This window comes from Capsicum annuum, chromosome 6, assembly GCF_002878395.1.
Source record: "Capsicum annuum cultivar UCD-10X-F1 chromosome 6, UCD10Xv1.1, whole genome shotgun sequence".
Taxonomy (NCBI): Eukaryota; Viridiplantae; Streptophyta; class Magnoliopsida; order Solanales; family Solanaceae; genus Capsicum; species Capsicum annuum.
The window spans coordinates 198,550,701-198,605,732 of NC_061116.1; the positions used below are offsets into that span (position 1 = coordinate 198,550,701).

At 35.3% G+C, this 55,032-nt stretch overlaps 3 protein-coding genes and 3 long non-coding RNA genes across 10 annotated transcripts; 2 read left to right on the forward strand and 4 right to left on the reverse strand.

The window, feature by feature from the left end:
• Positions 1 to 14,878: 14,878 nt before the first annotated feature.
• Positions 14,879 to 20,765, forward strand: LOC107876082 (putative pentatricopeptide repeat-containing protein At1g17630). 4 transcript variants are annotated; one of them, XM_016723082.2, is made up of 4 exons: positions 14,879 to 17,332; positions 17,588 to 17,688; positions 17,767 to 18,369; positions 19,407 to 20,765. In XM_016723082.2, exon 1 carries the CDS (start codon positions 14,969 to 14,971, stop codon positions 17,129 to 17,131), a length of 2,163 nt encoding a protein of 720 aa, XP_016578568.1. In that variant the 5' UTR covers positions 14,879 to 14,968; the 3' UTR covers positions 17,132 to 17,332; positions 17,588 to 17,688; positions 17,767 to 18,369; positions 19,407 to 20,765. The 4 variants fall into 4 exon arrangements, with proteins under 4 accessions (XP_016578568.1, XP_047269679.1, XP_047269680.1 ...); XM_047413723.1 differs by having other exon boundaries at positions 18,139 to 18,369; XM_047413724.1 differs by having other exon boundaries at positions 18,139 to 18,369; positions 19,410 to 19,762.
• Positions 17,878 to 19,938, reverse strand: LOC107876083 (LOB domain-containing protein 22). Its single transcript, XM_016723084.2, has 2 exons — positions 18,980 to 19,938; positions 17,878 to 18,466 (listed from the first exon to the last, which is right to left on the reverse strand). The coding sequence occupies exons 1-2, from the start codon at positions 19,936 to 19,938 to the stop codon at positions 18,424 to 18,426; spliced, it is 1,002 nt and encodes a 333-aa protein (XP_016578570.1). The 3' UTR covers positions 17,878 to 18,423.
• A 1,254-nt stretch (positions 20,766 to 22,019) lies between the features above and the next one.
• LOC107876084 lies at positions 22,020 to 28,476 on the reverse strand. The gene is made up of 2 exons (XR_001675958.2): positions 23,480 to 28,476; positions 22,020 to 22,309 (listed from the first exon to the last, which is right to left on the reverse strand). It is a non-coding gene; the product is annotated as an uncharacterized LOC107876084 (long non-coding RNA).
• Positions 28,477 to 28,836: 360 nt separating this feature from the next.
• Positions 28,837 to 30,855, reverse strand: LOC124899310. Its single transcript, XR_007056630.1, has 2 exons — positions 30,298 to 30,855; positions 28,837 to 29,126 (listed from the first exon to the last, which is right to left on the reverse strand). It is a non-coding gene; the product is annotated as an uncharacterized LOC124899310 (long non-coding RNA).
• Positions 30,856 to 32,280: 1,425 nt separating this feature from the next.
• Positions 32,281 to 33,748, forward strand: LOC124899311. The gene is made up of 2 exons (XR_007056631.1): positions 32,281 to 33,079; positions 33,303 to 33,748. It is a non-coding gene; the product is annotated as an uncharacterized LOC124899311 (long non-coding RNA).
• A 170-nt stretch (positions 33,749 to 33,918) lies between these two features.
• On the reverse strand, positions 33,919 to 51,684 carry LOC107876085 (beta-galactosidase 17). 2 transcript variants are annotated; one of them, XM_016723085.2, is made up of 19 exons: positions 51,416 to 51,684; positions 50,488 to 50,592; positions 49,411 to 49,606; positions 48,280 to 48,368; positions 47,615 to 47,695; positions 45,778 to 45,872; positions 45,247 to 45,317; positions 44,897 to 44,987; positions 44,703 to 44,820; positions 44,531 to 44,626; positions 44,404 to 44,452; positions 43,036 to 43,223; positions 42,866 to 42,937; positions 37,850 to 37,999; positions 36,239 to 36,289; positions 35,134 to 35,299; positions 34,871 to 35,004; positions 34,696 to 34,761; positions 33,919 to 34,417 (listed from the first exon to the last, which is right to left on the reverse strand). In XM_016723085.2, the coding sequence occupies exons 1-19, from the start codon at positions 51,608 to 51,610 to the stop codon at positions 34,310 to 34,312; spliced, it is 2,121 nt and encodes a 706-aa protein (XP_016578571.1). In that variant the 5' UTR covers positions 51,611 to 51,684; the 3' UTR covers positions 33,919 to 34,309. The 2 variants fall into 2 exon arrangements, with proteins under 2 accessions (XP_016578571.1, XP_047269681.1); XM_047413725.1 differs by having other exon boundaries at positions 48,280 to 48,392.
• Between the last annotated feature and the right edge of the window lie 3,348 nt (positions 51,685 to 55,032).

The following is a 55,032-nucleotide window of genomic DNA, read 5'->3' on the forward strand; positions in this document are numbered from 1 at the left end:
TCCCAAACCCAATTGCTTCCTAGTAGCGTTGAAAGTTTCTTGGAAAGATTTTGAATCATGTCCTAATTGAATGAGAGTGTGTCTTGATTCGGTCCGTGCAACTAGAAATTCAACTTGATAGTTATTCCGACGGATTCATATATTTCTTTCATCTTCCGATGTGGTCCAATCTCACTACTTGAAGTTTCGTGAGCGTAACCATTTCAAGAATGATTTATTTGCGTCGAAGCGAGTTACCAAATTCTATTTAGCCTTTGCTTTTATTCCCGACCCAAGTATTAAGCCATGGGTCGATCATAAAGTGTCCCTTGTATCAATTAGTATTATTCGGGGAGAACCGATCCCAAGAGGGAGATATTATGATCTCCCGAGTTTTTATATCCTAGATCTTTCATCTCTTTCTTTGTGAATGCAGATTTAAATCGAAGTTAATAATTTTTCCTTCATCCAACTCTTTTAGTAATAGACTCAACCATGTCGTTGTGATTATCATGAGCTTATGCATCGGAAAGTACTCCAAAGCTTAGAAAAAATATAAACTTGTTCATCAAGCTATTTTAGTTGCGTATCCTCAATTTTTCTTCTCTTCCTAACCCAACGAGCGACATTCGGGGACGAATGTTTCCAAGGAGATGATGTGATACCCCGAGTTTTTTCGTTAAATACTTCACTCCCAAATGTGTCGAGTCGTTAAAGCCTTTTTATCTTTCCAAGAGTCCGTTAATATCTCGGACGAAAATATGTTGAATTCTGTTCTTTATCGTGATTAATAATTTTTCTGTGTGGAATTTCTGGATATGCGACCTGTCATCGCGTATAGCATCGAATAAGTTTTCCAACGATATGTGGATCATCCAAAACGGACACTCGAGCGATGAGTTATGATCATTCCAATCTAACCGTGAATAGTGGTGAACAGTAAATGTGCAGGAAAAAAATACTGAGGCTAGGCGAATTTTAGGGTCAAATTAAAACAATCATAACTCCTTGTACATAATGATCTGGGTGAGATACTATATATCAACAGAAAGCTCCGAGAGTCCTCTTTCCAATGAAATTGGTTTCATTGAATTTGTCCATCGGAGCAAAAAGTTATGATCGATCTACTTCAGCCTATCAAAACAGTCCACCAAAGGACAGATTTGACATTATTTGATTTTTAAGGGTATATTGGTCATTCCCCCTCCAATCCATCTGGGTAAACCATGGATTTAAGTCCATTAATAGCATTCAATAGCTCATTTCTCTCCAAAATTTCCTAAGGCTCAAACCCCAATCCTCCTACTCCAAATTTCATCCTTCTATGTCTCTTGATTGAACCGTAGAAATTTCAAATTGATTTGGGATTCGAGTTGATCATGTTAAGGGCTTCGAGAAGCACCCTTTATTTTCGTGAATAAAGTTCCAGAGTTGGAAGTTCATATTCATCTTCCATTTTTAGGTATGTGGGGCTTTGAACAAGAATAATTCTTCCGTTCTTGTGCCCGTATCTTTAATTTTTATTATGGATTATTATGAGTTTGGCAAATGAATTTATTTCCAAGATATCCTACCATGAGATTTTGATTATGTATATATGTAAATTGTTCAAGCTTGCCAATTATGATTATTTAATGGATTCATAAGGTTCTGTAAGTTGAATTATGTCTAAATAATTCGATTATGAACTTACAAAGATTTTAATTGTAAGTTTTGAATCACATGAGTATTTGACTATTTTCGTTCTATGAATTGAGATTTAATAGTGGGATTCTTTGTGCTTTTATCAAGAATTGATATATTTTGAACATGTATTCACGTTTTAAGTTCAAGAATGATTATTGGTATTTCCAAGTGTTTTCGAGTCATGTATCAAATTTTGAGCTTCCTTATGATGATTTGAGTTATTGGGTATATTGATATCAAAGTTTCAATGAGTCTTGGTATTTTCCGAATGGTTTTGATGAGTTAAATTGTTGAAAATATTACGTATTGAGTCTTCATATCCTTATCCAAATGTTGAGTCGGTTATGGTTCAATGCATTGATACCTTGTTGATGTTGAGGAAGATTAAAATATTTTGAGCAAAAATGTGTTGAGTTAGGAATCCACAAATTGATATGATTTGATAAATAAGAAAGAGATTTGATTTGGTCTTTATGATAGACCCTTCTGATGTTGTGGTGGATTTCCTAACGTGTTCTGAGCTTGTCGGGGAGTAGTACTTAGCACCGAGAGGGAAATTTGGTATTTCCCCAAACCTATGTGCCACCGTAGGGTTGTTTGATGATGATATTATTGGCCAGAGAACCCGATTGTGATTATTGCAGTTTTAAGGTCTACTCCCAGGCAAAGAGTATGACGCTCCCGCCAATGAGGGTTTCAAACATTGGTATTCCACGTAGCTCACGTGGGGTTATCGATTATAGGAAACTCCCGTGTCCATAAGATTAAGTTTATTGAATTACCGAGTCACTCCGAGATTTGAGTCAAAGAGTTGAGATGTTTATGATGTTTTATGGTCATTTATGATGATTTATAATTACCTATGATGATTTTGACGATATGATAATTTATGATGATTTATCATAATTTATGATTTATAATGATTTACATGGATTACGAGATTTTATCATATGAATTGTTTATTATGAAATTACGAAAAGTATGTTTGATATAACTCAAGTCAAGTGAGTCATCATTGTCCGTATGCATGTTTTCATGAAATTGATTATACTATTTATATTGTTGCATACACCCCCACATACTCAGTACATTTCAAAGTGCTGGCCCACATATTTCCATGGGCTACATTCTTACCAAAATGTAGGTATAAGCTGTAGCGCACATATCATGTTCAGCTGGGTCGCAGCTCTCGATCGGCAGGTGATTAGTCCTTTTGATTCAGGGGCTTGAGTTGTTCAGATTTAAGATGTATTGTATTTTCTGTATTCAGTCGTATTGAGTAGGAGTAGTTGGGAGTCATGACTCGGCTATCTTTGGTCAATGCTAGTAGAGGCTTCATAGACAGTCACTAGTAGTAAGTGTAGTCAGTTTCAGATTTGCATATATATGAGCAGAATTGTGATCGTGTAAATTTACTTTTATGTTGGTCAGACTAAGTTATGGGTTGTTTTCGCATTATTCCTTCTATTTTATGTATTTTATTCAGTTGCTTTGGGTTATGCCAGATGAAGGGTTAGCTTGGGGTCACTTGTGACCTTAAGCACCGTGTGACGTCTCGGGATCCGATTTCGGGGCATTACATAGGCCTTAAACTCATTTCCTTGGATATTGATACAAGATTAATGGGCTCCACTCCTTTAGGATCGATGCTTCAAGGATCACATCTATGGATCCAAGATTTTGATGTTTTAGGGGAACAAATACGTGTGTGGATGATAGCTTGGAGCGTGGGAGAAGCTACATTTGATGATGTCATCCGCGGGAGCATTGAGCCATGATGTGTTTGAAAGATAGCATGGGCTTCGAGAGAGCATGGACGCCCATGATATTATTTTGGGCTTTGGGTCATTTTTGGGCCCAATAGCGTTTAGGGTCACTTTTGGGCCCATTGTGTAATAAAGACCCATGGCCTATAAATAGCTAGTTTGCCTTCATTTTAAGGGGAGATTTTAGATGACATATTTGTAGCCTCTTTTGAGAGCCTCTTTCAAGGTGGAATCCTTGGGCAAAGTGGAATCCTTGTGTTGATGATTTGCTTAGAAATGGAGATTACTTGGGGGTTTCGGTTCCCCTGAGGTCACGTAAGAGATAGGTTTAAGTTGTGTGTGATATTAAAGGTCTAAAAGTGGAATAAGCTTTTGGATTGTTAATATTACATCTCCATTTGTCTATCTATCTATCTATCTATCTTTACTTTCTTGTAATCGTTTGTCTATATCTAGTGTAATCCATTTGTGTTCTTGTCTTGTAACCGTGTGTTGTTGTTATTGCATCTTGTTCATCAAGTGTTGTTATTGTTTTTAGTGTGTTTTACTCTTGATGTCATTTCCTTTCTTGTTCTTCTTGTGAATCCGAGAGAGGTCATCAAAGGGGGTCCTCGATTCTTCAAATCGTTGACTATTTTGGTGTATGTTTTTGTGTATTTCTTGTTGATATTTTATCATTTGGTATCAAAGCCGAGCTTGATTTCGTTCCTACAAAGTCAATCTTGGGTTTGTTATCTTGAAAATTGAAAAAAAAAAAAAAAGTGTCAAAATTAAAAATTTTTTTTAAAAAAGTACTATTCCCGTTTTTGACCCTAGGTCAAAATGTGAGTCTTTGATTTTGTTGTTTTCTTTTGTTTTTAATGTTAGATTATTGTTCTCTAACACTATAGGAGTCTAGGGTTCGAATTTGAGTTAAATCGGAGTTGATTTGAGTGTTCTACCCTTGATGTGGGCTTAAACTTGAAGAAAGAGAAGTGAGTTCGAGATCTGGATTTTTTGGTTGAGAAATTGAACAAATTGATGTTAGGAATGTGTTTAGAAGGTTGAAAATAGCCTTGGTTCAAAATTTCATCACATTCTGATCATCGGTTCAAGAGTTAGAGATTTTTGAATTCTTGAGAAGATTTAAACCTTCATCTTGAATTCTTTTCAAAAGGTGGTGTTTGATCCTCAAAATTGAAGAAAAAGTTGTGTTGAGTGCCTAATTTATAGGTACCATGGATTTGGGAGATGAGATTCAACCTATCTCAAAAAAGGCGATAATGAAAGCTCTCATGGATTGGTGACAAGAATTGAATAGTTGGAAGAAGGATGGCTCACGTTTGGAAGGAACCATGGAAAAGTTGGCATGTCTTACTACCCAAACCCCACCAAATGTACCCCAACCACCACAATTCCACCAACAAACACCTCATTACCAAAGACCATATCCGATTCCACTTCAAGAACACGTTTCCACTACAAACAAAGTTCCCAACGACATTGTTCATCCAACCCAAATCCAAATTGAGAAGACCAATTCTAACATGGAACCTTTGTCACTCGCTAACCATGATGCTAGTATTTTACCTAGCATCGCTCCTTAATTTGTGCAGGTTCATGAATAAATAATATCAAAGGAGGATGCAAGGAGAATGCCATATGAAAATGAGCTTGAAAGCCAAACGGAGTTCTTACCAAAGAATTCCAAACTTGAAAGGTGCAACGACAAGTTGGTAAAGGAGTTGGATTCAAGGACGAATCCTCTTTAAGAAAGGGAGGATAATACAAGATCAATGGGCTCCACTCCTTTGGGATCGATGCTTCAAGGATCATATCTATGGATCCAAGACTTAGTTGTTTTAGGGGAACAAATACGTGTGTGAATGATATCTTGGAGCGGGGAGAAGCTATATTTGATGATGTCATCCACGGGAACATTGAATCACGACATGTTTGGAAGATAGCATGGGCTTCGAGAGAGCATGGACGCCCATGATATTATTTTGGGCTTTGGGTCACTTTTGGTCCCAATAGCTTTTAGGGTCACTTTTGGGCCCATTGTGTAATAAAGACCCATGGCCTATAAATAGATAGTTTGCCTTCATTTTAAGGGGAGATTTTAGATAATATATTTTTAGCCTCTTTTGAGAGCCTCTTTCAAGGTGGAATCCTTGGGCAAGGTGGAATCCTTGTGTTGATATTGCTTAGAAATGGAGATTGCTTGGGGATTCTGGTTCCCTTGAGGTCACGTAAGATATAGGTTTAGGTTGTGTGTGAATTAAAGGTACAAAAGTGGAATAAGCATTTGGATTGTTAATATTACATCTTCATTTGTCTATCTATCTATTTTTACTTTCTTGTAATTGTTTGTCTATATCTAGTGTAATCCATTTGTGTTCTTGTCTTGTAACCGTGTGTTGTTGTTATTGCATCTTGTTCATCAAGTGTTGTTATTGTTTTTAGTGTGTTTTACTCTTGATGTCATTTTCTTTCTTGTTCTTCTTGTGAATTCGAGAGAGGTCATCAAAGGGGTCCTCGGTTTTTCAAATCGTTGACTATTTTGTTGTATGTTTTTGTATCTTTCTTGTCGATCTTGTATCAGTTATCCTTTCAAATCCCTTCTAGATAGGCCTTTTGTAAGTGGATCTGACACATTATTCTTTGACTACACATAGTCAGCAATGATAATTCTACTAAAGAGAAGTTCTCTAATGGTATAATGTCTTCGTCTTATGTGACGAGATTTACGATTATACAACATGCTCCCTGCCCTACCTAATGCCACTTGGCTATCACAGTATATATATACTGGTGCCACTGGTTTGGGCCAATAAGGAATATCTCCCAAGAAATTCCGGAGCCATTCTGCTTCTTCAGCGGCTTTATCCAATGCGATAAATTCAGATTCCATTGTAGAGCGAGCAATACATGTCTATTTGGATGATTTCTAAGAGACTGTACCTCCACCGATAATAAATACATATCCACTTGTGGATTTTACTTCGTTCGATCTGGTGATCTAATTTGCATCATTATATCCTTCAAGTACCGCGGGATATTTATTATAATGCAAAGTATAGTCTTGAGTGTATTTAAGATACCCCAAAACTCTTTTCATTGACATCCAGTGAGTTTTGTTGGGATTACTTGTGTACCGAATCAACTTACTAATAGCGCATACTATGTCTGGTCGTGTACAATTCATTATATACATTAAACATCCCAATACTCTTGCGTACTCCAATTGTGAGTCACTTTCACCTTCATTCTTTCGAAGTGCAAAGCTCACATCCAATGGAGTCTTGGCAAAACCGAATTTCAAATACTTGAATTTGTCAAGTACCTTTTCGATATAATGAGACTGTGATAATGCCAACCCTTGTGGAGTTCTATGGATTCTTATACCTAAGATCACATCCACAACTTCAAGGTCTTTCATATCAAACTTGCTCTCGAGCATTATTTTCGTTGCATTTATGTCAGAAATGTCTCTACCGATGATCAACATATCATCCACATATAAACACACAATGACTTGGTAATTTGGAGTGTCTTTAATATAAACACATTTATCACATTCATTTATTTTGAACCCGTTTGCCAACATGATTTGGTCAAACTTCGCATGCCATTGTTTATGTGCTTGCTTTAGTCCATACAATGACTTAATAAGTTTAAACACCTTATTCTCCTTTCCGTGGACCACAACCCTCAAGCTGTTTCATGTAAATTTCTTCCTCCAATTCTCCATTTAGGAATGCAGTTTTCACATCCATTTGATGGATTTCAAGACCATATATCGCTGCCAAGGTAATTAACATTCGAATCAATGTTATACTTGTTACTAGCGAATATGTATCAAAGTAACAAGGCCTTCTTTTTGTTTGAAGCCTTTTACTACAAGTCTTGCCTTGTATTTGTCAATAGTACCATCCGCCTTCATTTTTCTTTTGAAGATCCATTTAGAACCTAAAGGTTTATTTTCTGGAGGAAGATCAACCAATTCCCACGTATGGTTGCTTAAAATTGAATCAATCTCACTATTGACTGCCTCTTTCCAAAAGGATGAGTCCGAAGATGCTATCGCTTCCTTAAAATGTTTGAGGCTCATTTTCTAAGAGAAATGTTACAAAATTTGATCCAAACGAAGTAGATGTTCTTTGATGTGTACTATATCTTAGATTTTTTTCATTATGTACATTCTCACTTGATTCATCTTGAGGTCGTTTAGACCTCCCACTAGAATGTCCGTGCCTAGTTTTATACGGGTAAACATTTTCAAAGAATTCAGCATTTTCTGATTCAATTACCGTACTTTCATTTATATCTGGATGTTCGGATTTATGAATCAAAAACCGACATGCTTTACTACTTTTAGCATATCCTATGAACACACAGTCCATCGTCTTAGGTCCTATCTTGACCCTTTTAGGCATAGAAACTTGGACCTTTGCTAGACACCCCCACACTTTAAAATATTTCAAGTTGGATTTCCTTCCTTTCCATTTTTCATAAGAAATTGATTGTGTCTTACTATGGGGAACTCTATTGAGTATACGATTGGCTGTAAGGATAGCCTATCTCCACAAGTTTTGGGTAAATCGGAACTTATAAGTAAGACATTCATCATTTCCTTCGAAGTTCGGTTTTTTCTTTCCACAATTCCATTAGATTGAGGTAAATACGGGGCCGTAGTTTGATGGATAATTTCATTCTCTACACATATTTTGGCGAAGGGAGATTCATATTCTCCGTCCCTATCACTTCTTATCATTTTGACCCTTTTCTCTAACTGATTTTCAACTTTAGTTTTATATTGCCTAAACGCATCTGTTGCTTCATCCTTACTATTAAGCAAGTAGACATAACAATATCTAGTGCAATCGTCAATAAAAGTTATGAAATACTTTTTTTCACCCCGTGATGGTGTTGACTTCATATCACAAATGTCAGTGTGCACTAAGTCTAAGGGATTAGAATTTCTTTCAACGGACTTATAAGGGTGCTTTGCATACTTTGATTCTACACACGTTTGACACTTTAATTTATTGCACTCAAAGTTTGGCAAAACTTCTAAATTAATCAATTTTCGTAATGTTTTGTAATTAACATGGCCTAAACGTTCATGTCATAAATCATAAGACTCAAGAAAGTAAGAAGAATTTGAATTTTTATTGGTTTCAACATTCATTACATTCATCTTATAAAGGCCCTCGGTGAGATAGCCTTTTCCTACATACATTTCTCCTTTACTAATTATAATTTTTTCAGAAACGGTTACACATTTGAATCCGTTCTTGTCTAGAAGAAAAATAGAAATCAAGTTCCTACGTAACTCTGGAACATACAAGACATTGTTAAGTATTAAGACCTTTTCTGAAGTCCTTTTCAAGCACACTTTTCCTGTTCCTTCTACCTTAGTAGTAGCGGAGTTAGCCATGTATATCATTTCTTCTACTTGAGTTGGAGCGAATGACGAAAACAACTCTTTGTTGGCACAAACATGGTGGGTGGCACCAGAATCTATCCATCATTTGCGAGGATTCCCCACCAAGTTGCATTCTGAAAGCATAGCACACAGATCATCACATTCTTTATTGGACTCAATAATATTTGCTTGGTCCTTTTTCTTGCATTTCTTAGGGGCACGACAATCCATAGACTTATCGCCAATCTTGTAACAGTTGAAGCACTTTCTCTTGAATTTCTTCTTGGGTTGATTGCTTCCTTGTTCAACTTTCTTCCTTTTCTTAGAATTGTTTTGGTCATCTTCTAAAATATGTGCTCCATTAACTGTAGAATTGCCTTTTGACCTTCTCTCGGCAGCCTTATTATCCTCTTCAATACGCAGTCGAACAATAAGATCTTCGACAGTCATCTCCTTGTGTTTATGCTTCAAGTAGTTTTTGAAGTCTTTCCACATAGGCGGTAGCTTCTCAATGATCGCTTCTACTTGAAATGCATCATTCACAATCAAACCTACAAAACAGTTTATATGAGTACTAAGAACATTTTCAATTTGTTCAACTAAGGTATTTTTCAAAGATATACCTTCCACTAGGAGATCGTGGATGATTACTTGCAATTCCTGCACTTAAGAGACAACCGATTTGCTATCTATTATTTTAAAGTCCAGTAACCTTGTAACAAAGAATTTCTTAATTGCCGCATCCTATGTCTTGTATTTTCGTTCTAGTACCCCTAAAATTCCTTCAATGTCTTAGTTCCATTGTAAACATTGTAGAGGTCATCTTGAAGACTACTTAATATATAATTCCTGCAAAAGAAGTCCGAGTGTTTCCAAGCCTCTACAATTGTGAAACGCTCTTTGTCCGAGGTTCCCTCGGTACCTCAGGAGCATCCTCACTAGTGAAATTTTGAAGACATAGTGTTTTGAGGTAGAAGAACATCTTCTGCTGCCATCGCTTAAAGTCAATGCCCGCAAATTTTCTGGGCTTCTCCGCAGGTGCCATTGGTTGCGGAAAATTTGCTCGACTTGTTGAGGCAATACTAGTTGCCCCCATAGTCGTAGCCGCATCTTGCATTTGACTTTCGTTAGTCATATTTTATGTCACCACAAGACAATAAAGTTTAGTATTTTCAGAATGCTACTTATAAAGTTAAGCAACTTTAAACTCTTCTTCTTGTTTCTAGTTAACAATGAAGTTTTTATGACTTTCAATCGTCAACCGAGTGATCTTTAACTTGTGATGAAGATTTTATATCTTTGAATCACTAGTTAAGTTCAAATGGAGTAGAAAGCTTAAAGCTTTAATCTCCAAAAACAAGAAAAACAAATTCTGCAAAGTTTATTCCTTAAGATTGTTATTTTATGTAGTTTCGGTGTAACGCCCCGAAAACAGGTCCCGAGACGTCACACGGTACTTAAGGATACAAGTAGCCCCAAGCTAACCCTTTGATCCTATTACTACATATAATAACTTATTTCGAGATGAAATAAACAAAACACTGGTACTGTCATATCAAATGATAGGAAATACGAAGAAAATACTCGGTCCAAATGACCACAATACTGGAAACCTCAATCCTACTAACAATCTGATAACTAGTCTGACAAAGCCTCTACTACTCCGTGACTAGAGAGTCATTGGGACAGGCCCCCAACTAACTCAAACTGAACTGAAAGCAATAATATATCTACTAAAATACTAAAATATCTGAAGATAGGTCCTTGATCCATGAGGACTCACCACTGTGGAGATGTAGACAACGGTACTCGAAAATCACTGACGAGGCTGGGACTGAGCATCTGAACCTACATTATAAGACAATGTAGCATATACACGTATATGTGGATCAGCACTTGGGAATGTACTGAGTATATGTGGGTGTATGCATTTAAATAAACATTATCATTACTCTTTATAAAATCATGCATGCATATATGAATGACTCACATGGCTTGAATAAATCTGAAATATAATTCTCATGAATCATGAATAGTGAAACATGAAATACAAATATCGTGAGTCATTTTACTTAGCTTTAAAATCTCTACCCTCCTCTTATTCTCAATACTTGAAGGCTAAAGGAACTTTAAACAATACTTTCAAACTCCTACTTTTATCTCGTGGAGAGTAAAACTTCTTTAAAACTCAAGGACTCAAAACTTTTAGGAACTTTCAACACTTGGGAACTCTAGAACTCTTTTATACTCGGGACACTTAGAACTCGGGATTATATAACTTTAGACACTCGGGAGTTTACATGGAGTCCAACATCTTGTCCTCCTAAGGAAGAAACCTCATGTTGGGGAGAGACGTCATACTCTTGCCAGGGATTATAACTTCAACTCAGTGATCACTATCTCAGCCTCGGGCCCATAAATCTCAGTCCTACGATGGCACGTAGTTCTGGGGTATGATACCTCGGAATCATATCCAACTCAGTGCTAAATACTACTCCCATAATCAGCTCAGAGCTCTTAGAAAATCCACCACAAAACATCTCAAGGGTCTATAGTGAAGACCAAATTATAATTCTCTTAGATCTAAATCATAAGGACTGAATAATGTGGATTCCTGTCTTAACTCAAGCTCAAAAGTAATTTTTCTTTAAAATCAAAGTACTTGTTGATTGCATCATACTAAACAACATCCTCTTCGAGAAACATCAAAACTCATACTTGATTTAAAACTTATACTCATGCTCAATTAACCTCAATTTCTTAATAAAGCTTAAATCATGACATCAATCTTAGGAACATCAAATCGATACAAGGATGTCCAACTCGTAACATAATTTCCCAACTCATGTCATAAAATAGTGAAATAATCATGCAAATCAATACTTGAACAACTCGTAATCTCATAATCTCAAAATAAAGTAATTTGAGTATAAACCCACTTGCAAAAATATGACATTCTTTAATAAAATCAACAATTTGGGCATAAAAACAAAAATAGTGTTCTTGTTCAAACCCCACATACCTTGAATTAGAAGCTTTGGATGAATTCTCGCTTTTGGGCCTCTATTCGTACTCTTGAATGAGGGTTCTTGAAGCCTTTGACTTGAGAACCTTGAATCTTGACTAAATTTAGAAATTCTATGGTGAATCCTTGAGATTTTTAGAAGAGGATCTAGATGCTTAGGGTTTTTGGTTGAGGAAAATTGTGAGAAAATCTCATATGATGCTTGTAATGGCCTTAAATTCTGATGTTTTCACGGTTTAAGAGGCTTGGAAAAAGTCCAAAGTGCCCTTTTTGACTTCTGTACGAAGCTGAAAAATTGAACTGGGAACTCGATTTTATGGGACACTGCGACGAGCCACTATCGTGGTAGCTCACTGGAAATTGAAAAATGGGAATCTAGGAGTCACCGCGATGCGCATCCATCGCATTGTCCCACTGGTTGGACCTGGAACTTCAGTGCGACGCGTCACAATCGCTCTAGGCCACTGGAAATTGACTATTGGGAAATTGGAGTCCTCCGCAATGTGCCACTATCGCGGAGTTCCACTGGAATTTGACAATTGTCAAATAGACCCTCTCTGTGACGCGCCAAGCACTAAAATGACGTTTTACGACCAGGACTTAAATTACCCATAACTTCTTGCCCGGGTATCAGATTTGGGCGAATCTTATATCGATGGAAAGCTTATCAAATTTTCCATGTGATAAAAGGTCGAAATTAGGGAAATTTTATATGGTTAACATGATACTCACTTAGGAAGTCACTTCTCAATCTTTTAGGACCAGAATTACGCCTCACTTGACACGCCCTAAGGCTCATTCTACGAGAGAATTTTGCGGGGTCTTACATTCGGGTACAAGAATCTGTATAAATGCAACACCAACTTCAACAATAGTTCATGTATAAACAAGAACACCTTTGAAGTTATTTCACACCTTCAACACAAGATTACTAATAATCTATCAAAGAAGTGTGTTAGATTTCAGAAAATAGATGAAACAGAATTTAAGGCCAAGTTCCCCGACTTCACGGAGTGTCCTTAAGGAATAATTTCTCTTACTGTACCCAAGGTTATGAAATCTTTCTCCCAGGATAAAATCGCCTACAATCCGAACAATAGCGGTACCTCAAATTATCGGATTCTACAAACTCACTCAATAGCTTAATGATCACATAGAGTTTTTGTTAAGTATAGAAGTATTTTTGCTGCCAAAATTGATTACTATACCTGAGAAACATAACAGGTATTTATAGCCTTAAGTATATCCTTTCAGAAAGGATGTATTGGTTCAGCAGAAAGGCACCTTTCTGTAATAGTCATGTATCTGCGCCCAGACTGCGCTGGAACTGCGCCAGGACTGCGGCCGCAGATGACATTTTGTACATTCCACTAAGCACCTGCGTTGGAACTGTGTCCGTAATTTTCTATCTGTGTTTGAACTGCGACCGCATGTCAAAACAGTGTGCCTCTTCTCGAAGGGTCGCATCCCTTCGTAATATGCGTTGCGTATGCGTTGGAATTGCGCCTGAAATGCGCCCACATTTGGAGAAAATTAATACTATTCAGATTTTGGAATTTTGGATTAAATTATCACTTGCAAGTTCCAAATAAATTTTGTCTAAAAAATTAGATCTCATTGATTTTACAAATCCTAATCCAGATCCGAAGCCGAGCCCAACGAGCAACGATGACGACACAAGGCATCACCTAGTTCTTGTCTCACTATCCATGTGGAGTTAGTGTTTCTCATTATAAACACTTTCAAGTTCTCTTCTCCCACCAATGTGGGAGAAATGAGTGAACTTTCTAATTTGGGAGTACACTTTCCAAATTAGTGTCTCCCTTTTCTCCACCATTTTTTCTCCATTTTCTATTCACATACACCTTGAACCCAACAGTGAGTGTGGAAGGTAACCAATCCCAACAGTCGTGTGTTTATTGGTTTTATGTAAATATCCGGTGCAAAGTAAGTTTTTTATTATGTGTGTCACCATCAGTAATGTATATGAAATCTTGTTATACAAGGGGATTTCTAAATTCACGTCTTAGATTATCTTTCTTCTTTCTTTCTTTTCAATGAAAACTTGTTTCTTGAATTTAATCCAATTTGCAGTAACATATATTTGTAGTTCCATTGTGAGTTTTGTCAGGGTATGATGAGTTAAACATCAAACTTCCAAGCAAGTTGCCATTACTTTTTTTTTTTTAACCAAAGCAGGCTAGAAAGAACGCAACAACAGAAGCAAACTCAATATACTCCCACGAAGTGAGGTCTGGGAAGGGTAATAAAGTCCATACCACCATTTCGGAGGTGAGATAGCGAGGCTGTTTTCAATAGACACCTGACACAACATAAAACAATCTAGAAAAGAACTAGGAAAAGAGAAATTATCATACCCAAGAATACCATAGACAAGATTCACCAAGTAAAGCTTCTAACACGGATAACAAAGTTCTACAATCTACTAACAAAGAATGCACACCATTAAAATTAAATTGTAGGAAAATTACCGCCTCTTGTTCTTTAGTGTGTACTTTATGTTATACTAAATATACGTGAAGTTTTGACCAAAATAAGTTATTTTTTAAATCAATTGAGTAAAGTAATATGCTTTTTGAAAACTTAACAAAACTAGTAAACGTTGTTAGTATATTAGGTTTTAAAAAAGTTAACGGACCAAAATGAACGGTAGATGACGTTAAATAGGAATCGTTACTAAATGTTACAAGGGTAACAAGACTTTGCAACTTTGCCACAAAGGTAACGAGACTTTGCAACTTTCCACAAGGTTAATGAGACTTTGCCAAATCCAACTCTGAAGAGTCTGATGTAGATTTAACGTTTTAAGCCAAAATGATTCTTACTTAATACCGTTTTGATCCGGTAATTTTTTTTAAAATACGTTAGTGCCAAAAACATTTGATACTAGTTTTGTAAAATTTTCAAAAGAACATGTTACTTGGCTGAATTGATTTTAAAAATGATTTATTTTGGTTAAAAATTCAAATATACATATATTATACATGTACAATACATATCTATACGCAAATATATACGCCCGAAGCTATATATAGAAGAAGATTATTGTTCATGTAAAGAAACATTTTTTCCGACAAGGATATGCTTCAAAGTTGTTGGTCGGGTTGTTCAAGGCGTGTCATTTCGCTGCCTCCATTTTCAAACTTCACACATTATTTTCACTGTAACTCATCACCCAATCATTCATACAAAACCCAAAATCAGCTTGTTGATTTCTTGGACTACTTACTTCAACATAGCGGCGTTAATCTTCAACAACTGAAGCAAATTCATGCAAAGATCGTCATCTGTTGTTCATCAAATTCTTCTTTTATAGCTGCAAGACTCATATCAATTTATGCGAAATTTGGGCTTGTTAATGAAGCTCAGAAAGTATTTGAAAACTGCCCAACTGGGTGTTCCTCGAATTTGTTGTTGTGGAATTCGATCTTGAGGGCTAATGTATCAAATGGGAAATGTGAAGAAGTTTTAAAGCTTTATAGGAGAATGCGGGAATGTGGTAATTTGGCTGATGGGTTTGGTTTACCGTTGATTATTAGGGCATGTGGTATGTTCAGTGACTGGAAAATTTGCAGCATGGTGCATTGTCATGTTATGCAAATGGGCTTTAGAGATCATCTTTATGTTGGTAATGAATTGATGATTATGTATGCAAAGATTGGGCATATGGATATCGCACGTAAAGTGTTTGATGGAATGTCTGTGAGAACGCAAATATCGTGGAACATTGTACTTTCAGGTTTTGCGCAGAACTTTGACTGTGATGCTGCTTACAAGACGTTTGTGCTGATGGAAACTCAGGGGTTTGAACCGAATTCTGTGACTTGGACATCGTTGTTATCTAGTTTTGCTAGGTGTAGACGTCATGAGGATGCATGGAAGATTTTTGTTTTGATGAGAAAGAAACAAGTTGAAGCTACTGCTGAGGCAATTGCTGTAGTAATATCAGTTTGTGTTGGTGACAATGCGATTGATAAGTGTAAGACAGTACACGGATATGTTATCAAGGGGGGATTTGAGAATAATTCTATTGTGATAAACTCATTAATGTGTACGTATGGGAAAGGTGGTGGTGTTAGACAGGCTGAATGTCTGTTTTCCGGATTGCAATTTAAGACTATAGTGAGCTGGAATTCCTTAATATCTTGTTATGCAGAATCAGGTTTATGTAACGAGGCATATTCTTTATTTTTGCAGTTGCAAGAGTTAGATGATCCAAAGATGAAACCTAACGTCATAAGTTGGAGTGCTGTTATAGGGGCATTTGCTGTCGCTGAGAGGCATGAGGAGTCTTTAGAAATCTTTCGAAGTATGCAAGTTAATAGAATACTGGCCAATGATGTTACAATTTCAAGTGTTTTATCAGTTTGTTCTGAGCTTTCAAACTTCCATCTTGGTATGGAAATCCATGGTTATTCAATAAGGTTTCTAATGGATAAAAACACTTTGGTAGGAAATGGGTTGGTTAATGTGTATATGAAGTGTGGTAGTCTGCAGAAAGGAAACACAGTATTCGAAAGAACAGGAGAAAAAGATTTAATATCATGGAACACAATGATTTCTGGATATGGAATGCATGGACTTGGTACTACTGCCCTAGAAACATTTGAACAGATGGTTAGCACTGGAACTAAGCCAGATGAAGTTACTTTCATTGCAGTTCTTTCTGCATGTAGTCATGCAGGCCTTGTTGATGAGGGGTATAAAGTTTTCAATCAGATGAAGGAAGTGTTTGGAATTGAACTACAAATGGAGCATTATGCTTGTATGGTAGATCTTCTTGGCCGTGCTGGGCTATTGCAGCAGGCTAGTGAAATGGTGCAAACTATGCCAATGAGTCCCAATGCCTGTGTCTGGGGAGCACTACTCAACTCTTGTAAAATGCATAAAAACACGGAAGTCGCAGAAGAAACCGCTGCTCAGCTTTTCAACCTTGAGTCTGGGATTACGGGGAGCTACATGTTGCTCTGTAATTTGTATGCTGTAAATGGAAGGTGGAAGGATTCAGCAAATGTGAGGATATCAGCGAAGACACAGGGTTTGAAAAAAGCTCCCGGACAAAGTTGGATTGAGGTGAAAAAGAAGGTTTACATGTTCTTAGCAGGACAACCTATGGACTCAGAGATGGAAGATGTTCATGTAATGCTTAACATTCTACGCCTTCATATGTCTAGGGAAGGATGCACACCTCAAAAGAGCTTTGCTTTGCAATGTGTAGAAGAACAAGAACAATTTCTGTATTAGACATCATGAAGAATTATGTCTATGCCTGATGCTGAAAAACTATGACCTGATCTCAAAACCCGCCCGAAGCCATTTTCTGATAACCAAAGACCTGCCCAAAGCCATTTGTCAAACTTATTTGAACGGCTGACCTCCCTTCTGTCTATGTATTTCACAGGTCAGCCATATACGAGTTTGCTGTGCGGTCACTTCATTACTCAGGTATTTACGATCGCATTTTCCAGGAAAAAGGTGTCGCAACTTGATATGTTTTTACTTGCTATAATTTTGTATTTACTATTTTTTGAAGTCTCAATGCATGTTTTAAGAGTACTAATTGTTCGCTAATCTGCTGAATCGGGGTTGAAGTCTGATGAGCCATCATGATGGATAGGATTCAGTTGTATTTTCGTACAAAAAGAAAGGAATAGTTGGATTGAACCGATAAATTTATGATTCACTGTTTGATTTATCCAGGCTTGAGTTGCCATGTGGGAAGGAGCTATGAGCTTGTAGAAACTGGGAAATTATAAAAGGAGCAATGGGAAAAGTTGGGTAGGGAGTCATTCATGGTTGCTGTAAGTATGCTGATTCCTTAGTTTCTTATACAAATTGGTGATTGGATACCGTTAGAACTAAATCTCGTTTATTTTAAGCTGCACATGAAGGAAATGATGTTTTTAATGAGCTGGAAATGGTGAAAATAATGAAGTTTGGCCGTCTTTGTACCTCAGTTTTGTCACAGACAAGGAAGAATGTGAAATATGTATCAAGGGAAGTTGCTTTAGAGTAGTGAAAACAAAGTACAACTAGCATTTGACCCATGAAACATCTAGTAACTCTGCAAACCTAAACTCATGATGCCTTTCTTTTCCCAGTTAAACTATTTGTATCAAGAAATGAGAATAGTGAATGTACACCATCACTATAATTTGGCACATGAAATCACGAGTAAACAAGTAAATCTAATTTTCTTACTGCCTATTTATTACTCACATATCTAAAATTATCAGTTTTTGTTTTTCCAGTAAAACCATCTGGATTCGAACTGCATGAGCTTTATGATGAGTGAAGACCTCAGCAGACGAATGGAAGCTAGTTTTGCATACTGATTGATTGGTTGACACTTAAAAGAAAGGAAGAACAAAATATACACTGCTCGTTGGGAGTTCGGGCAAAATTGTGAAGTCGGTTGACTTAGAAATTTCCTCTTGCGGATCTCTCTACTACAAAAATTCAGCGCAGTAACATTTGTGAAGGTAAACAGATTAGCAGCGCCTTTAGATCTTGATCTTCCAGCATTTTGTATGGATTCATCCTCTTCCTTCGATGGGAGTCTGTTCCCTTGTTGAATAGCTTTATCATTATGAAATGAACAAGTGTCACAACTATAGTCCAAAATATAGAAAGAATCAACGAAAAAGAAGAGCAACTCTTACTATGCTATAACCTGTTTTCCTTTTGGTTTTTTATCTTTTCTTCTTAATGGCCATACTAGGGTTCGTCGGGGAATAATTAGAGTGGTTTTGAGTTTAAAATAGTTTTTTTTTTTAAATAACTATAAAAACAAGATCTAGGTTCTATAATTGTGAATACCATTTCTATATGTATTGTAGACTATATTACAATGTGCAACACTACTCTGGCAATGCCATGAAGAGATCCATTCAGAAAGAAATCTTTGTTGAAGGCGTGAAACCCTAATCTGTTCTTTTTCCTTAAAACAGAGTAAGTTCTGTTAACAGACAAATGAAAATCAGAGATTTATATGTTATTTAAATTCATCATTCGATCTTTGAGATCCTTTAAATGCTTAAACTCAAAACATCTAAATAATCAAAGAATAGAGAACAAAGTGCAGTCACTGACCTGTGTTGATCAAATGTTTGGTCCTGTTCAAAACTTCCGAAACCTGAAATCCCCTCAAGAATAGGCTCCTTGATATTGTCACATTGGTCATTAACAGATAGTTGCTTCATCATAGAATTGGGAGCCGATGTAGACGTGGATTCTTGTTCATGCAAACTCCAAGGGAAGTTTATATCTGCTAAATCTAATTGACCATCTTGAATTTCATCATATTGCTGATCATCTTCCGTTTGCTGATCACGAGGATGATTGTAATAACTATAATGAGGATGGTATTGATCTATTGGCTGTTGTTCATACGGAGATGCATTATTGTAATTCACCAAAGGGTCTGCCTGATTCACAACACCATCACAATTATTATCATTGAATGATTCCTGATCAGCTGCATGATGATCTGTTAATATCTGTTGTTGTTCTGATACAGCAGCAGCAGCAACAGCCTGTGCCCTGCAATAAGCGAGTTGATGAAGAACGATATCCAGCTCTGCTTTGCAATAATCAATGTGGTGTTGCAGGTCTCTGATAATACGATAACAACCACCAACAGGATCATTAGCGCGAACGTCAGATTGGAAGATGATGGTCCTCATTGCCTCGTCCTTCAACGGCTGATCAAGGTGGCGAATGATCTTGGTAATGCTGCTGACACCAAACAATTTATGAGCGTTCAGAAACTGGCGTTGGCGATCGTGAGGAAAATAAGGTGCAAGAGCACAATCAGGGGCACACTTTCTACGTTGGTATTTGCAGGCAGCACAGGCTTGGCCAGCACCACTAACACGAAGAAGAACGTTCTTGTGATTGTTATCGTTGTTGTTATGAACACGTTTAGTATACTTGTGATGATTGAGATTATTATGATCACTAATGAAAGTATGAGGAGTTTGATGATGATGATGATGAATAGCAATATTATTATTATTGGATGTGCTAAAGGAGGTCATTTGATTCTGCATATTGTAATTATAATTATAAGTTTTTTACTAAGTTTGTTTTGACAGGGAGATTTGTGCTGCGTCTCCGGCGGGGATGGAGAAAAAGGATTAGATTAGAGATTGCTTTTCTTTTTGAGTTTTCTCCCTTCTTTTCTCTTTAGCCAATGTAACCAACTTACACCAAATGAGAGGCTCATAAACTTTTGATATAATTAAATTATAACGTGTATTTTTGTAGTTTAATCTCTATTTCTCTCTCTACACACATACACATAATTAAAAATTGATATGTAATATTAATGGATAAAATGAAAAAAAGAAATGGTCAAATTATATTAGGGGTTCTCAATGCATATCATGAAGTGTGTATAGAAGGGAAGGCTTTATTGTGATTTGTGGATGTGATTACTTCTCATTACTTTAAGATCTTCCTACTTATATCATAACACAATAGGATCACAATGTAATCTTTAAAAGTCTTGTTTAGGGAGAAATTATTCTCCCAATAAGTTTTTAGATGAATTCGCCAAATCATATCAATAATGTGTTCTTTAGTATATTTGTCTTATCGTTTTCAAACTGTTAGCTTCTCCATGGCAGCTTCTCAATTTCCAACCCACCAAAATGAAGGGAGTAATAACTTGAACAACAATATAATTATGGAACCAAAGACCATGCACATTTTGTCCTTTAAAAAAAAAAAAAAAAAAATTAAGTATGCATATACTGCGTTATTTCTAATAAACAATACTCCATATTCACAAATAGAATTCTTAATACCGTGAGTATATGTGCAACACGACCAATTGTTAAGCTTGATTGAAGGTTCCATGACTATTCTATTCTCATTTATTTTTGCCATACTATAATATAATACCTTAGTGTTTCTAATTGTTGGAGCTCTCTTTTGGCAAACCTTCATTGCTACTTGGTTATTCTTTGCTATTTTTTCCTGTTTGTCCCCTCTTCTTTTGGTTTGTTTCTTATTAATTTTTACTGTTTCGTTAATTGCTTATAGTTATGAACGGATAGGAATAAGAAATATGATAAGAAAAGGAAAAACAAGATGAACACATAGATTTACATGGAAACCATTAACGGGAAAAACCACGGGCAGAGGAGGAGGAATTCACTATAATGGAGAGAAATACAATGAGGAGATGATAGTCTCAATGACGTATATAAACACGTCCAAAAACAACTCACTAAACGCACTTATATAATACGTGCCTACAAATAAATTCTAAGCTCAACCGCTACCACCACAGGCCCCACAAAAAATCAAAAACATGAATCGCAACCGAGCTTTTCAGGATTGGATCAATAAAATTCAGGTCACAAACACTTATATCTAAAAGATAGATTATGACTTATCATGAGAATGTAAATTCCTCACGTGGCATGCATGTGCATAGTGATAAAATGATGATGTGATGACAACACTATCATTTTCCTGTGCGAAAATTGTGTATTTTTTGGACAACTAACACATGGTTTACTCATAGTGAATTAACTATTACAAAAAAAAAAAAAAAAAAAAAAAATTGGCTTTAGTATTCACTTGTAAAACTTCTGTATGAACAGAAGATACGTACATTTTGTGGAGACAATTGTTCTCAGTTTAAGGTTTCTCCTTGTTGGTTAAGATTAGTGAGACCATTGTGAATAGAATGAAGACATATAATGACATTATGTACTACATTCGTCAGGTGGTTAAATCTTATTTAAAATTAAAAAACAAAGTATAAACAACATAAATTCCATCACTTATAGTTAACTAATCTCTATTCCAACTCTTTTCATTGTTAAAAATTCCAAAATGTTTGAAATCTCGGATACATTGCATTGGTCCCAATACATTTCGTTGCCCAAAAATCTGAAATTTTGTATACACTGCATTGGTCCAGATACCTTGTGTTTTACTCATACATACTGTCTCGGATATGTTAATTAAATTTCTTCGGATATATACTATCTTCATGTCACGACCCGAGCCGGGGCCCTAGCCGTGACGGGCATCCCGAACCGTGGAGGCTCAAACGCCCTTCTCTATCTGGCAATCATACACACGTTCATATAATATGAAGGAAAATGCGAAAATATAAAACAATACGGAATCATGATCACTATCATAATTTAATTGAACAATCTGTAATGGAAACCATAAACCTCGAAACAACTTCTAAACATCAGTCTGCGAAATCTCTAACAACTGAAAATGACATTTGTTTGAAATCTGGGACAAGGCCCCCAGTCGGGCCATGAATCAAAATTGAACAACAATACCAAGCTCTAATACCGGCCTTCCGAAGTAAGGGAGGCTCACCAGCTGCAAACTTCTGACACACACGAATCTACAACTGTATGGGACTACGGGACTCTGCCTCGGATCCTGAGAGGGAGGGGGTCAATACAGATGTACTGGTACGCAGAGCAATCCAAAATAATGAATTTATACATATATAACATAGGTGAGAGCAAGTCTTAAAACATTATGCGTGAAATAGTTTAAAATACATGGGCCATTTCAAAAGATCTCAAAACAATCTTGTCAATGCAATGTAATTCTTTGTATACTTCTGAGCTAGGTGGTACACCCTACATATTTGAAAGTTTCCCACGAGCAATATGGGATTCGTCATTAACTCGACGGCCAAGCCCCCAACCCAAATTTGCCGCAAGGGTTGAAGTATCTGAATCTGATACGCCCCAGGGCTCTAGGACAGCGTATAATAATATACCCGTATCGGCAAAATATGATTTCGGGCAATAAATCATATGACTCGTGCCTTCTTCGGATAACCACCTAACTCTCTTAGTGCCAAGTTTTAACCCATTCTAAACATGCATCTTTCTGAATTCAAAATATAAAATCTAAAATGAAATTTGTATTCCGTTCTGAGTTTTATCATGGCTTTATCTGATTTGGTATCGTCATACCAACACTTGCAAGTCATAATTCTGAGCCATAAAATATCATGTTACAGTCTTTTCATTCAAAACATAAAGTTTGGACCACCATATCATTCAAATAGTTCAAGAGAATTCATATTTCAATCATATGTAAAAATTATGCACGGCTCTCTCTTTTAGACAATTCAATAAACATGTCATGGTCAAGTATTTTATAAAAATCTATGCAATCTCTTTGAATCATCACTTTTCATTTATATTAGCAAGAATCACCCTCTCTTTTCAATTCAAAACCATGATCAAGTCATAAGCAATAATCAAGACCTTTGTATCATGCTTCTCAAAAATGCATTTTGAAGCAATCCATATCGTATGAAAATAATAGGAAATCATAGAAAGAGAGGGATTCTATATTTTCATGCTCTCAATTAAATCTTCAAACTCAATTTCATACATATATATATATACAAGTACAAATCAATTTGAGAAAAAAGCCTCAAGACCAAACAATAATATCACTAGATAATTCATAAAGCAAGATTGTAAACATAATTCCAAAACCCATTGCAAATTCATGATTTCTCAATATTCAAAGCATCATTAAAAATATTTTCACCATGCCCATGTAGTTTAGGAAAACCCCACGTACCTTAGATTATAGAATTTGAAAGGTGAAACCCTGATCCTGATCCGTTTCTTGGAATTCTTGATCTTAGGGATGAGTTCTTGATCTTTAGAAGAGAAGGAAACTTGAATCTTGTTCTTGCAGTTCTTGAGAGAAAGGGCGAATGATTTCAATTTGGGGAAATGAATTTGGGGCTAAAAATGTTGTTTTAGGACTGATATTATGTGGTTTGGACGATTTGGGTCGAGGAGAAAAGACTTAAATACCCCTAGGAAAACCAAAAAAAAGTTGTAACAGTCCCTCAGTTGACAGACTAACATGCTGAAGTAAATTGGGTATAACTTTTTACTCCGATATTGGATTTGGACGAAATCAGTTGCGTTGGAAAGAGAACTCAAAGATATTTCATTTAATATATAGCAGGTTATCCATTTCCTTATATAACAGAAGTTATGATCGACGAAATTTGACTCATGTTGAACTATCCTCTAAAACTTAATCGATGGAATTGTTTTCAACTCGTCTTAGAGTTAGGGGATTCTTGTGACCTCAATTCATATTCAAAGGTTTTCCCAGACTAGGAGTGATCACTACACATACATTAACAAGTAATAATTTAGTTAGGGTCTCTACGCATAGGAACGATGGTCTAAATTCTAGCCTGAAAGTACGGGGTGTTACATTATCCCCCACTTGGGATCATTCGTCCCTGAATAATGGGCAAGGACTTTTGAAGCTCTAAAAGTATAGAATAAAGAACGTAACATCGCATTGAACATTTTTCCTCAACAAAATATGCGAAGGCAGTCAACGAGATTCATGACAACCGCTAGGGAAACGTGTAAGCACGAAACATAAGATAACGAAACTTGATGTCAACATGATCTTGGCATGTGTTTTATTATAGCACATGATCAAAACATTGTAAGACTTGAATGTTTATAAGAATCCTCGTCCTGGTTAAGATTGGTACGAGACATGAGATGTGATTCTCGCGTCTTCTTTCGATTTCTCATACTAATTATGTATTCTAAATCTTCAGCTATCCTAGAAAGCCAATTTTTTTTTAGAAGAAAGCATGACGTATGCCATGGAGAATCCAATAATCAATCCACAACCATATCCTATCAGAACCACTTCCCAACACAGCTCACTTAGAAATGTAGAATCACCTTCTTTATTCGGCATAAAAGTTGTGTTGTTTTTCTCCAGTATCAAGTTACTTCCACAACCTCCCAAAATTAGAAATCCACGCAATCCATCATTGCCTTCATATGCATTGTTCCCAAATGTAGCAAATTGAGGCCGTTTTGGAATGCATCTTTCAAGATGATTGCGGAAGAGATTTAAAACTGCAAGAGATGTAAGAGAGGCAAGTTGTTTGGAGATTACCAGAAAGACTATTGTGTTGCATATCCAAAACCTCGAGTTAGTCACTCATGTTACCCAAACATTGTGGAATTGCTTCCTTCAAGTTGGTTCTTGCCAAGTCTAGAACTTTTAATGATTTCAAATTTCATATAGAAAAAGGGATCTCCACAGTGAGACTATTATTTAATATGAAAAGAAAAAAAAACATTCTACGAAGGGTGGTGGAATTGGTAGTTTCCCTCAAAGAAAATTGGACAGTAAATCAATAGAAGATGAATCAGGTCAATACTTGTCAACATGTTGTGGGATAGATTAAGATTTGACATGGAAGACATCCAATTTAACAATAGCCAATCAGGAATTCTTCCTTGAATCTTGTTATTTTGAAGGATCCAAAGTTTGTAGCTGCTTTGCTGATCTAAAAAAAAAATCCAGTTCGTTTACTTCACAGCCAGACAAATATAAGTATTTAAGAGATAGAGGCACAGTAGACTTGACTTTGTTTTCATTAGTCAGAGAAATACTATTATATGAAAGATCAAGATATGTTGGATTGACAACATTTTCGAAATGACTTGGGAAGAGGACCTTGCAACGGATTCAGTGCTAAATTAATTGAGACTACGCTCTCGAGGTTCTGGATTGATTTGGGGAGAAGTCCTTGTAATTGATTCTCGCTTGTATCAATAATGACTAGTATTGAATTGTACCTGAAATCCTTAAGTTGACCGAAAAAATGGTTATTACTCAAGTCTAGATAACTCAGTGATGGCAAGGAGAATATCCAGGACGATATTGCACCCTTCAGGGAGTTATTTGAGAGCTTAACTGTGCTCAGATTCTGCAGTCCACCCGTAAACTAAGGGAATATTGGTCCTTCAATATGGTTATCTTGAAGGTCCATATACTTCAGACGAATGATATTCCAGAGAGAATTTCGGAATTGGCCCCAATATATTACATGAAATGAGTACCAATCTCTGCAACGAAGTTAAATAGCCAACAGATTCAGGCAGGTAATTACCAAAAAAATTTACTCCTATGAGATCCAACTCCTTGAGAGATGCACTGCTATTCCATTTGGTCTTTGAAAAATAACCATTGAGCTGATCATTGCAACTTAAGTTGAGTGTTTCCAGGTTGGGCGGGTTAAAGATACTCTCACGTACTATCTCATACAATCTTGTACCCCTTAGACCTATAGTTGTTAAATGAGAAGAGAAATTCAGAGGAATGGTGGAAGAGATGTTCACATCGCTAAGATGAAGCGCTCTTAATTGGGTCAAATTCTAAAGGAGCATCTTGAAATCGTAAGCTGCAAGTTCGAGCTCACTATTGTCTGATAACTTGGAGAGGAGAGATAATTCAGAAGGAATTTGACCTGACAAATTGGAATTAGAAAGATTAAGATGTGTCAAGCTCGAGAACCATGCCGAATTAATGGGAGATGTGAGAACCATAGAAGTCATTCATAGAAAGATTGAGCCTTTGGAGATGAGACAGTTGGAAGAAGCTGCTATTGGAACCAATCTCCCCCAACAAGTTGGCTACAACTAAGATCAAGCTCAAAGACATCGCCACTCATTTCATCATATATCACCCCCTCCCACGAGAAACAATCTTTGTTCATGTTCCATGAACTTTTTTTTTGGATAAGACTGTTCATCACAAAGAAAAGATACAGATGAGGCATCAACAACAAACGACTAGTTGAATCATGGTTCTCCTCCGTAACTTGCCACACTGAGAATATTCGGGAACTACTCTAATTCACCATCTCCCCCTTAGATCATAGTCATATTCCTAGACTTACGGACATACCCCCTTATCAAATCTATAGCCACAACTCTCAACATAATAAAAAACGTCACCACCTACTTAAACTCTAAACTCTCCCTAAAGAACTATACTATGAATGCCTTGTTTTTCTGTAAATGCTACTCTTAACTTCCGCTAGCCTCTATAGCCATCACTCTACAACCCCCACTTTCTTGAGCGCACGCATCCACACTCCTATCACAAAAGGGGGTATCAATATATACACGAACACAAACTCCTCTCATTAGTCTCTAATACCAAGTCACTAATTTATTTTCTAGGGCATCCCCTTTCAAGGATACTAATCGTAATCTCTTCTAACTCCCAAAGTCATCAACTCCCACACTTCTAAATACTTAACACTCCATCTTCAATTCCTTAGAATACTATCATTACACCTCTAATCACATAACCTACAACTTAACAAAATCTGTAAGACTATACCATGGGCGCACATTGCCTACCTTTTTTTTTCAATCCAACTCTACCAAACACCGTACAACCACTCACTAGATTTTCCACACTACAAGATTCGAGAATGAAATCTGGGTACACAAAACACTTATACATATAGAACTTTATGTAACAACCTGCTACCTAAGTTCAACTTATTCATATATACTCGCGCTCTTATCCACATTAATAATTCAACCACAATTCAGCATTTTAACACTAGTTCTCATGTACACATATACTCTATGATTTCCACTTAAACTTTTCATAAATTATCAACCTAGGCCATTTCACACATCACATCAAGCCTGGTAATTGATTCCAACAAAACATGCATCATTACTCTTACCACCACACTTCACACTCAAGTTCAATCCTATAGTTTAACGCCAATCATGTACCACCAACGAAGCATGCCACATACTATACTAATCTATCAAATCAGGAAATCAACCCAAAATACTTCACTTAGCTACTACCTACAATCACAACCCTACCACAACCTCATTTTTACAACTCAAAAAAAATCTACTACATACCTTCTCACATAGAGTACTATTTTATCACTGCTAAAGAAAACACCATCAAAGTGGTAAAGTCACATAATTGGATTAGTCGATCTTAATCCTGTAATATAACCCATTTCAATTTTTATCAACATATTCTAATTTCGCACATTATACATACTTACCTAATCGCACATCACAATGATCTTCAAAACTCGATAAACACTAATGAGTCTCTACTTACAACTTATTAACTAATCTACCCCTTTATATTCACATCCTATAAATGATTTCTACAACCACCATAACCATTCATTCTGTGATCCTTTCCTATTCTGAATAAATAATAATCATAGCATGTATCTTCCTCCACAGACTACCATACGATCTACAAATGTTGTTGCACATTAGTCTATCATTATACCACATTAGTCTATCACTATACAATGACAACCCACTCCTCAATCCACGATTATACAACTAATATTATTTATTTATGCAAATGTCACCCTCACTCTGACTGCTAATCTTGTGACTTTATGTCACCAACTTCTAGACCATCTCACTACCAATAGGTCATGATACTTTAAAATGCACTACTACTCGAGTTGAAATACAGTTCCAATATTATGCTACACATCATTATACTTAAACATCACATTCTCAACAAGAAATCTTTTTTTTAAAGGAGACTGAATACACTTCGTACCTCAGGCTAGAAAGCACAATTTCATCAAGATAAAAGTATATTCACGAATCAATTCACCTTGAATCACTACTAGAATCCTCTCAAGTCCTTGTGTTTTCCCATAACTTTTCTGGATAACTCAATTAGAGAGAACCACATAGCTGGGGGAGCTAGTCTCTTAGACTTGTATCGCCTCGACAATGAGGCATGACACATGAAATTAGAACAAGGAATGAATTTAGATAACTTTCTTATGGATAACTCTAAATCACGAATTAGAGTATGAAAGAATAAGAAACAACTCCTAAATACCCGGTAGCCTCCTGATCATAAGTGTGGTGCACAACACACCATAAACAAGACTCTACTGGACACGATTTCGCAGACACCCTGGGACTATGAACTGTGCTCTGATACTAAGTTTGTCACGACCCGAGCCGGGGTCCAAGCCGTGATGGGCATCCCGAACCGTGAAGGCCCGAACGCCCTTCTCTATCTGGCAATCATACACGCGTTCATATAATATGAAGGAAAATACGAAAATATAAAACAATACGAAATCATGATCACTATCATAATTTAATTGAACAATCTGTAATGGAAACCACAAACCTCGAAACAACTTCTAAACATCAGTCTGCGAAATCTCTAACAACTGAAAATGACATTTGTTTGAAATCTGGGACAAGGCCCCCAGTCGGGCCATGAATCAAAATGGAACAACAATAACAAGCTCTAATACTGGCCTTTCAAATTAAGGGAGGCTCACCAGCTGCAAACTTCTGACACACACGAATCTACTGTTGTATGGGACTACGGGACTCTGCCTCGAATCCTGAGAGGGAGGGGGTCAATACAGATGTACTGGTACGTAGAGCAATCCAAAATAATGAATTTATACATATATAACATAGGTGAGAGCAAGTCATAAAACATTATGCGTGAAATAGTTTAAAATACATGGGCCCTTTCAAAAGATCTCAAAACAATCTTGTCAATGCAATGTCATTCTTTGTATTACTTCTAAGCTAGGTGGTATACCCTATATATTTGAAAGTTTCCCACGAGCATTATAGGATCCATCATTAACTCGACGGCCAAGCCCCCAACCCAAGTTTGCCGCAAGGGTTGAAGTATCTGAATCTGATATGCCCCAGGGCTCTAGGACAGCGTATAATAATATACCCGTATCGGTAAAATATGATTTCGGACAATAAATCATATGACTCGTGCCTTCTTTGGATAACCACCTAACTCTCTTAGTGCCAAGTTTTAACCCATTCTAAACATGCATCTTTCTGAATTCAAAATCTAAAATCTAAAATAAAATCTGTATTCTGTTCTGAGTTTTATCATGGCTTTATCTGATTTGGTATCGTCATACCAACACTTGCAAGTCATAATTCTGAGCCATAAAATATCATGTTACGGTCTTTTCATTCAAAACATAAAGTTTGGACCACCGTATCATTCAAATAGTTTAAGAGAATTCATATTTCAATCATTATGTAAAAATTATGCACGGCTCTCTCGTTTAGACATTTCAATAAACATGTGGTGGTCAAATATTTTGTAACAACCCATGCAATCTCTTTGAATCATCACTTTTCATTTATATTAGCAAGAATCACCCTCTCTTTTCAATTCAAAACCATGATCAAGTCATAAGCAATAATCAAGACCTTTGTACCATGCTTCTCAAAAATGCATTTTGAAGCAATCCATATCATATGAAAATAATGAGAAATCATAGAAAGAGAGGGATTCTATATTTTCATGCGCTCAATCAAATCTTCAAACTCAATTGCATACATATATATATACAAGTAATAATCAATTTAGGAAAAAAGGCCTCAAGACCAAACAATAATATCACTAGATAATTCATAAAGCAAGATTGTAAACATAATTCCAAAATCCATTGCAAATTCATGATTTGTCAATATTCATAGCATCATTAAAAACGTTTTCACCATGCCCATGTAGTTTAGAAAAATCCCACGTACCTTAGACTATAGAATTTGAAAGGCAAGACCCGGATCCTGATCCGTTTCCTGGAATTCTTGATCTTAGGGATGAGTTTTTGATCTTTAGAAGAGAAGGATACTTGAATCTTGTTCTTGGAGTTCTTGAGAGAAAGGGCGGATGATTTCAATTTGGGGAAATAAATTTGGGGCTAAAAATGTTGTTTGAAGTAAATTGGGTATAACTTTTTACTCCTATGTTGGATTTGGACGAAATCAGTAGCATTGAAAAGAGAACTCAAAGATATTTCATTTGATATATAGCAGGCCACCCAGTTCATTATTTAAAAGAAGTTATGGTCGAAGAAAGTTGACCCATGTTGAAGTATCCTCTAAAACTTAATCGATGGAATTGTTTCGTCTTAGAGTTAGGGGATTTTTGTGACCTCAATTCATATTCAAAGGTTTTCCCACACTATAGGAGTGATCACTGCACATACATTAACAAGTAATAATTTAGTTAGGGTCTATACGCGTAGGAATGATAGTCTAAATTCTAACCCAAAAATACGGGGTGTTACACTTCAGATACATTATATTACTATCTTGAATACAATACTTGAAATGAGAGATTTTTAAAGGGTGAGACGTAATTAAATAAAAGAGATGAAATTTTATATAGCTATGACAAGATAATTGGTATTGTGATGTAATTTTTTCAAAAAATAAATCTCCTTAATGATTTGATATTATAAGTGACGACAATGGAGTCTTACTACTATAGGTGGAACATTTATTCTTGCATCTAAATCCTTGACCAATAAATAGCTGAGAGTAATTTAATGTTCCATTCTTGCATCTAAGTCCTTGACCAATAAATAGTTGAGAATAATTTAGGGTTATTGGTGCTTTTCAATAATTGAGTCAATTAATGGATGTCACACATACTCTCTTCTTCTTTTATTTTTTTTTAATCTTAATTTTCTTTTTAATAACTGTGATGCCGCACACCTTGAATAATTTTCGAGATATCTATCACCTCTCACCAACAATAAATATCATATCCAACAACAGGGGCGGATCTATTAAGGTCCGTGGAGGTGACACGTCACCCGCAAACTTCGACAAAAACACTGTATATATATAAGAATATAGTTATATATTAAATCTGTCACCCACAATAACAAAGTATTATCTAGTGCAAGTGGCACTAGACAACAATTGTTTCATTAAAACAAGGCAACAATAAAAAGAGATACTTTACACCTAATAAAGGCGTCTTATCAGTTAACGTTAATAGAAAAGTAATGTTAGTTTTTGACTTTTTTTTTTAATTTAATTGTTTAAAAAGGTTAATAAAGTATCTCACATTAAAATAAACAAAAAAAATCTATTTGGCTATTTCCAAATCAGAGCAAATCAAAACGCTCTTTTGTTCTTAACTGTTGAGGTTTGCTGCTGCTGCTCTGCTTGCTCTCTCTCTGGTTGCTTCTTGCCCTCTTTGTAAGTTGTTTTGAAAAATTATTTTGTTTCTCTTTCTTAAGCTTAGAAATTCAAATTTGAAATTATCTTGATTTAGGAGAAAGTATTCTAATTTTGTGAATTGAGATGGAGAATTTTTTCAAGAAGGTTAATTATTCTCAATCAAGTTCTAGAAGGTTAATTATTCTCTATCAAGTTCTAGTAATGTCAATGTCAATCGTTCTTATCTTATAACTGACCTCGATTTGTGTTCACTTAAAGCCAATCTGGGATAAAGAAGACCTATTTCTGATTATGATCCTCGAATACGAGATGAAGTGAGAAAATATTATATTGAAAAAAGGATCTTGTCAACCTGTCTTGAAACCATATCCTTCAAGTGAAATAGGAGGTAGAATGCGTCAATTTGCTTCAAGTTGGTTTAAGGGTTCACATTCGACTTGGTTGGAGTATAGTGTGGAGAAAGATGCCACATATTGTCTTTGTTGTTATTTGATCGATAAGTTTACTTGGCAGTTGGCACCCACAGAGTTCGGATCCTGGATCCGCCTCTGTCCAACAAGGCTAAATATTTGTCTCCTCCCACCAACAATGAATATCATGCAACTCTATCCACCAAAACTAGGACAAGTGGGAAGAGTCATTAGTGTTTTTTGTCCCTCCTAAAATTTGAACCCAAGATCTCATATTTTAAATCCACTTCATTTTTTCATCTTAATTTTCCCTAACGACAAAATCTCTTTATGTGTCCATGAACAGAAAAGGGACAAGTTTTTTTTTATCCAATTTAAATATGATATTATTAACATTTATTTAAAATATTGAAAATGTAGAGGGTGGAGAGCCACAAGGGGAAGAGAGGCGTTGAGGGAGGTTGTTCGTAAGACGTTCCACACTAGTGGTTTTGCTCTCAATTCAAAAAATGAACCCTACCATACATATAATCAACTCATTATTCACCCCATAATCATATGATATAATACTACTAAGTAACCTTTTTGGTTGAAGAAAAAGCTAGGAAGTGCTATCTTTGAAGGATTGGAATTGGAGATTCTTTAATATTGAAGGCATAAGTTTGGATTTCTAAACTGCTTTAATTACATAAATGTCAAAGTTATGTATCTTTATGATCTATGGTCAACCACAATATATACATACAAGTCTGTATTCGCGAGAAAATGTTCTTGAGTATTAGTGTATTTTTGCAAGTACTATTCACGTTCATTTTGAAATTATATAGCAATCTCATAGAATTTGGCAGGTACATTTGAAGTCGATGCATGAATGAAATATGAAAATTATTACAATAGGGAGAAATTTCAACAAATTACTGATGCAGCATGTACGGTTGAATAAATATTATTAAGCATTTTTCAAGTTTCAACTATATATACAAACATTCAATTCAATACGTCCATAAGAAAATTTAAGATGTTTTTTGATAGGCACTATCAAACTATGTTTTTTGATAGGCACTATCAAACTTGTGACTTTATTTGCTACTTTAGCAATATCATTGTTTTGTTTTTGATCGTGAGGTTTATTAGTGTGCTCTGTTTTTATAGGAAGAGAAATGACTATTAAGGTAAAGCCAGCAATTGCCCTGAGGGCCATCCTTGTTGGAGGAATTGCTGCATTTTCCAAAATCGGTGGTGCTGTTAAAGATGTAGGAGGTGTAAAAGCCGGCACAGCTACTGCTGCTATGAGTGCTGCAGCAACTGCTGCCTTTTCAGGATCCAGGCAAGAAGCGAAAACAGCTTCTCAGCAGTCATCAAAATGATGATCTATATGAAGATCAGTGTAGAGATAGTGATCCCCATTTCAGCTTGTGATCTTTTTCCTTCACTATAATGTACTATATTTTAGGACAAACTATAAGCTATAGGTTAGTGGGGTTGCTAATTGGATGGTTTCTTTAATTGATCAAGTAGGTTATGTAATTGAGGCCTGGTTGCTGGTTCTGTACAAATGGATGTAGGAAATTGTTGAAGTGAAGAGCTTTTTGTTATCACTTTGCACATAGTATCCTGGGAATTTAGATCTGGTTTATAAATAAAGAGTACTTGTGGCTTTATTGTTGCTATATGGTTCTATAACTCAAGGTTGAAAATTTTTACCCACCATTTCAACATGTATGTAAGTGTCATTCAAGGAAACAATTTTAAATCAAAGCAAAGGTGCTTAACAAATCAAAACAAGTACTTTATAACATGTGAAGAACTCAAACAGGTACGGATCAATATGCAACAATAATATCACTATTTACAAAGGAACATTCAACATCATCTCACCTCATTGAGCTCTTCACTATCTCCGCCAACATTTTGGGGAGAGAAGGTTTTATGTTTCTCCATGTAAAACTGACATTACTGAGTAGGAAGCTAAGAGTACAAACTATTCACATACAACGGTTGATGCCCAAAAGATGCTTACTCCAAACTCAGGTTCTCTACCTTTCTCATTGTTTCCAGACCACGTCCTCATGATGTTTAGGAACCAATGGATGGACACTCATTCAGCTAATACGATGAAGATAATCAAGCATCCCAGGTCTGGATAAGACATGATGATATCAGATTTGATGTACTTGTGAATTTGAGGAAGAACCACATGTGAAATCTGGATGGTCAACTGAGGTCACAAACAACTCAGCATTTGGAGTCTCTAATTCGAAAATAACCTAGATGTAAGACAAGAAATGTAATTGCATGAGTAATTTTGGAGGTTTATTCATCTTACAACATCTACGAAATAGAGGAATCTGAAAAAATTAGTGTAACTAGGCTAAATAATGATGTGGGAACGAAATCAGGTTCAATTTGGAAAATCAAACTGATTATCAGGAAAAAAATAGATGCAGGAATTTACTAGTACTATTTTCGGCATATTATTCTGTGTTACCTTTAATACGAGATCGGGAGAATAAATACAAAAGGAATTACACAAATCATAACATACCAAGAGGTTTTTCCCTTCTTGCAGGACTGGAGCAGGAACATAAAGGTTACACTGGGGTCCAAAGGACTGCAATAGAGCCACACAGAGAAAATTCGGTTTTGAGAAATGAAAGAATTTTGGGATTTTATTATCTGATCACTGAAAGAAATATCAATGAAATGATAAAAGAGTTTACCGGCCAAAACCTTCCTATATTAAATCCATTGATAAATGCAACCCCTTTACTCCAGCCACGAAATGACAAAAAAGTGTCTTTTACTTCATCAACTGAAAGATGACCAGTGTAGAAAGATGGCTCCGGACGATAATCTGCAAACAATGAATAGTGTCATTATCCACCGGTTTATTGCAGTGCACTGAATCTTCCATCTGTATGAACACTTGCACGCAAAACTCTACTATATGCTCATATTTCTTATTAATAAGTCCAAAACTTACTTCTTTTGCTTTTCAGATTATTCTGTACAGGTTTTCTAATGTCGATGTATGCATCTGAAATAACAGAATTGATCTTTCGATCCTCATTCAGGTTGTGAAAAGGAATTGGCAACATTTTCCATTTCTGCAGCGGCTCTTCATCTAAATAAACAGGAGACAGTATCCCCTGCAAATCAAATTCAAAATTTATACCTTTGTGATGAGGAAGAGGCCAGAAAAGAGGGCAGAAAGCAAAGCAAATTGCTGAAACTAAAAAATGAAAGGAAAATGTGCTGAAGCAGACTAATAGTACCGATATCGGAATGACAAAAGCACTATATTATTCTTGTAAAGGATTATTTAGATATGGGTGTGGTATCCCTTCCCATGTCAGGTTCCCACCCCCATATGCCAGCAACACAGATTTTTTTACATTTGGTCATTTTTAATGAAATATAGCTGAGTTATTTCATCTTTCATGGCTTTTGTGCTGAAATTTGTAATCGATTTGGTATTTTATATTAAGATAAGTTAATCAGTGATAATGCACCCCGAGTGTATTTAGCACCTTTCTCGTCTTCTATGTCTTCCAATGGAATTTTGCATCTATCATCTTGTGCATATACTCCTCAACAAAATGGAGTTTCTGAATTAAGGAACTGGATAATGAAACAGTTTGTACTTCACTTATTCATCGTCTATGTTAATGTTATACACGCTACAAATGTTCAGCCTGGGAGTAAAGGGGTGTTAGATCTTACTGGCTGAGGTAAGGGTTGTGACCTCCATAAGCAGTCTAGGAATTCTTACCTCATGAACTTTTAGCATTAAATACATGGTCCATATTCACATACAGAATCCAAATAAAGTGTTCTCATAGCTCAATCATGCAAAAGTTACACAACTCAAGCTTTTCTTAAGTAGCACACTTTGGTGATGCTTATACCTGATTATGCAGAACCTATCTCAAATCCAGCAAAGACTATAAGATCCATATATTGTATCATGATTGAATCATTAATGAGACAAGTTGCTTCATAGTTCATTTATACAAATGTACAAATTTTAATGTGCCCCCAATACCTCAGATGACTGCGGAAGTAAATGCAAACTATTCTGAACTTACCTTCTTGTCAAAAATGTATTGTCCATAATTTATACGCCCCATATTTTCTACCTGTATGACGAGGGAATAACAAAGTAGAAGACAAAATAATCAGATAAGTTAGGAAGACGAGATTTGCTGTCATCACCATTAGTAGCAAACTGAAATGTGAATAAATTACTAGATATGGCAATTTCTTTAGAAAATGATACAGTTCATTCATTTTTGTGTTTTCCTTTTCCATTTTTTTGGAGAAATGACCCAGTTACAGAAACAATGCAGTTGCTCCTGTTCATTGAAGTTCACTTACATGTATAGGTTGAACAGTTAAAGGTATCTTTCCAAGTTACAGTGGCACAATGGACCATATTTTCCTCTCCTCTTTTTTCTCATTCCCCATCTCCTACACCCATCATCTAGTTTCTCTTGTTTTCCTTTTCACTGTTTTGTCTCCCCTTCCACTCTTCCTCCCTCCTTTTTTTTTAAGAGATTTCTCTCCTGTTCTTTCTCCATTAATACTTCTCAAACTCCGTTCCCCACTCTCCACTCTGGATGGAATCTCCTTCCACCAACTAGTGGAATTCCTTTAATTTTTATTTTTGCTTCATAACCACTACACATGAGGAAAAGTGTAGACCAAGCACGAAAGAAAAAGAAAAGAGTTCAATAGGGAAATTGGGACAAAAAAATATAAGTCAAAGTTAAAAAGGAAGCTATTGGGAGTACGACCTCTCATAGTTAATTATCTTAAAAGAACCCCAAAAAACAATGGAATTTTATGAAAATAAATCATTTTCCTTTATGTTTCCCTGACAATATAAATAGGACATATTAAGGGAACGCACTGAGGACACCAAGGAGGAGAAGGGAGAGATGAAGAAGGGACATTCTTCTGCCAGCTACTTCACTGAAAACAGAAGAAGAGCTGTGCTAAACCTAGTTTCAAAGAGTTTAGGGGGGTAAACTGCTTCAAGAAAAACACTCACTGAAAAAGGTGCCAGGATGAGGAATTTTCAGGCGGTGTTAAAGTATTTCACCCTATTTATTCCTAATCCTAATATTGCTTCATAATTTGGGAATAACAGCAGAAGAGCACCAGTTGGTATGAAAGGAAATTCTTACGTGTATATAAATGACAATCTTACTAATCCTGAGGACTGTGTCATTGTTTTGTTTTATATTTGGAGCACAGAAAGATTATTGCATTATAGATGATTGGATAAGATTCATAGATAAGATTTCCTTTCTAACGTCCTTTTAATTGTATACCCATTCTAAACCATTTCACTCTATTTCATTACAATCCTCTAAAAACGCAGCACTGGTTGTGGATCCATGCACTAATTTTCTAAAAGAACTTGCTTAAATTTTTATCAAAATCAATAAAAGAAGTGTGAGAAATAATGGAGAAAAATATTATTGAATTGTTGTCTCTAAATTATTACATTGAGACCTTATTTATAGACACTACATTCCAATCTTATTTCTAATAGGACACTACATTACAATCCCTTTCCAAGTAGAATTCAATATGTTATTCCTATTAATATTCTAACAGTAAGTTACACTAAGGTCTACCTCCAGCAAAACTCAAAAGCATTGCTAGAAATGAAGAACAGAGAGTATATGTACCAGTATATAAATTCTGTTATCAGAAGTACATCGAGTATTAGAAAGCCTGATTGAAGTGTTTGACCATCTAGCTACAGTGCCTACATATTTTGGATTTTCTTCATAGTCATCTGAAGTACATGAAATGAATACTTGCGCCCTGTCATGCACCTGCAAAATCATATTGAGTCATTCCTTTGTAGAGTTGAGACAATGAATAGTTAAATAAAAGTTCCTTACATCAAATTTCCTTTTCTCCTAAAATAAAATTTACAAGCTCAAACCAAAATCTAAAGACATCAACAGACACATTAAGGGCCCATTTGGCCATCCAATATGAAATCATGATCTCAAATCATTTCAAATGAAGCTGAAGTTGTGTTTGGATATGCAATTTGGACTTTTTAAGTTTTATATTTTCTCATAAACATGAAAACTCCACAAGTTCTGAAAACTATTAAATTTTCCCCAATTCTTATATAATGTTAGCAAATGAGCAATCCTAAATAGGATATCGTAATATGCTAAATAGTGCATTGCTAAATTGCATATTTCCATGTTTCTTTTATATATAAATGTTTGTGATATATTACAAACTTTCAAGTATACATAAATAAAAGAGATATATGAGAATAATTTGTAATTATATCATTAGTTATCTGCTTGTACAGCTGTAATTAGTTATTGTATCACTTTAGGACTGTAATTAGCTGTATTGCTTTAGGACTCAGCGTTGTATTAGAGCCTATATATTCTCCATTAACTGATGAATAAACTATCGATCTTCTCATTCTCTGTTCACCAGTAGTTGCTTTATGGTATCAAGGCTCTAAAGCTCACACGAATACGATCCTAATTTTTTTCTCTAACCCTACCTCCTACTGCCTCACGCAAAAAGCCACCAAAGCCACTATTGTCAATGCAGATAACACTGTCAGCAGCACTACCATTGTACAGTTTAATCTTGCATCTCAACTACCCATCAAACTTGCAGGCAGCAACAACTTCACTACCTGGAAGGCACAGGTGTTGATGCTCATGCATGGACACAACCTTTTCGGTCACCTTGATGGCACAATCGTTGCTCCTCCGACCACACTTACAGAACACAATGAAAGCACTCCTAATCCAACTTATACTAACTGGTTTCGCCAAGATCAGCTTGTTCAGAATGCCATCTTGGAATCGGTGGAACCTACACTTGCAGCTACTGTTGCAACAGCCAAAATGGCAAACAAAGCATGAAAATCCCTGCACACTGCCTTCGCAAACAAATCACATACTAGAATTATCAGTCTCCAAGATGAATTAGCCCATATCACCAAAGATTCTCGGTCTGTCACTGACTATCTACATGACATACGTTCCGATGAACTTGCAATCGGTAGAGCGCCAATTACAGATGTGCAACTTACCATGCGAATCCTCCAAGGCCTTGGTCCTGAATATAATGCTATTTCTGCGGCCATCCGGTCATGTGAAACAATGATCACCTATGAAGAACTTTATGAGAAACTTCTTGACCATGAGGTCTTTCTTAAGCAGGAAGATGTCAAACAGACACCACCAATCACTGCTGCAATTGCTCAACGAAACAACCAAGCACCTTCAAGAAACAACAACAATCGAAAGCAAGGAAGTAATACCTCACAAGGTAGCCAGCCAACCATAAGAACTTTCGAGTGTTTATGTTATCCTTGGTTGCGACCATACACCAAAAATAAGTTTGAGCCTCATTCAACTCCATGTGTATACCTGGATTTTTCCAACAAATATTATTGCCATCAGTGCTTTGATCCAATCTCTTCAAAAATATATTTATCCAGAGATGTTTTATTTTTTGAGAATAATTTTCCTTTTCAAAGTATCTTCTCTCATTTATCAAATTTTCAAATTAAATCATGGGAAACAGTTGAAAAGAAAAACAACCAAATCACCTGTGAAGCTCAAAAGTTAAACATGGAACTTCTTCCTGCTATTACGTGTGCACTGTGCACCTTGCCCACAAAGTTTGCCCATGCGAATCACCACAACCAGAGAGCAATCTCAAGGTTCAAGTATGATCCTCAACTCTGCTCAGAATTCTTTATCTAATGAAGCTGTGATTTCCTCTTCAAATTCTAGGCAGATGCTCAACCTCTCTACACCTTCTTCCACGAAGCAAACCACCCATTTTCAAACAAACAATCCATCACTTTTAACTTATAAACGACGGAATCCATCTTCAGCTCCTAAGTCATTGCCTTTATCTAGTAAAACCATACATTTGCCACCTTTCGTACCTTCCTCTATTGCAGCTCCTTCTACTCCAAATTTGTCGGCTATCATCACCCCCGCAAACACACAACCAAGCCAAATCACTTCAGCCGCACCTTCCACCACAATGCCAAGTCACCCAATGGTTACCCGTTCCAAAAATAACATTCTTAAGCCCAAACATCAAACTAAATTTCTTGCTCACTTTCCAAGTCCAAAAACGCCCTCTTCCCACAAGAAAGCTCAGTGTGAACCCCACTAGAAAGCTGCTATGCAAGCTGAATTTGATGCCCTTGTGAGAAACCAAACGTGGACTTTGGTTCCCAACGATCCTTCGAAGAACGTAGTAGACTGTAAGTGGCTATTTCGCATTAAACATCAACCTGATGGTTCTATTGACAGGTATAAAGCACGATTAGTGGCCAAAGGCTTCACTCAACGGCCTGGACTTGAATACCATTCCACCTTCAGTCCGGTAGTCAAGCCTACAACTATTCTCCTAGTTCTCGCAATCGTTGTTCAATATAATTGCCGTTGCATCAACTTGACGTAAATAATGTATTCTTGCAAGGTCATTTAGAGGAACAAGTTTATATGAGACAACCTCCTGGCTTTGAGCATCCGACTTTGTCCAATCATGTCTGCAAACTTCACAGAGCTATTTACGGTCTCAAACAGACACCTAGAGCTTGGTACACCGAGCTCAAGAACTTTCTGGTAACACAAGGCTATTTCAAATCACAATCTGACTCGTCCTTGTTCATCTTACATCATTCAGGATTCACTATTTATATCCTTGTACATGTGGATGACATTATTGTTACTGAAAATCAAGAACATGGTATTCGAAAAATTATCAATGCCCTTGCTCAACGTTTCTCTATCAAGGACCTTGGCCACTTAAACTACTTTTTGGGTGTTAAGGTTTTGTCATATCAAGGTGGCCTTCTGTTGTCTCAACAAAAGTATGTAGAAGACCTTCTCCAGGAAGCCAATATGCAAGACAGCAAAGGCGTTTCCACTCCTATGTCGGTCTCTACTGGTTTTAGTGTAAATCAAGTTGATCCTATTGTTGATGACTCTCTCTTTTTGTTGGCAAACTACAATATTTGTCCTTCACCAGATCGCTTTTACAGTAAATAAACTCTCCCAGTTTATGCATTATCCTCAAGCTAATCATTGAAAGTTGTTAAGCGATTGCTTCGATATCTCAAACAGACCTCCTTCTTTGGGATTCAAATAACCCGTGAGACTGATAGTCGAATTATGGTGTACTCTGACTCTGATTGGGCTGGTGACCCTGTAGACAGAACTTCCACAACTGGCTATGTTATATACCTTGGAAGTACGCCAGTTTTGTGGTCCTCCCAGAAGCAGCGTTCCGTCTCTCGGTCATCCACTGAAGCTGAATACTGAGTTGTAGCTGCTGCTCTCGTAGAAACCAACTGGATCACCAACCTCCTGCGTGAGCTTCGTTATTTCTTTGCTTGCATTCCGCGCACTCTGTGATAATATTGGAACTACATACATCTGCGAGAATCCAGTCTTTCATAGTAAAATGAAGCATATTGCCATCGATCTCCACTTTGTCCGTGAGCAGGTGCAACGCAAAGAGGTCGAAGTCAAGCACCTACATGCTGCTGATCAGGTTGCTGATGTCCTAACCAAGCCACTTCCACTTGTTTCTTTCAGTCATATGTTTGACAAGTTGGGTATTGTAGACGTCAACACCAACTTGCGGGGGCCTAAAAGAGATATACGAGAATAATTTGTAATTATATCATTAGTCATCTGCTTGTACCGCTGTACTTAGTTATTATATCACTTTAGGACTGTAATTAGCTGTTGTATTCCTTTAGGACTCAGCGTTGTATTAGAGCCTATATATTCTCCATTAACTGATGAACAAACTATGGATCTTCTCATTCTCTGTTCAGCAGTAGTTGCTTTAATAATTTCATAAAGATCCACTAATCCACAATAATAGTAACTAGTTATTCTTTGATATAATTTTTTCACGTGGTACGTACAACCTCTTCACTCCGAGCATGAGTCTTTCCTACAAAATTTAAAATGATGGGTTCTTTTTTACAAAATGTTAACTTATGTGGGCCAAATTTTGTATTAAAAAAAAAAGTTAAAAGATCATGATTTGGAACCATAAATCATGGTTTTTTGAGAATTTGGGATTTCATTTCATGATTTTATATCATGAGATGAAATCACACGTCCAAACGTTGATTTCATCTCATGATTTCAAATCACGAGATGAAATTGCATGTTCAAATGACTACTAAGGTTGCCCCTACCAATTGGCTATGATGAGGTAGCTGTCCTATTACACGATGGTCAAAGTACATTGAACGTACTATTCTATTGCTATGTTGCTTGGACTCTTAAAAACATATTATTCTATTGCTATGTTGCTTGGACTCTTCAAAAATGTCGACAGGCGCATGTCAAATACTCCAAAAGTAGTGCATTTTGGAGAATCCAACATGGGTGCAGTAACAATTTCAAAGAGTCCGAGCAACACAGTTCTATTGCTCAGAGATACAGCTTCTTAGTAAGGAGAAGAAATTCAGGTACTGCCTGCATGAATGAGACACAAAGGGATAGCACTATTCTCATCTGTGAATCTCCAAAGTGGAAGTTGAAAAGAATACAGTTGTTTAACTGAAAACCCTTTACCAGTAGTAATCAGATGAAAACTATCAATAAGCTCAAGAAAACATACTCGCATGAAAGAAAGCTTACCAGTGATATGACAGAACCACTTACCTTTGGTATGAATAACAAACTTCCATTAGTTTTTGCTTTGTAATCAGAAACATAAAGCATGAAGCCGAACATCTGAAAAAGAACATTGAAAGAGGTGGATTATATCCTACTGGCACTTTTACAAACTCGGAACTATCAAAAGTGCATACAATGACAAGAGTGTTTTATACCTGGCCCAAAGACTCCATTGCAAGAGGGTTTTCAGATTCAGTGATACCATCAAAGTCTGTGGTATCAACTATGTTAAACAACGATTTAGTCTTCTGCAACTTAATGAGTCCATATGCTTTCTTTTCATTATTGGAAGGAACTGAGGCAAGAGGCGCTGCAGTATATTTAGCAATCACCCTCCGAAGAGCTGAAAGTTCATTAACAATAGATAATTAGGCAGCTAAAAATAACATTCTTTAAAATAAAAGTTGGAAATGGAGAAAGAATTCTCGAGAAGGTTAGCGAATCATTTATGTTTAAAAATCAAGTGATACTTTCTTTTGCCATAAGGGATATAAAGGTGGTGTTTACTTCCAATTTAAAAACCAAAGTTAAAGCTGCAATGAGCCCAAAACTCTTCTTTTAAATAACGGTGGTGCCTGGACCAGTTTACACACACTTCGACTAATCCACCAGGTACTTGCTTCCTCCGACCAATACAGGTAGCTTAGGCGGATGGAAAGATATCACTTAAAACTTTTTGCCTATGTTAGGATTTGAACCCTAGTAGATATCGATTTTCATCCCACTTCATTGAAATGACGACTAGACCAATTGCCAATGGACCCAAATACTCTAAACAGACATCTAATTTTTTTTTTCCCTGTTAGCTCCAAACAATGTCCTAAGAATGTTCTGCTTCATACTGTTTGTGTCGTCTCATAAGTGACAAATGCATGCCTGGCAGTACTCTGTTACAGTGTGTGGCATGCACGTGTCATTCCAATAGGAACATATGCCATATTTCTCCTGCAAATTCAAACTCTAAAGCGGCCAGATTCTTCTTTCTCCTATCCTATAATGGAATGCACTGAACATGGGAATGGAATGCAAAGGAATACTTCTTTTTAAAATGTCTAGACCCTTAGTTACACTACTAAGAGGAAACAATTGATGAGATATAAAACAATTTGATTATCTGAGAGAAGAAAGATAGTCATCATTCACTTTCCATGATAGTTATTTGTCCATGAAAATAGAAGTCTTTCTTCCTTCTAGGGGAAAAAGAAAGAAGAAGAACAGAAAAGGAGTCCCAAACTGATAAGTAGAAGTCCCTAACACCCCTTTAATCATTTAATCTAGTAAAAATCCATCCATCCACCAGCGCAAAATTAATTCCATGGAATGGGAAAACAGAACTCCAAATGCACATTAGGCCAATTAGCAGTAAAATAGGAACTGCTAAATATATAGAGGTTGCTCCATGACCCAATGGTCTATCCACCATTAGTACAATTTCAGAGAAAATAAGTTAAAAGATGAAAAGGAAAAAACTGTCTCATGACAAATTAAAGCAAGAGTACATGTATATACTCAGATTAGTACACCTTGATATTTTGGATTGTCTATGTCTCCAGATTCTTTGATAGGTGCATCCTGAACAAGATTGTTTTCAGTTTGATTACTATGATAGAACAAGAAATTTTAACCGAAAAATATTAGGAACTTCCTCACATAATCATATGATGAAAGATCAGGCTTGTAATCAGTCTCATCTGCACCAGTATTTGCACCACTATAGAACCCGAAATTTGTTCCACCATGTGCCATCTAGGGGAAAGAGCATAAATCAGCTTGGTATCAAGAAATGGTATGTCACTATAGTAACAGAAGAGTTAGTACTCACATAGAGCACAGCTGATCCATTTCTTGACAAGATCTTTTCTAAGTAAGTTGCTGTAACAGTTGCATCAGTATTTGCAATATGCTCTCCCCAGTGTGTGAGCCAACCAGTGTAGAACTCCCTAGATACCAAACTTATCAATATCATCTGTAGCAGCTGATGTGAGCTACAAAAGGAAGAAGCAAAAAGACACTAACGATGAAAGAGGTGGCGATTTCCCTGGTGCATTGAACTCTTTCTGCAACATAAAATTTGGCCATGGATCATCTCCAGTTGAAAAATCAACAGCTAAAATTAAGAATCCATGATTAGAACCAAAGCAACCAACCAAGAAACTTCTAAAGAGAAAGGCAGACAAATAATCTAATATATTTTTACCAATTAAAGTATCCTCGCATAACTGTTCGAGGCTGCTACATAATATCCTACTACTTTATCAATTTAATTATCAAGTAACTATCATCATGTGACAAGCCACATTGATGGAGACGATAGCACCTTTACTTGGTTAAATTGTTAAGTTTTACAGGTGGTTATTAACTGCTACCTGAAAAGACAGCATCTCCAGGAATAGTCCCTTTGTTAAGATTTTCTCTTGAACCTCCATCTGTAGTATATCTGTTAACCATTAGCAAGTGAATATGCTAAACTCCAGAACAAAAATAGAGGTAACGTATAATATATTGAAACCAAGCCATAAAAGATATCTCCTGTATCAAGCATGTTGGTGAAAGAAATGACATTACATTCAGGGATAAATCAGACACCCACATATGGAAAGAAATAAATTGAAAGGCCAGCAACCAAGCAACTTTATTACAATTCTGAGAAGGTTTAAGTCAAAAGAGAGGAAATAACCAAGATGAATTGATTTTTTTCTTCTCATTTCTGGTGCAAGAAAAATTATGTGGATGATGCAGAAACATTTTTTGACTTCTTGTAAGTTGAACAAGACATTGTGTAATTGTAAATGTTGATACCAGCACCAACTTGGTGCTGATGAACACAATGTTACCTTTATCCAAAAATAAGAAGAAGAAGAAGATAGGAAACAACCAAGTGCATAGCATAAACTTACAGAATAACATCATCTCCAAGATGTCTGCGGGCTATTCTCACTAAGTGATGCAGGTAGGCCTTGTCATCTCCGTATGAACCAAATTCATTTTCTATCTGTCCCATTTTCACCATTCAATGTAATCTAAATGTATTGGCTTATATAAAAGCTGAAACATGATAGAAAGCATATCATGGAATGCCAAGTACTCCGTCGGGTGATAAAATAGAGCTTCCATCATAATGGCATTAGACTTCCATGCATGTTAAAAATTATGGACTGGCTACTTAGTATGATAATTCAAATGTTTAATGGAACATTGGCTGATCTTTTCAGTGATGTCATCTCAAAGACAAATAACATTAGGTAAAACAATAAAAGTTGTTGTTAAGTACATAATCAAGGAAGTAAAAGTGTCCTCTTTTAAGCTTTTGGATGAGATGGTCACACAATTCAATATAGTATCAGAGCTAACCTTTTGCAACATGTTCTAGCAGGCAGCAGCTGCAAGCTGGCACCATAGTTCACGAGTGGACCCCAAAAATTGGGTTATATGTGGGGGAGGGTGTTGAGTTATATCATATCAGGTAAAATGCTGAGTTCAACTCTCATCCCTATCCACTATTAAAAAGCTATTTCTACAAATGAAGAAAGGATCAAACCAGCACATGAAGGATAGGACATGTCAAGACATAAAGAAATAAATAAAAGCATCCAATCTCTAATGGTTCACTCATTCAACATGGTACTAGAGTAGGCATAGCTCCTGACTTCAAATCTCACGTCACTATTTATTCAAAAAAAAATTCCCATACTTGGATCATGAAAAAATAATTAGGCCATGCTGAGAACACAACAAAGTAAAAAGTGTACCCACTTTTAAACTTTGAGATGAGGTGGTCACGTAATTAAAAATTATCTAAAAATCCTGAGATAATAGGTACTGCAATATATAAAGAAAGCTGGACAGAGACAAAAGTATCAAGTAAAGTAAAATGGGGTAAGACTAGTATGGAACATGCAAACTCCTAAACTTACAATTTTTCACGAGTATTTGAGTAATAAGTTGGAGCTCACAGTTTAACCATAGGGCCTCCAAGTTTATCTGGATTTTGGCGCTTCAAAGGAATTCCATATAATCCTTAACAGCATGTTACATAATCTTAACAAAAGAATACCCAAAGAATCATTTGCTAGATTAAATCTGGCATTCGCATATGTAATGTAGGTCACTAAAAATGTGAACCATCAATTCTCAGTATGTTTGAAAGTTCTTTTTCTTTCAGAAAAAAAAACAATGCGAGATGTCATATCTTTAGTTTACATCTAATATCTCTGTATCCAAATATAGGAATCAAGTACCAAACCCGGCAAACATTAAAGTACATAACGTTCATATCTCCTCACTGGATTGGAATTTACACATCCTGTTACTCAAAATTAAGGACCAATGTGACAGATGGATTTTCAAATGTACCACTTATTAAGACAAGCAATGGGGTTTCAGATATTGGCTGAATACATGCCATATTTTAGCTCTGTAGATTCCAACTTCGGCAAAAAAAATGTTTCATTACAGGAAACTAAGGCAATTCCATGACTGTAAAAGACATTCCGTATTTGTTTATGTTTGACTATCAACATATTAAGGCCCTGATGATCTTTGATCAATGTCAAAGTGAGGTATTCGAAGGGCAGATCACAGCAATTCAAGATAATAGATCATATTTATAAGAACATACAGCACCTAGCTACGCTTTTACAATTTGCTATAACCTATTACCCTAGATGTGGAGTTGCATTTATCTGGATAAGCAGCTAGGTTATATTGAAGTAAGTTTTATAAAGTTCAATTCACCTGGACCATTATGATAGGGCCGCCATTTTTATAAGCAGAAGAGACTATCTTCGGCAACAAAATTCCCCACCATCTTTCAACCTATATCAATAATAAGTACGTATAATATCACCAAATTTAGCAAATGAAGTTGAATGTAAAAAAAAGTTGCCACTAACGTTGAGCTGAATAGGCTTGCATAACTCTCATTAATAAAAGAAAAAGAAGTCATGAACAGAAATTAGCGACCACTTGATGCCATCTACAAATTCTCAAAATTGAGTCACAAAATAATAGAAAGAAAAAGTGTTGTTTGAAAGCTACTCTTTTATCTTCTTTCTTCTAGACATAGGAGAGCCACACTACTGTTTATTCATTGCATCAAAAACACGGTTTACGAACCGTTGATAAAATGTTACTCTATATTGATAGAAGAAAGGCCGGCCACAAAAGCAATTATGGAAGTTATTTGGTGATACAATTGTACACTTGGAATCCCTTGGACAATGCATTGTTCATCCCAACAAGAGTGTGAACTCCTATATAAGCCTAATTTTATATAAGACCAGAAAGATCAGCAACTGACTTGTCGATGTGGGATTTTGCAAGTCTTGGCAGCATATAAGGGCACAAAGAAATCCATAAGCAACTAAATCAATTGGAATGTGTCCTATTATAAAACATACCAAATCAATGAAAGCAGGATCTGATGATCTTAGTTTTACAGCAGGTTCAATTGCAAGTAACCAAGCAGGGAAACCCCCAAAATCCCACTCTGCAGAAAGAAGCAAAAAATATCCTGACATAAAACACATCATAAACATTTCCAAAAGATTTCCTGATAAGCTTATGCAGCAAAAGATGGAAAAAGTAAAATAATGAGATCCAATTATTACCTACCTTATTTATTTAAGTACATATGGACTGCTTATTGAAGTTTATACATGAGAACATGCACACATTTAATTAGAAATTTTAGTAGAGATAATTGTAATAGCTAATAAACAAGAAAGCCACTTTGTCAATCCGCCTGTATAATGAAGCAGGTACGGTATGGTTTTTGATGCCCATCCATACCTCCTTAAGCCTTTTGCTTATAAGTAATTTCTCCATAAGCCTTTTATGGTCTATATAAATTAAGGAAATTGGAGGCTGTTTTGATGGATTAGAGAACCCTTTCCGATAGATCTAGAAGCTCCTTCTCTTTTTTTCATCCAAATTTGGTATTTTTCCATTTGATAAAGGCGTAACAGAATTTTGTTCTTGGTTAAAGATACTTGAAAACTTTGAGCAGTGCATAGCTATAATTGCAATATATATTGAACTTCTTTGCACCACAATTTTATGTTTTTTCCTGGGCTATTATATAGATAATGGTAAGAGAAAGCTCTTATATAGAAAATGGTAAAAGAACTCCTTAGACCTACTGCAGCAGTAGTTAAAGAGAGATTTCACACGTTCCCTATAGAGAGATTTCACACGTTCCCTATACTCAAAAAGTTAAACATTATACGAACTTACATAGATAAAGAAAGATGCTACATGTTCCCTATACTCAAAAGAGTTAACATTCTATGAACTTGCATAGACTTAGTGAGATATTGACTCAAAGACAGTGGAGATGTTTTTTTTTTTCCCAATGAACTTTATGGATCTTAATCTTCCTCCAACATTTCACAAGTGAAACAACATATGGCCACTACAATTATAATTTATGAGAACTGAGGTATTCAACTAATTCTCGGAGGATGAACTTTATGAAAAATTTTATTCAAAAATGGCTAGGAATCTTCAAATTTGTAGAAGTCGTTCCTAACCTGCACAAATATAAGGCCCAACTCGAAGCATCACCAGGAGATCCAATTTCTGACAAAGATTGAGGAATGAAAAGATATCTGCTATTCCTTCAAAAACAAGTTGGCCTTCTGTTGGTTCATGCAAATTCCATGGGACGTATGTTTGAATGGTATTCAAGCCCAATGCCTTTGCTCTTAGCAGTCTATCTTCCCAGTACTGAGAGAGTATTTATATATCAACGTCTCAATTCAAATCAACATTATCAAACTACAAAAGAAAACATTGCTTACAGAAAAAGAAAAAAGAAGTGTCAGCTTTCACCACTCTTTCAGGGACATAAAATGGAAGTTTGACTTTACGCCCATGAACTATCACTACAACTTTTGTTGATGTGTTTGATGTACAACAACAGAAGCTACTCAGAAAGGCATTTATGGTGTTGTTTTATAGGTAACTTGTACAACACTAATAGATTTCAAAGAACAATTAAATGGAAAGTACAGAATTCCTTTTAGACGAGAGAACGTGTCAAATTTCACGTGGGGGAAATTCTGTATGCATGACTGTCATCATGGCATCTACTCCCTCTGCCTCAATTTATGTACCAGTGTTTGACATGGCATGGAGTTTCTTGGTTTTTAAGAAAGAAAGGCTTTTGCAATTTGTGTGACTAAAACAAGTTCTAGACATTTGTGTGACTATAAACAAGTTCTAAGAAGTTTAAAGTACACTTTTCTCCAAATAAGGAAATACGATATATCTTTTTGGGACACATTAAGAAGGGAAATATGCCACATTAATTTTTGAAATTGGAAAGTATGTCTCATAAATTGGAACTGAAAGACTATAGATTTATGCAGAATCTGCACCAAACGAAATTATTTACTCTAGACAGATTACTTCAGTACTAGAGTTTTTTAATCAGTATTTTCCAAATATAGAGTTCAAGAGCTTATGAAGTTATCTATCAATTAAGTTTGCTTTACTTCAATGGAGCACTCTAACAAGATTATACACTATGTTCAGGAGTACACTATGATCAGAAGATTGTACACCTATGATTATTTATTAGTAGAATACCCCATAGACTGAAGTACCTCTGGAAGAACCCGAAAATAGTGCAAGTCCCCGCCAATAATCTGAAAAGGCTTCCCATCTTTCCAGAACATGTCATCCGCAATCTCAAATTTGCTCTCATCACCCTGCCAATTTAAAGAAGCATACAACTTTTGAATGAGCCTTATTGCAAAATATACAATTTAAGTACAACTAATCAATCAGCTATACCTCACCTCAATCCTAAACTAGTCCAGATAGACCTTGTATCCTTTCTGCTCTATAAAATTCATAATAATTAAAACATTTTATGTTGATCCTTAACCTACTTTTACACACTGAATACACAAATTAAGTGCCTTTATCTCAGCGAAAAGATCAAATGTCCAATCCATTTATTTTTTTTAGTATTCAAGCAATTGATCAATCAGCTACACGTCAATCCTAATCTTGTCTGGATAAACCTTTGCTCTATAAAATGTATCACAATCAGACTATTTTTACGCTGATCCTTACTTTTACACACAGAATATACAAATTAAGTGCAATTGATCAATCAGATACACGTCAATCCTAAACTAGTCTAGATAGACATTGTGTCCTTCCTGCCCTATGAAATTCATAATAATTCAAATATTTTTATGCTGATACTTAACCTACTAATACACTGAACATACAATTAACTGCAAATACAAGTTATTACTTCTAATGAGTCTATACAAGTTCATATTGTGGATGTCAATCAAAATTCATCACAACTAGGCTACTGTTTTTCTGATCCTTAACCTACTACTACACTGAATAATACAAATTAAATGTAAACAAAAAATTACTCCTAATAATTCTATACAAGTTCAAATTGTAAATAACCAACATTTCAACTAAAAGTACTAGTACAACCACTCTTCTCTAAATTTTCCTAAAAAACTTGAATTATGTATTAAGAAACAGAAAAATTCACACTCATACCACAGAATTAAGCCTTGCGAGGTTCGAACGTGAAGAAGAGAGAGAAGGAAGAGGAGCAAAGGCAGGTGCAAAAGCTCCGAATGCTAAGAGAGTTAAAAGGAGCATGAAGATCGTCGTTCCGACGCGTCGCTTTTTCGCCATTGCCGCCAATCGGAGACTGGAAATCCCGTTTTTCTTCACTGTTGTTGTACTCATTGAAAGTTATAAAGAGAGAATCCGATCGTTGTGAGCGGGGCGTTAGGCAGTTAAAAAGGAAAGGTAGTAAATGGTGGTCAACCGAAATGTTGACTAGTTTACTCCCTTTATCCTAATCTTTTTTTTACTACGTGCAAAAAAGGAATTGAATTTATTATTTTACTTTTAATACAATAATTTTATAAATTAATATAAATATTACAGGTGTCTATATCTTGAGTTTAAAAACTTTTCCAGTAAAACATTTTTTTATATCCGATCCAAATGCATCATATATATTAAGATGGATAAAGTAGAATTACTTCCGTCTCAATGTGTCGTCATTTAATCGGACACAAAATTTAAGAAATAAGTGATAACTTTGTAAAGTTTATAAAATTGCGCTTTTAATAAATTTACTTTTTAGTTGTCTTTCTTAATAAGCGAGATCAGAATAAAATGAGAATCATGTTATTAAATAATTACCAAATAAAAAATATAATTTTTTTTTAACGGATCAAAAAGAAAATGATGACATATAAAATGGGACAGAGGGAGTAAAAGGTTTCGAATAAACTGATCACAAAATTGAAGTAACATAATAGGCATAATAATATTTGTAGATTTATACTCCGTCTGTTCTTTTAAAAAAATAACCTACTTTCTTTTTAATCAGTTTTAAAAAAAGTTACGTTTTTTTTTTTGGGCAATACTTTAATTTTAACTTTTCAGACGTCATAGTTAAAACCACAAGATTAAAGGTTACTTTACTACATTTAGCATAACTTTAACTTAGAATTAAAAGATTCAAAAGTCTTCTTGATTTTTTAAACTCCATAGTAAGTCAAATTAGGTATTCTTTTTTAAACAGAGAGAATAGTTATTTATCCATTTTCAGACCTCATGAGATTTTATTTGGTATTTTGTTGTTGATACTATTAAGAAAAAAAAGTGTGAAAATACATGTACTTTTAAAAAAATTTATAGTTACGCATCCTGAACTTTGCGGGGATCCCATGACCACTTAGACTATTTTTTACCGTATTTAATTAATATATATTTGGCACTTGAACCACTATGTGTATTTCACGAACATTGAGCGCATAAGGAAAAGAATGTTTGATAAGGGACAAATATATGTCAGTTAAATATGGTAAAAAAATAGTTTAAGAAGTCACAAAATCTATAAAAAATTCAGGATACATAACTGTAAATTTCACCTAAATATAGATATTTTTCACATATTCTTCGCTACTATTAATCCACTCAACTGCTTAATAACTTTTACTTATTTGTTTTCACCTTGGAAAACAAAGGGACAATCGTGATTATTTTTTTTCTTTTTCTTTTTTTTTTTAAAATAATCTTTCTTTTAGACATGAGTGGATATGGAAAAGAGTATTCTAGATTCCTTAAAAAAGAAAAAAAAAACAGATTAACAAGATTCTAAAATGAAAATTCATAATTATGATTTCCTTCTGAATCTGTTTAAAATAAGGAATCTTTCAGAAATAATTATACTTTGCTGTAAAATGTATCTTACATAATCATATTTTATATAATTATTATTTATAGTCGATGTATTCAATTTATATTCGCTATATTTAATTTTATCAATAATCTATATTTATATATAAATACAATACCTATTTAGCCGTTATATTCGTTTCACAATCATTGTATTCACTTTTACTCAGTGATCTATACTCATAAAAAATATAAATACATTATATATTTAGTCTCGTCAAAAACACTATCATTTTTTTCTTTTTATTTTTTTATATTTTTTTCGTGTCTTCCTCATTTTTTTCTTCTTCTTTTTTCTATTCTTTCCTATTTTTATTTTATTTCATTTTATTTTTTTCTCTCTTCTATCTCTAACTTCTATTTATCTTTATTCTTTTATTTTCTTCTTTGATTTTTTATTGCTTTCTTTTTGGTACTTTTTTTTATTCTATTTTATATTTTTTGTATTTTTAAAAAACATGACTACTCGAGCACAAGTCATGGATGATAACATAAATACCACAATTGTTTATTGTATTTGTAGTCACACCGTTATTTATATTTTTGTATTCATTGATAAAACTATATTTGTATTTGTATTTGTATTTTAAAGTTCGCACTTGTGTTTGTATTTTGTAGTTCACATTTATATTTGTATTTTATAGTTCGCAATTGTATTTGTATTTCTTACTTTGCACCGTCATTTATATTTTATATAATTCACACTTGTATTTTTAAGAAATGTTTTGTATTTATATTTTATAATTGACTGTATATTATATTAGATTATATTTGTATTGTAGTTTTGTTGTGTTTGTATATTTATTCTATTTTTGTTGATATCTTTTTTTAAAAAAAAAAAAAAAATTATATTTGTAAGTTGATTGCATATTGTATTTAGCCGTGATTGTGTACAATTTATCATTTGTATTTGTATAAAAACAAGTAAATGCATTCATTGTATTTTCTTGATTCTAAAATATATAAATATGTAATGTATCATTTGATACAAATGTACCATTTTATATTTGTAAATATGTCAAAATTATCATTTGTATTTGTAAATAAACAAATATCACTTGATACAAATACAATTACAAATAAATCAAAAAATTAATTTTATAAATACAAATACAAATACAATATGTATTTGTATATATTGTATTTCTATAGAAATTTGAATTGTATTTATTTGTATCAATAAATACAACTCGTATCAATAAATACAAATAAGTATTCGTAGAAAGAAAATCAATCGTTCCTTTTTAATAATTAAAAAATACAAAATGATAGTTCACACTTGTATCTGTATGTTATAGTTCACATTTCTATTTGTATTTTATATAGTTCGCACTTGTATTTGTATTTGCTAGTTCGCACAAATAAAAATAAGGAGAAAAAATGAAAAGGCAAAAAAAAAAATAGGCAAGAGGGACTATGAATTATAATTAATTGAAATTTAGACTAAATAGGGTACTTAGGAGTTTATGTTTGCTAAGTTATGTAGTTATCTTTTAAAAGAATCATTTTTTCTCACGTTTTGTTCCTCATTCAAAAAGTGCTTAAAAGTTGTTTAATTAACAACTAGGTAAAATGATTCGATGGACTCTTATTCTATATCCGTTTTGTAATATGGATACTCCTACTTACATATTTGTTATCTGTACCCTTGAACCCATTAAAAAACAATATTTTAAATCCTTTGACCAGACCTATGTGGCATTAAAATGGCTGACTAGGATGACATGCGTGCAAGCACGCATCTAGGGTGCGAGTGAGGGTCGATTTTATATTAAAATAATTAAAAAAAATAAAAATTATATTAAAATTTTTTTAAAAAATAAAAAGGAGCATTTTTTTTCCTCCATCTTTTTTAATTTAAAAATATTTTTAAAAATTTTAAAATATTTTTTTTTTAAATAAGCCCCCCCCCCCCC

Bases quoted from the DNA above. Each gene is read 5' to 3' on its own strand.
- LOC107876082 (XM_016723082.2), top strand. From the start codon at position 14,969: ATGCTTCAAAGTTGTTGGTCGGGTTGTTCAAGGCGTGTCATTTCGCTG.
- LOC107876083 (XM_016723084.2), bottom strand. From the start codon at position 19,938: ATGCAGAATCAAATGACCTCCTTTAGCACATCCAATAATAATAATATT. The intron at 18,467-18,979 runs GTCAGTGACTGC...ATAATGATAAAG, and splicing joins CAAACATTTGATCAACACAG to CTATTCAACAAGGGAACAGA.
- LOC107876085 (XM_047413725.1), bottom strand. From the start codon at position 51,610: ATGAGTACAACAACAGTGAAGAAAAACGGGATTTCCAGTCTCCGATTG. The intron at 49,607-50,487 runs GTACTTCAGTCT...ATACTCTCTCAG, and splicing joins ATTTTCGGGTTCTTCCAGAG to TACTGGGAAGATAGACTGCT. The intron at 42,938-43,035 runs GTATAAAACACT...GTTCTTTTTCAG, and splicing joins CAATGGAGTCTTTGGGCCAG to ATGTTCGGCTTCATGCTTTA.